Consider the following 72,089-nt stretch of genomic DNA (forward strand, 5'->3'; position numbering starts at 1 on the left):
CTGTAATTGATATCTAGTCTCATGGCGTTGTGGTCGGAAAAGATACTTGATACAATTTCAGTTTTCTTAAATTTACCAAGGCTTGATTTGTGACCCAAGATATGATCTATCCTGGAGAATGTTCCATGAGCACTTGAGAAAAATGTGTATTCTGTTGTTTTTGGATGGAGTGTCCTATAAATATCAATTAAGTCCATCTTGTTTAATGTATCATTTAAAGCTTGTGTTTCCTTATTTATTTTCATTTTGGATGATCTGTCCATGGGTGAAAGTGGGGTGTTAAAGTCCCCTACTATGAATGTGTTACTGTTGATCTCCCCTTTTATGGTTGTTAGTATTTGCCTTATGTATTGAGGTGCTCCTATGTTGGGTGCATAAATATTTACAATTGTTATATCTTCTTCTTGGATCGATCCCTTGATCATTATGTAGTGTCCTTCTTTGTCCCTTTTAATAGTCCTTATTTTAAAGTCTATTTTGTCTGATATGAGAATTGCTACTCCAGCTTTCTTTTGGTTTCCATTTGCATGGAATATCTTTTTCCATCCCCTTACTTTCAGTCTGTATGTGTCTCTAGTTCTGAAGTGGGTCTCTTGTAGACAGCATATATAAGGGTCTTGTTTTTGTATCCATTCAGCCAATCTGTGTCTTTTGGTGGGAGCATTTAGTCCATTTACATTTAAGGTAATTATCGATATGTATGTTCCTATTTCCATTTTATATATTGTTTTGGGTTCGCTACTATAGGTCATTTCCTTCTCTTGTGTTTCGTGTCTAGAGAAGTTCCTTTAGCATTTGTTGTAAAGCTGGTTTGGTGGTGCTGAACTCTCTCAGCTTTTGCTTGTCTGTAAAGGTTTTAATTTCTCCATCAAATGTGAATGAGATCCTTGCTGGGTAGAGTAGTCTTGGTTGCAGGCTATTCTCCTTCAGCACTTTCAGTATGTCCTGCCACTCCCTTCTGGCTTGTAGGGTTTCTGCTGAGAGATCAGCTGTTAACCTTATGGGGATTCCCTTGTGTGTTATTTGTTGTTTTTCCCTTGCTGCTTTTAATATGCTTTCTTTGTATTTAATTTTTGACAGTTTGATTAATATGTGTCTTGGCGTGTTTCTCCTTGTATTTATCCTGTATGGGACCCTCTGTGCTTCCTGGACTTGATTAACTATTTCCTTTCCCATATTAGGGAAGTTTTCAACTATAATCTCTTCAAATATTTTCTCAGTCCCTTTCTTTCTTTCTTCTTCTTCTGGAACCCCTATAATTCGAATGTTGGTGCGTTTCATGTTGTCCCAGAGGTCTCTGAGACTGTCCTCAGTTCTTTTCATTCTTTTTTCTTTATTCTGCTCTGCAGTAGTTATTTCCACTACTTTATCTTCCAGGTCACTTATCCGTTCTTCTGCCTCAGTTATTCTGCTATTGATCCTATCTAGAGTGATTTTAATTTCATTTATTGCATTGTTCATCGTTGCTTGTTTCATCTTTAGTTCTTGTAGGTCCTTGTTAACTGTTTCTTGCATTTTGTCCATTCTACTTCCAAGATTTCGGATCATCCTTACTATCATTATTCTGAATTCTTTTTCAGGTAGATTGCCTATTTCCTCTTCATTTGTTAGGTCTGGTGGGTTTTTATCTTGCTCCTTCATCTGCTGTGTGTTTTTCTGTCTTCTCATTTTGCTTATCTTACTGTGTTTGGGGTCTCCTTTTTGCAGGCTGCAGGTTCGTAGTTCCCGTTGTTTTTGATGTCTGTCTCCAGTGGCTAAGGTTGTTTCAGTGGGTTGTGTAGGCTTCCTGGTGGAGGGGACTAGTGCCTGTGTTGTGCTGGATGAGGCTGGATCTTGTCTCTCTAGTGGGCAGGTTCACGTCTGGTGGTGTGTTTTGGGGTGTCTGTGGCCTTATTATGATTTTAGGCAGCCTCTCTGCTAATGGGTGGGGTTGTGTTCCTGTTTTGCTAGTTGTTTGGCATAGGTTGTCCAGCACTGTGGCTTGCTGGTCGTTGAGTGAAGCTGGGTGCTGGTGTTAAGATGGAGGTCTCTGGGATATTTCCACCGTTTAATATTATGTGGAGCTGGGAGGTCTCTTGTTGACCAGTGTCCTGAAGTTGGCTCTCCTACCTCAGAGGCAGAGCCCTGACTCCTGGCTGGAGCACCAAGAGCCTTTCACCCACACAGCTCAGAATAAAAGGGAGAAAAAGTAGGGAGAATTAGTAGAAGTATGAGTAAAGAAAGAAGGAAAGGAGGAAAGGAAGGAAGGAAGAAAGAAGCAAAGAAGGAAAGAAAGGAGGGAGGGAGGGAGGGAGGGAGGAAGGAAGGAAGGAGGGAAAGAAGGAAAAAAGACAGAAAGAAAGATGATACAGTAAAAATAAAATAAAGTATAATATAGTTATTGAATTAAAAAATATTTAGAAAAAAAAAAAGGGACGGATAGAACCTTAGGACAAATGTTGGAAGCAAAGCTATACAGAGAAAATCTTACACAGAAGCATACACATACACCTTCACAAAAAGAGGTAAAGGGGGAAAAATCATAAATCCTGCTCCCTGAGACCACCTCCTCAATTTGGGGTGATTCGTTGTCTAAAGGAGGGAAGGAAGGAAGGAAAGAAAGAAAGAACGAAGGTAAAGTATAATAAAGTTATCACAATTAAACTTAATTATTAAGAAAAAGAATTTTTAAAAAAAAGTCATGGACGGATAGAGCCCTAGGACAAATGGTGGAAGCAAGAGTATACAGACAGGATCTCACACAGAAGCATACACGTACACATTCACAAAAAGAGGAAAAGGGAAAAAAATCATAGATCTCGCTCCTAAATTCCACCTCTTCAATTTGGGATCATTCCTTGTCTATTCAGGTATTCCACAGATGCAGGGTATATCAAGTTGATTGTGGAGCTTTAATCCGCTGCTTCTGTGGCTGCTGGGAGAGATTTCCCTTTCTCTTCTTTGTTCTCACAGCTCACAGGAGCTCAGCTTTGGATTTGGCCCTGCCTCTGCGTGTAGGTCGCTGGAGGGCGTCTGTTTTTTCGCTCAGACAGGACGGGGTTAAAGGAGCCGCTGATTCGGGGCCTCCGGCTCACTCAGGCCAGGGGTTGGGGGATGGGGGTAGGAGGGGCACTACGTACGGGGCGGGCCTGCAGCTGCAGAGGCAGCGTGATGTTGCGGCAGAGGCCGGCGTGATGTTGCACCAGCCTGAGACCCGCCGTGCGTACTCCCGGGGAAGTTGTCCCTGGATCCCGGGAACCTGGCAGTGGCGGGCTGCACAGGCTCCGCGGAAGAGGGGTGTGGAGAGTGACCTGTGCTCGCACACAGGCCCTTGGTGGCGGCAGCAGCAGCCTTAGCGTCTCCCGCCCGTCTCTGGGGTCCGCGGTTTTAGCCGCGGCTCGCGCCCGTCTCTGGGGTTCGCGCTTTTAGCCGCGGCTCGCGCCCTTCTCTGGAGATCCTTTAAGCAGCGCTCTTAAACCCCTCTCCTCGCGCACCAGGAAACAAAGAGGGAAGAAAAAGTCTCTTGCCTCTTCGGCAGGTGCAGGCTTTTCCCCGAACTCCCTCCCGGCTAGTCGTGGTGCACTAACCCCTTCAGGCTATGTTCAAGCCGCCAACCCCAGTCCTCTCCCTGCGCTCCGTCCAAAACCGAAACCCGAGCCTCAGCTCGCAGCCCCGCCCGCCCCGGCGGGTGAGCAGACAAGCCTCTCGGGTTGGTGAGTGCCGGTCGGCACCGATCGTCTGTGCAGGAATCTCCCCGTTTTGCCCTCCGCACCCGTCGCTGTGCACCACTCCGCGGTCCCGAAGCTCCCCCCTCCGCCTCCCGCAGTCTCCGCCCGCGGAGGGGCTTCCTAGTGTGTGGAAACTTTTCCTCCTTCACAGCTCCCTCCCACTGGTGCAGGTGCCGTCCTTATTCTTTTGTCTCTGTTTTTTCTTTTGCCCTACCCAGTTACGTGGGGAGTTTCTTGCCTTTTGGGAGGTCTGAGGTCTTCTGCCAGCCTTCAGTAGGAGTTCTGTAGGAGTTGTTCCATGTGTGGATGTATTTCTGGTGTATCCGTGGGGAGGAAGGCGATCTCCGCGTCTTACTCTTCCGCCATCTTCAAGGTCCCCCCTATTTACATTTAAGTTAGTTATTGATATGTGTTCCTATTACCATTTTCTTAATTGTTTTGGGTTTGTTATTGTAGGTCTTTTCCTTCTCTTGTGTTTCCTGCCTAGAGAAGTTCCTTTAGGATTCACTGTAAAGCTGGTTTGGTGGTGATGAATTCTCTTGGGTTTTGCTTGTCTGTAAAGGTTTTAATTTCTCCATCAAATCTGAATGAGGTCCTTGCGGGGTAGAGTAATCTTGGTGTAGGTTTTTCTCTTTCATCACTTTAAGTATGTCCTGACACTCCCTTCTGGTTTGCAGAGTTTCTGCTGAAAGATCCACTGTTAACCTTATGGGGATTCCCTTGCATGTTATTTTTTGATTTCCCCTTGCTACTTTTAATATTTTTTCTTTGTATTTAATTTTTGATATTTTGATTAATATGTGTCTTGGCCTGTTTCTCCCTGGGTTTATCCTTTATGGGACTCTCTGTGCTTCCTGGACTTATTTCCTTTCCCATATTAAGGAAATTTTCAACTATAATCTTGTCAAATATTTTCTCAGTCCCTTTCTTTTTCTCTTCTTTTTCTGGGACACCCTATAATTCGACTGTTGGTGTGTTTAATGTTGTCCCAGAGGTCTCTGAGACTGTCCTCAATTCTTTTCATTCTTTTTTCTTTATTCTGTTCTGCAGTAGTAATTTCCACCATATAACCTTCCAGGTCACATATCCATTCTTCTGCCTCAGTTATTCTGCTATTGATACTTCTAGAGAATTGTTAACTTCATTTATTGTGTTGTTCATCATTGTTTGTTTGCTCTTTAGTTCTTCTAGATCCTTGCTAAATGTTTCTTGTATTTTCTCCATTCTGTTTCCGAGATTTTGGATCATCTTTACTCTCATTAGTCTGAATACTTTTTCAGGTAGACTATTTTCCTCTTCATTTGTTTGGTCTGGTGGGATTTTACCTTACTCCTTCATCTGCTGTGTGTTACTCTGTCTTCTCATTTTGCTTAACTTACTGTGTTTGGGGTCTCCTTTTCACAGGCTGCAGGTTCGCAGTTCCCGTTGTTTTTGGTATTTGCCCCCAGTGGGTAAGGTTGCTTCAGTGAGTTGTGTAGGGTTCCTGTTGGAGGGGACTGGTGTCTGGGTTCTGGTGGATGAGGCTAGATCTTGTCTTTCTGGTGGCCAGAATCGCATCCAGTGGTTTGTTTTGGGGTGTCTGTGAACTTATTATGATTTTAGGCAGCCTCTCTGCTAATGTGTGGGGTTGTGTTCTTGTCTTGCTAGTTGTTTGGCATGGAGTGTCCAGCACTGGAGCTTGCTGGTCGTTGAGTGAAACTGGGTCTTAGCGTTGAGATGGAGATCTCTGGGAGAGCTCTCACTGATTGATATTACGTGGGGCCTAGAGGTCTCTGGTGGCCCAGTGTCCTGAACTCAGCTCTCCCACCTCAGAAGCTCAGGCCTGACACCCAGCCAGAGCACCAAGACTCTCTTAGCCACACAGCTCAGAAGTAAAGGGAGGAAAAAAAGAAAGAAAAATAAAATAATACAAAATAGAATAGAATAATATATTAAAATAAAAAATGAAAAAATATTATTAAAATAAAAAAATTTAAACAGTAATTAAAAAGGAGCAACCAAACCAATAAACAAATCCACCAATGATAACAAGCGCTAAAATACTATAGTAAAATAAACATAAAATTCATAAACTAGTCTGTTGCACACAGCAAACCCCAAGTCTACAGTTGCTCCCAAAGTTCATGGCCTCAATTTTGGGATGATTCATTGTCTATTCAGGTATTCCACAGATGCAGGGTGCATCAAGGTGATTGGGGAGATTTAATCCGCTGCTCATGAGGCTGCATGGAAAAATTTCACTTTCTCTTCTTTGGTCGCACAGCTCCTGGGGTTCAGCTTTGGATTTGGCCCCACCTCTGCACGTAGGTCACCCTCTGGCACCTGCTCTTCACCCAGATAGGAGGGGGTTAAAGGAGCGGCTGTTAGGGGGCTCTGGCTGACTCAGGCCTGGAGGGAGGAAGGGGTACAGAATGCAGGGCGACCCTGCAGCTGCAGAGGCCAGAATGATGTTGCAACAGCCTGAGGCGTGCAGTGTGTCCTCCTGGGGAAGCTGTCCCTGGACCATGTGACCCTGGCAGTGGTGGGCTGCACAGGCTCCCAGGACGGGGAGGTGTGGATAGTGACCTGTGCTTGCACACAGGCTTCTTGGTGGCTGCAGCAGCAACGTTAGCATCTCATGCCCATCTCTGGGGTCCAAGCTGATAGTCATGGCTTGTGCCCATCTCTGAAGCTTGTTTAGGTGGTGCTCTGAGCCTCCTCCCCTCACACACCCCAAAACAATGGTCTGTTGCCTCTTAAGCAGGTCCAGACATTTTCCCGGACTCCTTCCCAGCTAGTTGTGGTGCATTAGCCCCTTCAGGCTGTGTTCACGCAGCCAACCCCAGTCCTCTCCCTGGGATCTGACCTCCAAAGCCCAAGCCTCAGCTCCCAGCCTCCACCCACCCCGGCGGGTGAGCAGACAAGCCTCTCGGGCTGGTGAGTGCTGGTCGGCACCGATCCTCTGTGCGGGAATCTCTCCACTTTGCCCTTTGCACCCCTGTTGCTGCGCTCTCCTCCATGGCTCTGAAGCTTCCCCCCCGCCCATCCCCCCATCTCCACCAGTGAAGGGGCTTCCTAGTGTGTGGAAACTTTTCCTCCTTCGCAGCTCCCTCCCTGTGGTGCAGGTCCTGTCTCTATTTTTTGTCTCTGTTTTTTCTTTTTTCTTTTACCCTACCCCAGTACATGGGGATTTTCTTGCCTTTTAGAAAGTCTGAGGTCTTCTGCCATAGTTCAGTAGGTGTTCTGTAGGAGTTGTTCCACATGTAGATATATTTTTGATGTATTTGTGGGGAGGAAGGTGATCTCCACGTCTTACTCCTCTGCCATCTTGAAGGTCCTTCCCAAGAGTGGATCTTAGAAGTTCTCATCATAGGAAAAAATTTTTCTAACTATGTACAGTGACAGATGTCAACTAGACTTATTGTGGTGATCATTTTGCACTATATACAAGTATCAAAACATTATGCTGTATACCTGAAACAAATTTTCTGTTATATGTCAATTATATCTCAATTTAAAAAGATTAAGGGAGTGAGATACACAGGAAGTTATAACGAAATGCTCTGGTAAGCAAGAAGGCTCAGAAAAAGACCTATGTGCATTTTTTTAAAAAGTAATTCAGTGAGGAAGGCAGAATAATTCTTTATTTTATTTATTTTTGGCTGTGTTGGGTCTTTGTTTCTGTGCGAGGGCTTTCTCTAGTTGTGGCAAGCGGGGGCCACTCTTCATCGCGGTGCGCGGGCCTCTCACTATCGCGGCCTCTCTTGTTGCGGAGCACAGGCTCCAGACGCACAGGCTCAGTAGTTGTGGCTCACGGGCCCAGTTGCTCCGTGGCATGTGGGATCTTCCCGGACCAGGGCTCGAACCCGTGTCCTCCACACCAGCAGGCAGACTCTCAACCACTGCACCACCAGGGAAGCCCTATGTGCATATTTTTAAAGCCCAAGTACCAAAGCCAATCCTACTCATTGCCCTCTCTCTGGCTACTTAATCTAATAATAACATTCCCGAAAAGTTTTGTCTTTTTATTACTTGGTCTCTCTGTAGTGGGACACTTTCCTGTTGGACCCAATTCACTTATCTTCATCTTTGAGATGATGTTAAGATAATGTTAAGAATTGTTAAGTCACATATCCTTGCAATACGAAAGACAACACAGAAAATAAATTCTGGCTAATGAATATACTCTTCTCCATTCCTGTGAAAAGGGGAGGTGCTCATATGTAATAAATGGGTGTGGAAAGGTCTCCAGAATTTGAAGTGAGATGAGTCAGACTATTTTCTTTCATCATTGCAGCAAACAAAATGGAAGGTTCTCAGATCATCATTTTCCATTAGGACATCATCAACATTTCATCAAAAAGTAGACACCTTTTACAAGCACTGGCAAGAAAACTAAGCCACCTAATACTTTTTCCCCATGCCACCAACCCAACAAAAAATGAGGTGATGGGGCTTTTCTTAGATATTTCAAGGGATTATTGAGCCAGATACCCTGAATATCCCATCTCAAAGTGTTTCAGGACCTCCTACACCTATAGGTACAGATTCTTCTAGTCCTGCTATGGAAAAGTAGACAATAAATCTATGCCTTTAACAGGCCATAGAAAAAGGCTATTGGAAAGAAAATTCGTTTATTTGCAGATGCTGCAAAGCTGGGCAGTAGAACTCATCCAGAAGCTTCATTCAGTACTCTAAATAGGGACTTCCCTGGTGGCACAGTGGTTAAGAATCCCCTTAAGCAATGCAGGGGACACGGGTTTGAGCCCTGGTCCAGGAAGATTCTGCATGCCGCAGAGCAACTAAGCCCGTGTGCCACAACTACTGAGCCTGTGCTCTAGAGCCCACGAGCCACAACTACTGAGCCCACGTGCCTAGAGCTGGTGCTCCACAACAAGAGAAGCCACCGCAGTGAGAAGCCTGTGCACCGCAACAAAGAGTAGCCACTGCTCACCACAACTAGAGAAAGCCCACGAGCAGCAACGAAGACCCAATGCAGCCAAAAATAAATAAATTTATTTGAAAATAATACTCTAAATATCCTCAACATACTCAAGAACTGGGCCGAGACCAATAGTGTGAAATTTAACTGGCACAAAGATTAATTCCTAGGGGTGGGGATTAAGAGGTACAAACTACTATGTATAAGATAAATAAGCTATAAGAATATATTGTACAGTACAGGGAATGTAGCCAATATTTTACAATAACTCTAAATGGAGTATAATCTATAAGAATTTTGAATTACTATGTTGTACACCTGAAACTTATATAATATTGTAAATTAACTACACTTAAGTTTTTTTTTAAAGATTAATTTTTGCATCTAGGTTAAATATCATGAGTGCATATGAAAAACGTAGAGGTGAAGATCTGGGTTTTTTAGCTGACCACAAGTTTAAGATGAGCCAGCATAGCTAATAACAACCTCTAATGCCACTTTAGGCATACTAAAGAAGTGTTTTCACTGAGAGACCAAAGTATCTCCCTATACCCTTTACAGATCAGCCCCATTCTGAAGGGCTTTATTCCAGTTTAAGTGTAACAACTCTACTGTGTGCAAGCACAGGGCAGCCATGATCAGATTTACATACAAATTTACAGTATGCAAGTCTTTGACACACACTCTGATGCTGATTTTGATCCCCATAATCATCCTATGAGATAAATGTTATTATACCAGTCAATACATTGCAGTGATGAAATTGAGTGACATTAAGTGCCTTGATCAAAGTAGCATGGTTAATAAGTGGCAGAGCCAGGTCATTGACTCCTAGACCTTCATTCTTTCATCTGTATCATCCTGTAACAACTGGGATATTTGACCAGGGGAGACAAGATTTGGTGGTTCATGTTTATACTCTTCAAACATTGGAAGGACCATCATATGAGAAAGCTATTAGACTTACTATTTGTTTTAATTTTATTGAAGTATAGTTGATTTACAATATTGTGTTAGTTTTAGGTGTACAGCAAAGTAATTTAGTTATATATACATACATATATTCTTTTTTAGATTATTTTCCATTATAGCTTATTATAAGATATTGAGTATAGTATCATGTGTTATATAGTAGGTCCTTGTGGGTTATCTTTTTTTAAAATTTTTATTGAAGTATAGTTGATTTACAGTGTTGTGTTAGTTTCAGATATACAGCAAAGTGAATCAGTTTTATATATATGATCCACTCTTTTTCTTTTTTAGAATGTTTTCCCATATAGGCCACTACAGAGCACTGAGTAGAATTCCCTGTGTTATACAGCAGGTTCTTACTAGTTAGCTATTTTATATATAGTAGTGTGTCTATGTTAATCCCAAACTCCTCTCTACCCCCTTTCTCCTTTGGTAACCGTAAGTTTGTTTTCGATGTCTGTGAGTCTGTTTCTGTTTTGTAAATAAGTTCATTTGTATAATTTTTTCTAGATTCCACATTTAAGAGGTATATTATATTCGTCTTTCTCTGTCTGACTTACTTCACTTAGTGTGATAATCACTAGGTCCATTCATATAGACTTACTCTTAAATGAGACAGCGGATAGATGTTAAGAGAACCAGGTATCAGCAAAGGCTGGGTGACTGTTACTAAAGGAGTAGAAAGCTGAAGAATGAGAATGTAAGACAGAGCTGATATAACTAAAAGGAGTCAGTAGACTAAACTGAAGTTCCTAATAAATCTTAGATTTTTTTTAAGCTTCAGAGAAAATTCCTGAACAAGAGTATATAAATTTTTCCTTTACTCTCATTTTTTAAAATAAACCTCTATTTTTATTATGAAAGCAGAGGAAAAAAGAGAGGGAGGATGCATTAACAATGACACTGGAAAAGGAACCACTGATAGTGCCATCTGCTTAAAACTGTAGTATCGTATCTACAAAGTCTTTTATGGAACATGCCAATTATTCCCACTCTGTGTGAATTAAAAACAGGGAGTAAAGGATGAGAGGCTAATCTTTCCCAAGATAATGTTTGGATCTAATGGTGCTATATCCTTCCACACTCTTCAAATTCATTCTAATCCTTCAAAATATCATATAAAATCCCAAGTCGGTGTTTGCTCTCTCTACCTAACCCCAGTAATGGAGGATGTCAAGAAGTGAGAGAGTGGCATTGACATATATACACTACCAAATGTAAAATAGATATCTAGTGGGAAACAGCCACACAGCACAGGGAGATCAGCTCAGTGCTTTGTGACCACCTAGAGGGGTGGGATAGGGAGGGGGTGGGAGGGAGGCTCAAGAGGGAGAGGATATGGGGATATATGTATACGTATAGCTGATCCACTTTGTTATACAGCAGAAACTAACACAACAATGTAAAGCAATTATACTCCAATAAAGATGTTAAAAAAAAAAAGAAAAGAAAAGAAAGTAGAAAAATATACCGAACTAGCAGTCAGAAACTTTGCTTCTAATTCCAGGTCTGCTGGGTACTGCCTGACTGGCCTTGGGCCAGTGGGGCTATTGAAGCCTGTGGCACCTCATATAGAATTTATGAGCATATATCGTGTAATATGGTTTAAGAGTACATGCTTTACTTAGCATCAGACAGACCTGATTTTCAGCAATTCCCTGCCACTTAGAAGTGTCTCACCTTGAGCATTTTACTACGTTCCTCTAACTTCAGTCCCTTCATGTGCTAAAGTTACAAGTATGAAAATGCATGTGATATAGTTATATAAATTACCAATGAAGGGGGTCACTGGTCATAATCTCTATATTTTGGGGAAAGCAGATTTCAAAAGCTTCAAACAAAGTTAGATGGAATGCAATAAAGTGCAATTGGAAGAGAGAGAGTGAGTGGATCAAGAAAGATGGAAGCTAACAAAAAGACATTCCTGACACTGCAGTAGCATATCACTCAGTTGAGTAAGGAAAGGAGGGCATATAGAAGGATATATGTGGCTCACAAATAGCCTTTCTAATATTTATACGCTGTAGGCTCAGACGTAACAGCGTATAAATAAAAGATGAGAGACGGGGCACATAACCAAGACAATTTTACTTTTTTTTTTTTTTTTTTTAGCTGCACCGTGCAGCTTGCAGGATCTTAGTTCCCCAACCAGGGATCAAACCCAGGCCCACAGCAGTGAAAGCGCCGAATCCTAACCAGTGGAATTCCCTTTTTTGTACACATTTTTTTCCCAAGATAATTTTAAAACAGTGGCACAGACCTCCCAGAATAGAGTCGTGAGAGCCCAGAATGAACTAAAGTGTGTGACAAAAAATTCCGAAGCCAGAAAAATGACTACTTTGTGTTTTTGGTTTTTGTTTGTTTAAAGAAGACTAAGAAGGAAAGAATAAGAGCCTGATTTCTTGGGGATAATAGTGTCATGATAACTGTTATGGCAGAGAAACCTGAGTTTCTCACGATCTGTTTTGCTTTCCTCCAATTTCTCTCAATAATATTTATTGAACACTTGCTACGTGTCAGGTCTCGTGTACCAAATGTTGAGCCTTTCATAATAAGGAGATATAACCTCTTCTATCAAGATGTTGACAGTCCAATAAGAAGATAGGCATGCAAATAAATAAATGTAAAATATAAAATATACTAATTTATATTAATAGAGGTTAGTTCAAAACCCAGGGTAAATATAACAACAACAACAAAAAAATTCAAGTACACAGAAGGCTTTGATATACACATGGAAGAGGAACTATGCTAGACACTAGGAAAACAAAGAAAAGCATATTCCCATTCTCAAGGAGGTTACAGTAGATAAGGGAAAATACATGTTTATACAAATATTATAATAGTATATATATACTGTATATAATATACAGTGTGTCTATATATGCTATATATACTTTAATAACTATATATACATATATATATACACACTATAATAACAAATATATATCCAGTATCATATTGCTTAGGTGATTACGAGAAGGCAAAGAGGCCCCAGTGAGGAAAATACTTGAACTAGTTTTGAAGGCTGGTTTTTTGGCCTTCATAAATGATTTCTGTGTTTTTTTAAACATCCTTATTGGAGTATAATTAGTTTACACTGGTGTGTTAGTTTCTGCTTTATAACAAAGAGAATCAGCTATACATATACATATATTCCAATAGCTCCTCCCTCTTGCGTCTCCCTGCCATCCTCCCTATCCCACCCCACCAGATGGTCACAAAGCACCGAGCTGATCTCCCTGGGTTATGAGGCTACTTCCCACTGCCTATCTATTTTACATTTGGTAGTATTTATTAGTCCATGCCACTCTCTCAGTTTGTCCCAGCTTACCCTTCCCCCTCCCCGTGTCCTCAAGTCCATTCTCTACGTCTGTGTCTTTATTTTTGTCCTGCCCCTAGGTTCTTGAGAACCGTTTTTTTTTTTTTAGATTCCATATATATGTGTTAGCATATGGTATTTTTCTCTTTCTGACTTACTTCACTCTGTATGACAGACTCTAGGTCCATCCACCTCACTACAAATAACTCAATTTTGTTTCTTTTTATGGCTGAGTAATATTCCATTGTATATATGGGCCACATCTTCTTTATCCATTCATCCGATGATGGACACTTAGGTTGTTTCCATCTCTGGGCTATTGTAAATAGAACTGCAATGAACATTTTGGTACATGGCTCTTTTTGAATTATGGTTTTCTCAGGGTATATGCCCAGTAGTGGGATTGCTGGGTCATATGGTAGTTCTATTTTTAGTTTTTTAAGGAACCTCCATACTGTTCTCCATAGTGGCTGTATCAATTTACATTCCCAGCAGCAGTGCAAGAGGGTTCCCTTTTCTCCACACCCTCTCCAGAATTTATTGATTGTAGATTTTTTGATGATGGCCATTCTGACTGGTGTGAGGTGATACCTCATTGTAGTTTTGATTTGTATTTCTCTAATGATTAGTGATGTTGAGCATTCTTTCATGTGTTTGTTGGCTACCTGTATATCTTCTTTAGAGAAATGTCTATTTAGTTCTTCTGCCCATTTTTGAATTGGGTTGTTTGTTTTTATGATATTGAGCTGCATGAGCTGCTTGTAAATTTTAGAGATTAATCCTTTATCAGTTGCTTCATTTGCAAATATTTTCTACCATTCTGTGGGTTGTCTTTTCATCTTGTTTATGGTTTCCTTTGCTGTGCAAAAGCTTTTAAGCTTCGTTAGGTCCCATTTGTTTATTTTTGTTTTTATTTCCATTTCTCTAGGAGGTGGGTCAAAAAGGATCCTGCTGTGATTTACGTCATAGAGTGTTATGCCTCTGTTTTCCTCAAAGAGTTTTATAGTGTCTGGCCTTACATTTAGGTCTTTAATCCATTTTGAGTTTATTTGCGTATATGTGTTAGGGAGTGTTCTAATTTCATTCTTTTACATGTAGCTGTCCAGTTTTCCCAGCATCGTTTATTGAAGAGGCTGTCTTTTCTTTCTTGTGTATTCTTGCCTCCTTTATCAAAAATAAGGTGACCTTGTGTGCATGGGTTTATCTCTGGGCTTTCTATCCTGTTCCATTGATCTATATTTCTGTTTTTGTGCCAGTACCATACTGTCTTGATTACTGTAGCTTTGTAGTATAGTCTGAAGTCAGGGGGTCTGATTCCTCCAGCTCCATTTTTCTTTCTCAAGATTGCTTTGGTTATTCGGGGTCTTTTGTGTTTCCATACAAAGTGTGAAAGTTTTTGTTCTAGTTCTGTGAAAAATGCCATTGGTAGTTTGATAGGGATTGCACTGAATCTGTAGATTGCTTTGGGTAGTATAGTCATTTTCACAGTGTTGATTCTTCCAATCCAAGAACATGGTATATCTCTCCATTTGTTTGTATCATCTTTAATTTCTTTCACCAGTGTCTTATTGTTTGCTTCATACAGGTCTTTTGTGTCCTTAGGTAGGTTTATTCCTAGGTATTTTATTCTTTTTGTTGCAGTGGTAAATGGGAGTGTTTCCTTAATTTCTCTTTCATATTTTTCATCATTAGTGTATAGGAATGCAAGAAATTTCTGTGCATTAATTTTGTATCCTGCTACTTTACCAAATTCATTGATTAGCTCTAGTAGTTTTCTGGTAGCATCTTTAGGATTCTCTGTGTATAGTATCATGTCATCTGCAAACAATGATGGTTTTACGTCTTCTTTTCCGATTTGGATTCCTTTTATTTCTTTTTCTTCTCTGATTGCACTGGCTAAAACTTCCAAAACTATGTTTAATAATAGTGGTGAGTGTGGACAACCTTGTCTTGTTCCTGATCTTAGTGAAAATGGTTTCAGTTTTTCACCATTGAGAATGATGTTGGCTGTGGGTTTGTCATATATGGCCTTTGTTATGTTGAGGTAAGTTCCCTCTATGCCTACTTTCTGGAGGGTTTTTATCATAAATGGGTGTTGAATTTTGTCGAAAGCTTTTTCTGCACCTATTGAGATGATCATATGGTTTTTATCCTTCAATTTGTTAATATGGTATCTCACAACAATTGATTGGCGTATATCGAAGAATCCTTGCATTCCTTGGATAAACCCCACTTGATCATGGTGTATGATCCTTTTAATGTGCTGTTGGATTCTGTTTGCTAGTCTTTTGTTGAGGATTTTTGCTTCTGTGTTCATCAGTGATATTGGCCTGTAGTTTTCTTTTTTGTGACACCTTTGTCTCGTTTTGGTATCAGGGTGATGGTGGCCTTGAAGAATGAGTTTGGGAGTGTTCCTGCCTGTGCTATATTCTGGAAGAGTTTAACACTATAGGTGTTAAACCATCTGGTCCTGGGCTTTTTTTGTTGGAAGATTTTTAATCACAGTTTCAAATTCGGTGCTTGTGATTGATCTGTTTATATTTTCTATTTCTTCCTGGTTTAGTCTCGGGAGGTTGTGCTTTTCTAAGAATTTGTCCGTTTCTTCCAGGTTGTCTTATTTTATTGGCATAGAGTTGCTTGTAGTAATCTCTCATGATCCTTTGTATTTCTGGAGTGTCAGTTGTTACTTTTCCTTTTTCATTTCTAATTCTGTTGATTTGTGTCTTCTCCCTTTTTTTCTTGATGAGTCTGGTTAATGGTTTATCAATTTTGTTTATCTTGTCAAGGAACCAGCTTTTAGTTTTATTGATCTTTGCTATGCCTGCAGGTGACCCCGCGGTAAAGGAATAAATAAATGCTTGCTGGTGTCCGGGAGTAGTCTGCTGGTTTTTGGATAGTTGTTACCACTGGTCCTCTACAGTTTGGGAAATTCTGACCTGTATTCAAGCTCATTGACTCTTTCCTCAGCTGTGACCAGCCTACGGTTGAGCTCATCCAAGGTGTTTACAACTGCCCATTTCCCTCTAAGCACTGCTTTCACTGTACCCAGTAAATTCTGCCGTGTTGCTCACAGGGTCTTGGTGCTCTGGCCAGGTGTCAGGCTTGTTAAATGATTTTGAAGAAATACTTTTGTAAAATTTTTATTGAAATTTAGTTGATTTTGGTGAACTATATGGTGACTATATGCAGATGACATGATACTGTATACAGAAAACCCTAAAGACTCCTCACAAAAACTACTAGTATTGATAAATGAATTCAGCAAGGTAGCAGGATACAAGATTAACATACAGAAATCTGTTACATTTCTTTACGCTAGCAATAAAAATATCAGAAAGGGAAAGTAAAAAAACAATTTCTTTTAAAATCACATTAAACAATATCTAGGAATAATCCTGACCAAGGAGGTGAAAGAATTATATGCTGGGAACTATAAAACATCAAAAAAGGAAACTGAAGATGATTCAAAGAAATGTAAAGATAGCCCATGCTCTTGGATTGGAAGAATTAATATTGTTAAAATGGCCATACTACCCAAAGCAATCTACAGATTTAATGCAATCTCTGTCAAATTACCCATGACATTTTTCAGAGAACTAGAAGAAATAGTCCTAAAATTTATACAGAACCATAAAATTTATGGAATTAATAAATTTTAGGGAACTATAAAAGAATTGCCAAAGTAATCCTGAGGAAAAAGAACAAAGCTGGAAGCATAACCCTCCCAGACTTCAGACAATACTACAAACCTACAGTAGTCAAAACAGTGTGGTATTGGCACAAAAACAGACATGGATCAATGGAACAGAATAGACAGGCTAGGAATAAATCCACACATCTACAGTCAATTAATCTTCATTAAAGAAGGCAAGAATATACAATGGAGAAAAGACAATCTCTTCAATTGGTATTGGGAAAACTGGACAGCCACATGTAAATCAATGAAATTACAACACTCCCTCACACCATACACAAAAATAAACTCAAACTGGCTTAAAGACGTAAATAAAGGACACAACACCATAAAACCCCTAGAAGAGAACATAGGCAAAACATTCTCTGACATAAATCATACCAATGTTTTCTTAGGGCAGTCTCCCAAGGCAATAGAAATAAAAGCAAAAATAAACAAATGGGACCTAATCAAACTTATAAGCTCTTTCACAGCAAAGGAAACCATAAACAAAATGAAAAGACAACCTACGGACTGGGAGAAAATATTTGCAAATTATGTGACCAACAAGGGCTTAATTTCAAAAATACACAAACAGCTTATACAACTTAATAACAAACAAACCCAAACAACCCAATCAAAAAACGGGCAGAAGACTTAAATAGACATTTCTTCAAAAAGACATAGAGATGGCCAACCGGCACATGAAAAGATGCTTAACATTACTAATTATTAGAGAAATGCAAATCAAAACTACAATGAGGTACAACCTCACACGGGTCAGAATGGCATCATTCTTCCAAACCAAGAGCATGGGCTATCTTTACATTTCTTTGAATCATCTTCAGTTTCCTTTTTTGATGTTTTATAGTTCCCAGCATATAATTCTTTCACCTCCTTGGTCAGGATTATTCCTAGATATTTTTTAATGTGATTTTACAAGAAATTGTTTTTTTACTTTCCCTTTCTGATATTTTTCTTGTGTAAAGAAATGCAACAGATTTCTGTATGTTAATCTTGTATCCTGCTACCTTGCTGAATTCGTTTATCAGTACTAGTAGTTTTTGTGAGGAGTCTTTAGGGTTTTCTGTATACAGTATCATGTCATCTGCATATAATCACCATTTTACCTCTTCCCTTCCAATTTGGATGACTTTTATTTCTTTTTCTTGCCTGACTGCTAGCTAGGATTACCAATGCTATGCTGAATAGAAGTGGTGCGAATGGACATCCTTGTCTGATTCCAGGTTTTAGTAGGAAGGCTTGACGAAATATTTTGTTATGTTATTTAAACTACCAAAATTTCAAAGTGCATCTGATTATTTTAGTGAAAATAATTCTATCCATTTGTTGCTAAAACGGAGTATGTAAAATACTGAGATGGTTGTTTCAGTCATAACTAAAATCATTGTTGTTATAACCATGTCTTCTTCAAGATCCATGTTTTCTTACTATTGCTCTTCTGTCTGAGCTCCTCTCCTCTCTGCTGCTTCTGCCACTATAGATCAAGCCTCACTGGGGCTATCTCATTAGCCTTTTAGGTGGTCTTGCTCTGCCCCTCCCACCCACCTTTCACCATGCTACCTGAACTACCTTAGCTACCTTCTCTGAAAAAGGTCCCATCAAGCCATAAATTTCTAAAATAAAAAAACAAAAAGCCCCTAAATAGTAAAGCAGAGATTCCTTGAAATAGCACTACAACTGCTTGGGATTTGGTTTCCTTTTTGTTCAGTGTCAGCTCCCGTCTCTTATCTCCACCTATCACCTTCACCAAGCAGGGGACCACACACACTGTCTTCCACACCCTGTGCCTTTGCTCACACTTCACCCTCTGCCTGTAGGCCTGCCTCCTACTCTTTCATCACACATGAATTAAAATTCTTCCCCCTTCTCTCATTTGGCTAGAATGTGTTATCCTTTATTATAGCCCTACGCTTATCATAGCACTTGCTTCATTTGTTATTGTATTGGATGATCTAATTGAAAAAAGAACTGGGCTGGGATTCGGACAATCCAGATTTGAATTCCTGAATTACTTCTTAACCTCACTGTGTCTCAGCTTCCCCATCTGTAAATGACAGAATGGGGATTGATTATCTTTGTATAAGGTACCTTTTAGCTCTATAATTCTGTGAATCCATCTATCTCTCTTACTAGATATTGCTTCTTAAATCACAATGTCTTACAAAGTTTCACATTGTCTATAGCACCTAACTGCACTTTGTACCTAGAAAAACCTTGACATATATTTGTGGAATAAATGAATGAATTAGTGAATGAATAATTAGATCTTTATATACGATAAAATCACTATTATGTTTGCAATTTAAATAAAATGTATTTAAATAAAGTGTATTCTCCATTTAACTATGTTTCTAGAGAAGATCTAAGACAAGGCAGCTAGTAAGAATAAGCCACAGAGATTAAAGCTTTTCAATATTCATCATTCCAAGCAGCATTCACATATCAATATGCAAATATATAAAGTCTGAAGAAGCTGAATATGTACTTAGTTGCTAGAAGGAACTCACTGAAACTAAAAAAGATGTTTAAGATAGAGAAAGGCTGCCTAACAAAACTAATTATAAACTGATAATAACACAAAAATAATTGGCATCTATTTAACTTTCTATTGCCAGACACTGAGGTGAGTTTTTTGTGTGTGCGTTCTTTTATTTTAATCCTTAAATTATACTATGCAGTAGAAATAATTATTATTTCTTTACAGATGAGAACACCTGGACCCAGAGAAGTTACGCAAAGTGCTCAAGCTCACACAAAGTGTAAGTAGCAGAGTGAGGATTTAAATTCAGGTCTATCTAAATCTAAACCCATCTCTGAACCACAGTACTCATTTGCCTCTCCTGTGATGATACAGCCTAGAAAATAACAGATGTTTTTTAAAACATCTTGAAAAGACAGTTGATGGACCTTACTTTGTTGAAAGGCAACAGATCCACTTACACTAACTCAAGGAGGAAAAATGGTTTGTTAAAATGATTTACAAGGCCTAGAACAGGAACTGAAATTAGATCAGAAACTGAAGCATCTCTGGGCATTGACTGTTTTCAACTTTTTCTTTCCAACAAGTTTCATGGTCTCTCTCTCTCTCCCTTCCTCCCTCCCTCCCTCCCTCCTGTTCATGGCAGCACCTGCTTTTCCTTTTACATTAGCTCTATTCTTCCTGTCAACAGTTCCATGGCATCATTTAACTTCTCCACTGCTAAATGGTGCTTTTTCCTTGTATGTTCTAGATCAAGTTCCTACGAAACGGCATTGGATTTGCCCAGCTCATTTTATTGCACAAGGCTTGCTTCTGCTGGGAAGAGGGTACCCTGACTGACCAACATTAACATGTAGTCTGCTTACCAGATAGATGCCTCTTTCTTTCCCTTTGCCCTGAGATTACCCACCCTCTACCATTCCACAACTCTTTTTTCTTCACAAACAAGTTTCTACAAAAAGTAGTATAACATATTGTTTCAGGTTCCATTAACTCCTCATCTGGCGCTATTCTTCCCATTTGTTCTTCAGTCCTTGAAATCTGGATTCTTCTCCCATTATACCATTGAAAATGACCTTGCTGATGACACCAGCAACTACTTACCAGTGGAATCTAATGAGCAATTATCAATCCTCGTAGTATTTGACTTCTTGCAGCCTCTAACATCACTGACCACACCCTCATTCTCAGTCTTTTAGGCCTGCTTCTCTTCCAGTTGACCTCCTTTGTCTCTGGCTGTTACCCTATAGGATTCCTTTGCTATGCCTGTCTTCAACTGTTGGTGTTCCCCAGGTCTCAGTCGTTTGCTCCCTCTCTAAATCCTCTCTATAGTTATTTTATCCACATCATTGACTTTACTCTAAAGGCTGTTGACTTTCAAATATTAATCCCATCTCATGTGACTCTTCCTGAGTTCCAGCTATATACTAGTAATGCCCACTGGGATATTCTACAGACATCTCAAATCATACATTTATAAAACTGAACTCATTATCTCATCCATCCCAAACTTTCTCTAGTTCCTCCTTCCATATCCCCTACCATGAAAACATCACCATCTTCCTCACTTTGTCGAGCAAGGTCCTTCCTTCTTCTTTATCCCTCACCTTAAATTGATCACTTTACTAGTTCAGACTCTGATTTCAATTAGGAGAAGAAAACTTAAGGTAGCTGAGTGGGGTAAAGTAAAAGGGAATTTGTCATAGAGCTGCAGTGATTCTTACAGAATCCAAGGGTAAGAACATAGCTGGGCCTTATGGGTCAAGAGCAGTTCAGTGGAGTTTCTTTCCATTTTTCATTTCTGCTTCTCTCTGCATACCCCTTTCATTCTTCTGTCTCAGCCAGATTGGGTCTCTCTGCTTCTCAGTCCACTCTATAGGAGGAAGATGGGCTATCACATAGCTGTCAAATTTTTATCTTCTCCAGTCAAGAGATCATGCCAGGGCAGTTAATTCCAGACAAGTCAACACTGGCTAAGAGAATGGGCTCACATGGTGAAAATGAGGCTGCTGAAACCCACCCCTGTGGTTAAGGAAGTCTGATAAGGAAACCATTATGACTTTGGCAGAAACCCCGGTGGTACCTACCACAATCACTAGTCTGGTGAGTCTATGTCATAAATTTTTCTCTCAGTCTCATCACCAATGCCATGGTTCTCCTTCATCTCTTCCATGGACTAATTTACTCACATTAATTATCATATATACAGTCCTCTGATCATTTGTTTACATACATGTTTCTCAGCTAAATTCTAAACTGCTTGAGGACAGGCATTATATCGTTTCATTTAGTTTCCCCTCTGGTATAATTTCTGAGATATACTTGGCCTCAGGAAATATTTGTTCAATAAGTAAAAGAGGCATTTTGTATCTTAGGCCATTATTCATTTGAATCCCCTACCTAACCACCCTGACTTGGATTCCATGCCTGCCAATAACCTTCTGGTTATAATTTGAATTACCATACAATGCTTCCTTCAGGAAGAGAACGTACTGACCAATAAGCTTCTACCTTAGTTTAAATCTTACTCTCTTATGAGTTTGGTTATGCAGTCCCTGAGAGATGTATAAACTCTAAGACTTTGTAAAAATTCAGTTTCTAGACCTAAAAACCTGGATCCCGGACTTCAGACATGGTAACTTCACCCCTCTGAAATAACCACTCTGAAAAGCCTTGTTGAGGAAGCAACTCACCGCTTAAGGTGGCATCTGTCAACGTCTGTGCCCAGAAACCACAGTTCATGTTTCCAAAAATATTTGTGTGAAGTAGTTAATAACAAATCAAGGTTCTAGAGATTTATAATGCCTTTGCAGAGGAAAAATGTGTGGATTCTAAAATCTCACATATTACTGAACTCTTTATTGCTCAATAGAAATATGTGAGAAAAAATTCCCATAGAGCTATGGCTTCAAGTTCATGAGAGATCAGTTTTCCTGAACGTGTTTGCCACAAAGGATGATACGTAACATAAAAAACATGCTTCTAAGAGCCATTTTTTGAGAAGATACACATGGCTGTTTCTAATAAATATATTTAATAAAGGCCAAAGGCACAAGCTTACCTTAAAATTTGGTGAAAGCATTACTATAGTAAAGCAAGCTAATGTGCTCTAGAATACTGCTTCCTAGGAAAACAGGGATAATGAAATGACTTTCATGATGATGATGGTGGTGTGTGGTAGCCAGTTTTTTTTTTTTAATTTTTTATTGAAGTATAGTTGATGTACAATATTAAATAAGTTATAGGTATATAGCACAGTGATTCACAATTTTTAAGTTATGCTCCATGTATAGTTATTATAAAATATTGGCTATGTTCCCTGTGCTATATACAATACATCCTTGTAGATTATTTTATAGATAATAGTTTGTACCTCTTAATCCCCTACCCCTAGATTCTTAGGAAGCTAAGGGGACACACCTGAGGAGGTATGGTGGCATCAGACCCTCTAATTGCTTAATAACAAGACACATCAGCAAGCACTTACTCAACAAGCAATCTGTGTTTGTTGATTATGTGCCAGGCTAGCAATAGAGTGGGGACACAGCAGTCACAGCCCTTGCTCTCCAGTTAGCATGGTAATCATGGAGGTAATCGCCCATGACTGCCATCTGGGCACCAAGCATCCCTCCGGGCATGGGAGCTACACAAGCCACATAAACCAGGTTCTTTGCATATTGTGGACCAAGCAGAGATGACCAGTCACATGTCATTTTGCTTCTCTTTCTTACTGTGGTAGCCAGTTTTATGGAGCACTTGTTATATACATAAATACTTAGAATTTTCCATGCATTGTTTTACTTAGAGTTTTTAAAAACCTAGAGGAATGGACATTAGACTATTTTGAGAGGTTGTTTGCAACATATGTATCTCATATCTTGCTGGTCATTCTAACCAAGAACCAGCATCCCATCTTTTTTGTTCATTCATTTCAATATTTGTTGAGTTCTTTCAATTCCAAGCACTATTTTAGGTGCTGGTGATACAGCACTGAATAAACAAAGTGCTTTTATCTTGGGGCTTACCTTTTCTTGGGGAGGAAAGAGAATAAGATAGATGTTAAATTAACAGGTCAACTTGAGAAGTGGCAGTTTAAAAACTTAGGAATAAATCCAACTCTTTAATAAAAATGAAATCAATGGCAGCCACCATTTTAGTAGCACTACGTATCAGAAACCTTTCATACATTAATTGATATTTTAAACTTATTTTATTTTATTCCTGGATTCAACCAATATTAAGCTCCAACTATGCATCAGACATTGGATAAACAAAACAAACAAGAAACTGAGTCTCAGAGAGGGCAAGTAATTTGTCCAAGACCCAAATAAGTGATAAACAGCAAAACGGGGATTTTGAAAAAGTATATCTGACTTCGAAAGTAGAAGCAGAGTAACTAGTTATGAAGCTATTGAAATAATCTTGGTCCACAAACAAGAGCCATAGCAGAAAAGAGGTCAGATTCTCTTTGAAGGTAAAGACAATATGATTTCCTTAAATGGGTGAAAAACAGAAGTCAAGAATGACTCTATGACTCAAAGGTTTTTGGCTCATGCAATATGATTGAAATGAGGAGGGCTTCAAGAAAAGCTGGTTTGAGGAAACATTAAAAGATTCACTTTGGGAAAGTTGAATTTAAGATGTCCACTGTACCTCCAATGTGAAATTATTGACTAGACAAGTGAATTTACAAGTCTGAAATAAAGGAGAACGACTTGGGCTAGAGATAAAAATTTGAGAGGTGACAGCATACAGGTAAATAATGTAATATTGATTGTGGCAAGGCTCATATGCCATAGATTGCCAGCATTCAAGTGGCAAAGTTGTCACTAGGTTATGAAAAGTGAAGAGCATGACCTTTTTTCAGACTCAAATAGAAGATAGAAGGCCATTTGCTTTTGTGATGAGAGATGGATTATGGTAAGTCTCATGGACAACACTAACTTTGGTTTTTTGTTCTGCTTTTTAAATTTTGTTTATTTGTTTAGAAGCTTTGATTGTCTTTAAATACTTGGAGAAATATTCAGCTGAGATTCAAAGTTGCATGCCATGAAGCAGTGGTTCTTAAACTGTAGTGTACGTAAGAATCACCTATGGGTCAGAGCTCATTAAAAATTTGATTCCTAGGCCTCACTCCTAGAAACATTTATTCATTGGAATATGAGTGGGGCCTGGGGATCTTTTTTTTTTTCCCAAGCGTACTGGGTGAATCTGATATAGAGTCCATAGGCCTCAGTTTGAAAAACTCCACTATTGATCACCGAACAAATTGTTTTGTCTTAGTAGTGTAAAGATAGTTGCTTCTTGGTGCATCTGCCCAGCAAGGCTTAAACCAAATAGGACTTTGTCCTGTTCTAGAAATGCAAGACAAGGTAGTTTACTGACTATTTACCCTATTGCAAGTTAATTTACAAGGTTCTTTTCTTTTCCATAATTACTTTAACAATGTTCCTGAGAACAGGGTGCTTTTTTTTTTAACTTTCATTGGAGTATAGTTGCTTTACAGTGTTGTGTTGGTTTCTGTGGTACAGCAAAGTCAATCAGTTATATGTATACATATATCTACTCTTTTTTAGATTTCCTTCCCATTTAGGTCACCAAAGATCACTGAGTAGGGTTCCCTGTGCTAAACAATAGGTTCTCATTAGTTATCTGTTTTATACATAGTAGTGCATATATGTCAATCCTCATCTCCCAATTCGTCCCACATCTCCCCGCCGCCCTTGGTAGCCATTAGTTTGGAGAACAGGTTTTGATGGGGAAGAAGGACAGTGCTTGAGAACTGTAGGTGATGGGATGGGAGACAGTAAAAAAAGGAGCCTGAAGGCTGCCCATTGGATTCTGTCATGCAGAGTACACATGATAACGTTAAATTCACACCAACACTCATATCTGTGATGCATTTGTTTGTTCATTCAACAGACAATAAGAACCAAGGTCCAGGCACTGTCAGACCCTAGACTCTGGCCACCAGATTCCTCTCAGAGACTAGCCCATTAGATAAGAGGTTCAACCTGAAAGCAGGTAGGGAAGATGAAGAGGCTCTCTACATCTTCCATTCTAAGAAACTTAAATTCACCAGTACACCTCAGTCCAACTCAGACTCTGTATTGAGAGGCCCTGTGTGAAAAACATCTCTGCTCCACCCTCCCCCCCACCCTGCCCCACATGGTGTCCCTGGACAACACCAAAGCTGGGTGGAAACAATCACCCTGAAGGCTGAAAACAAACAGAGATTCCCACCCTGATTATGCAATTGAAGCAATGAGAAAGTTGGTTTAATCTAATGGGCCCTAAAAAATGAATTTTCATTTTTCTATTGCCCAACGCTTTCTGAGTTCTTTGAGCAGGTCACATAAACCCTGTAGTCTACTTTCCCAAGCAGTATAATGAGATTCACCAATACTGCTATGTGTCTTGGAGCGATAGCTCAACCAAATTGTGTGGAACTCCTTAAAGCTGTTAACTGCTGATAGAAATCAGTAGATGATTAAAATAAAATGAATGGAAGAGTCTGCATTTTGCTATCTAGAGCATTCATTGTGGATATGTAGACAGAGTCTGCTTAGAGCCCAGCACTGTGTGTTTAAAAAAAAAAATTGAACTAGTTCCTTCATGCTACTTTAATTTTTCTTGACTATCAAGAAATTGAAAAAAATATTTTATATTCATTTCTAACAATTTTCTTAAGTCTAACTTTTCAGAACAGTGAACCCTCCTACACTGTTGGTGGGAATGTAAATTGGTGCAGCCACTATGGAGAACAGTATGGAGGTTCCTCAAAAAAACTAAAAATAGAACTACCATATGATCCAGCAATCCCTCTCCTGGGTATATATCCAAAGAAACAAAAACACTAATTGAAAACATACATGCACCCCAGTGTTCATAGCATTATTTACAATAGCCAGGATATGGAAGCGACTCAAGTGTCCATCAACAGATAAGTGGATAAAGATGTAATTTAGATATACAATGGAATATTACTGACATAAAAAAAGGATGAAATAATGCCATTTGAAACAATGTAGATAGACCATTATGCTTAGTGAAATAAGTCAGAGAAAGCCAAATACTGTATGTTGTCACTCACATGTAAAATCTAAAAAATAAAGCAAACATATAACGAGACAGAAACAGACTCACAGATACAGAGAACAAACTATTGGTTACCAGTGGGGAGAGGGAAGGGGGAGGAGCAAGATAGGGGTAGGGGATTAAGAGGTACAAACTACTATGTATAAAATAAATAAGCTACAAGGTACAAACTACTATGTATAAAATAAGCTACAAGGATATATTGTACAGCACAGGGAATATAACCAATATTTTATAATAACTTTAAATGGAGTATAATGTATAAAAATTTTGAATCACTATATTGTATACCTAAAACTAACACAACATTGTAAATCAACTATACCTCAATTTAAAAACTTCTAAAAGTAAATTTAAAAAGCAGTGTTTCATATGGGCCAGAATTTCTTTGATGCACCCTCATATTCTCTGGATCAAAAACTCTAGTCTGATAACCCGCAGATAAATCAGCTACAGATGACTTACCAACATATACTTTATTATAGGTTTAAAATGTAAACAACTATTTGAAGAAACAAGGAAACAGTATACATTGAAAGCGAAACCTGAAATTACAACACTAGGGAAATTTAAAGGTCATCTGTCGGTAGCTGTCTTTCTGGTTGCAACTGCAGAGACCTCTGCTTACCCTGAGAAATCACTGATGTGTGGGGCTTTTGCTAGGAGTATGACAATTTCACTTTCTCCCTTGTCTGCCTTGATTGTCCCAGGAATGACGCAGAAGCCAAGAGGAGTTATTAAGAAGGAGAGTTTTACAAGCAGTGGTGTACTGGTGAATGGGTTTTCCAAAAAGAAAAGCCCTGATTTGTAGCATTTGCCAGTTCCCATGGTATAAATAGTCCCACCATGGCCAATTTCAAGGATAACTGTATTTAACCACCAGATTGTGCAATTTGTGAACATTTAACAATCACTTCTTACGAACTAGTACTGGTCCACTCCAGCACACTACTGCTTATAACTCAACAACAATCAATATCACCAAGTTTCCATAAATATAAGTCATATAACTTTAATCTCCTGAGAAAATATACATATGCAAGAGGAATCAGGCATCCAAGCCTTTGGCCCTAAGCTAACTCAGCAGACATCTTTTAAAAAAAAATTACTAAGAAGCACCGTGGCCTCAGGCTTAGTCTGCTCCCAGGCAGTTTTTCTTGCTCACAATACAAATATTTTTAAATTAGCTTTATACGGTGATACTATTAATTAACAATGTAGCCTTTTACAAATATCCATAAATATTTCAACTTGGGTTATCATGTAATCACATTACATACCTTTCAACAAGAACCCATAAGCAGCTAGTTAATTTTGCAGAGTCCAAAACTTTAGCAGACTGTCATAGAATTGAGTGCTATTCATTCTTTTTGCAAGTTTACACATTTGACCAAGACAGGCTCTTCAAAGTGAGGAAGGGGATTTGGTTGAAGTCCGTCCTGAACACGCTGTGCTCCCTGCTCCAGGCAAGGAAAGGAAAAGTTTGCTGAGAAAGGAAAGAATTGGTGTAGCTTCCCTCTAACTATGCTTGGGCTAAAAGGGAATATACCGCCTGAAAAATCAAATCTCCTAAACTTTATAGACTTCTAATATGATAGCAGAAATACCAACCCTAGAGCTAGAACAGTGTGATACAGTGGGAAGCCCAGGGCCCCTTGTTAACCACTAGTTCTGTGGGTTGAAACAAGTTACGTATGTTCCATCTGCCTCCAAATTCTCATTGTTAAAACTGTGCCAAAAATACCTGCTCCATTAACTTCATAGAATTGTCATGTGATATATGAAAGCACTTTGCAAACTGTGCAGAGCTAGCTAAAAATATGAAATCATTACATGACAAAATACAGTAATGGTAATATCAATTTCTGGGGTAAATCTTATGATTAGTAATGATTACTCTTTCTTTACTACTGACAATGTTTAGACACGTACACAAGTTCTCTTGAAGCCCTATGTGAAGGTTCAGAATGACCATTTTGACCAGCTAGTTTTATAAAGCACCCTGCGTCCTGAGTATGATAAAATCAAGGAAAGTTCCCGAATAAAGTGCGTTCCATTCCAATGCCACCTGTGCCTCTGTCCCAACAGTTCTCAAGAGTGTTCTCTATCCTCTAATGCCATCAAATCTAAAGTGGTGTATTGCTGGCCTATCTGTGGCCACCCTCCAAGTCTGACTACTTTTTATTAGGAGGGTCTCAGAAGATGGGAATGTGGGAAGAATTAAGTCAAGAAATCCACGGTCCAAGAGTATGAGAACAAGGCCAGGCTACTGCCCTGGATCTTTTTTCATACCAGATAAGGCTCCCATGGGAATAAGAGTTCATTTTTCCACCCAGGGATTCAAGGATTAGACAAAGACACTTTGAGAAGATTCTGTCCTCTAGCCACCCGTATTCATTTTATCATGAACTAGTAAAGTGCCTTTGCTGACCTAACGTCAAGGGTACCAAATGTCTTTGGTCCTCCCTCTGAGTCTTATTCAGACAGGCATGAGAAGTGAAAATCCACATGCAAAGGAGTTCTGTTTGTGTTGATCTGTATGCCCAGATGAACTGTAGGCATTGAGAATCTTCCTCCTCCATCCTACCCACTGGCATCTCTGCATGTGCTGAAGAGGACAGAGGAGACCAAATCGAGTCTCTAGGGGATGAACTGGGGATTTGCTAGCAAATAGATCCCCCAGTATGTGTTATTTTTTAGAACCTGATGTTCAGCGTTGAATATCAAGTCTATTACATCTCCAGCATGGAATTCATAAGCCCCTCCTACGTTCTGGATTGTAGAGTTGTTCGTTAGAGCTTGTATGGGGTCTTCATTCTTACGTAGCAGCACCTCAAAAGGAGCTCGCCCCTTGTAGGCTGTATTGGGAGCCACTTGGCCGTAAATTAAATACAAACCATTCTGAAGTATTTTCAGCCTCCAATCAGCTGTCTTATTCACACAAGAAGGCTCAGGAGAGGGCATTTGCCATTTTGAAGGTAATGGTCCTATAAGACATTTACAAGAAAGGCGGGGGAGAGAGCAAAAAAAAAAAAAAAAGGAAAGCATAGTTATTTAATTATTTCATCTTCTTCCTGATTATAGTTCTTTCCTACTTACAGGATGTTTCTTTACCCGGTCTATACTAGTTCTCTCCAACCACAATTTTAATATTTTAAGTATCTACCTACTCCTTGTTTTAGAGAAATTGCAGCTCCTAAGTGTATCTCTTGCTTGGGGAGTTCTAAGGAAATACATTTAGAATAGGGACACGGGTTAAGTTTTAGGGTGGCACTTCATCTCTTGTCGATCGATATTTGTGAAAGGGAAGAAAGGAGGAAGGAAGAGAGGAATCACCCGCCAGGATGACTGACCAAAGTTGGCAGTGCAGGATACATATTTGCCTTTCTCTGTGTAAATACTATTTACTATGTATCACTTTATCAATGAGATTTTCTCATCAATCTGTATAAAATATAGCGCTCTCCCGTCACTCTCTCCCTTTACCTTGTTTTAGTTTTCTTCATAGAAGGTGTCACCATCTAGCCAATTATACATTGTTCATTTGCTTATTGTCTATCTTATACCCACTTGAACATAATGTCTTTGAGAACAAGTACTTCTCTATTTTGTCCATTGCTATATCTTCAGCACCAAAAAGAATTCCTGGTAGTACCCAGTATGTGCTCAGTAAATATATCTTGATTGAATGATACAACCGTGTTCCTGAATTAGGTGCACTGTGTCTAAATTATGGCACTTTATGGGTATATATCATTCAAGATACACTTGGGATATCTTTATCCAAACCCTCCCAAAATAGCTACTGGTAAATTAATGAGTTTATAAATGGAAATTATTTGACTGTTTGTTTAAATATAAGTATCCCTGGTTTATTGCTGTCAAAGGGGATGGGGAAAGGGTCAAGACTTGTTTATTTTCATGGGAATATATGGAATTTACATATTTTCCTAATGTTAATTGTTTTACACAGAGGTGTGATTTCAGAATCCCAGGATGTGCTTTTACCTCCCAAAACACTTATCTGGCCTGTTCTCTAATTCTCCATAATTTTTGTTATGGAGGCAAAGCCTTTGTCACATAATTAGAAACCTTGATAAAAAAAAAAAAAGTACCCTGGAAGAGATAACATATTGACAAATTCTTATTTGTATATAAATGTCAGATATAAGGCTCTGAGGGTAGATTCTGAAGGAGAATGAAGGAAAGATCATTAAAGCAAGAAGCAAAGTCTCCCTGTATCTCCAATGAGCCCAGAGCCCAGTAAATTTCTTCCTGCTTGACCATGTAATTGACCATAGGCAAGTCACCAGGAAGAAGTGTCACTGGTTCTCATATTTAATTCTGTGATGGGGGACACTTAAAGACCATCTTAGCATCACTTGAGGTTCTCAACTTTTACCACATCAAAAGAAAATTTCAACATATCATGAGGAGTTTCACTCCATTCACTAGAAAAACAAAAACAAATCACAAAGGCAGAGATAAGTAAAAAGAGACTCCCTAATTTCCACAAAGCAAGGAAGTCTGGCTGTTTGCACTGTATAGGAAAACAGGAGCTGAAGTTAACTCTAGAAATTATTCTTCTGTCTGTCAGCTGAAAATGGGTGTTTGTTTGACCTTAAACCAGTAAACAACCCAAAATATATTCATTTCAATTTTGTATGTATTCTAAAAAATGCCCTAAGGCTCAGGACGACTGTAAACTTTAGTGTGTCTTCTAAGCAAGTACCAGGTCACTATAAAGGAAAGTGACTCAGGAGCTAAGAGGAGAAGAGAAACGAGCAGAGAAGTGACCATTCCCCTAACTCTCATTTCTCATCTATATACTTAGAAACAAAAAATCGCACCCTATACTCACTCTACTGGATGCTAGCAGTATGTGAAATGTGAGAATGACTTTGAGTTTGTCACAGGGAAAGGTTGTAGAAATCTGAAACTTGTGCTTATTAAAACACAGAATTAAAAGTAGATTCCTGGATCTCAGATTCCCAGGCCTATGGGAGTGCTATGCATTCCTGCCCAGAGATGTGACCTTGAATGTAGTCTTCATCAGGGCATGGGCTTGTCCATCTGGTTTACCTCTGAAGCCTCAGCTCCTAGACAACTGCTTGCCACAAGATAAGCAGTTATAAATAGTAGCTGAAGGATGACTAAAATAGAATGCATGCTTTCTTAACTCTGGAGCTTGCCTTTTGCATCAAATACTAAAGGAAAGTAAAAAAGGAGGTATATGAGACGTGTTACTCACCAAACTTCGCTATACAGGGCCCACTGGCAGTCTGTAGGGGAAGAAGAAGAATTGGTCAGGATGATGACAGTGTCACAACTTTCTTGATTGATTTATTTAGAGCCTCTGATTCCTGAAGCCGACTTCTTTTCCCTAGCCACATAAAGAAATCCCTCCCTCCCCCTTGTTTTGGATCTCTCAGCTTTCCTTTACAGATGGCTGGCGCCTTCCTTTACCTTTCATTACCCGGCTACCTTTTGGGTCTTCTAGGAAAAAGTTAAGAACTCCTTTTATCCACTTAATCTCTACCCACAGTACAACTATTTGATCTTGGACTCTCCTCCTCTTGGGCTACAGAAATTTTCTATAAATAATAGTCTCTGCATCCCAGTGACTTCACAAGATGGTCCACTGGCATGTGAGAAAATAACAGAATTTCTATTTTAAATAACAAATTAAGCTATAGAAATATTTACATTTCAGATTGATAATGTCTCCACTATTTAATATTCAGACAATCATATACAGTGACTGAAATACCCTGAGGAGATCTCAGTTTCAAACTATTGCAACATACCACAGTTTACATGCTACAGGAATCCACGAGTGTGGTTGATTTTATAAATACAGATATTTAAATACTAAAGGCTTTAAGATACTTAGTAGTAAGGTAAGGTATACCCACACGTTTTGTACCATGTAAAGTGCATTTGTTTCCTTGTGGCAAAGTGCTTAAGAGACTTTTCGGGCTTAAACACGATTAGCAGTTTTTCTTTTATAGGATTTCTCTGGCTGCTATGCTAGGAATAAATTAAAGGGTGACAAGAGCAAAAGCAGTGAGACAAGCTAAGAGATCAGTGTAATCATCTATGCAAGAAAGCACGGTGCCTCTGACCAAGGTGCTAGCCGTGGAGATGGTGATGAGTGATTGGAAATTGAGCCAACAGGAGTTCCTGACATGGATATGGATAAGAAAATGAGGAGAGACAAAGATGACACCAAGATTTGGGGCAGGAGTAATTAGAAAGAAAAAACTGTTAATCACTGAAATGAGCAAGATTTAAGAGGAGTAAACTGGGGGGAAAAGAGTCATGAGTTCATTTTTAAACATGTCAAGTTTGTGATGCTTATTAGATATCCAGGTAGGAGTGTCAAGAAGGTAGTTAGATCCGTAAGGATGGAATTTAAGGAGTTCTGATAATAAGAGTCTTCAGCTTCTATGTGGTGCTTAAAGATATGAGACTGTATAAGAGCATCAAGTCAGTGGGTAAAAACAGACAGGAGGACTGGGGCACTGCAATGTTTAGAGGTCAGGAAATAAGAAAGAACCCGCAAAGGAGCCTACGAAGGAAAGGCCAACTTGGTAAGGATTTTAATTATAGACCGTGGAATTTAAGGAAGGAAGAAAAATCATGAATGGAGTGATGGGACAATATTTTTTTTTAATTTTATATTTTTTATATGGCAGGTTCTTATTAGTTATCTATTTTATACATATTAGTGCATATATGTCAATCCTAATCTCCCAATTCATCCCACCACCCTGCCCCCAACTTGGGACAATATTATTTTAATTTAAAAAAAAGAACTTTGCACTTTTGAACAATGAATTTAAAAGTCAGTGTCATAACACGGTAAGCACACTCAAAAATGCATTCTTCCGTTTTGATCTATATTTCTTCATGAGGTAATTTTTCAGTTACGACAGTCAAAACGGCGACCATAAGGTAAATTAACCTAGACCATAACTTTCAAATTATTATATTAAAAAGTGTTAAACTAAGATTAAGAAAATAAACACATTTATCAAATTACTAAAATATTTCAATTATTTTAGAAATCTTTATATTATATATTTGCATATTATATAAATATAACATTTTGGTAAAAGCAAAATGGTTTTGCACTGTGGATAAACAACATTAAGCATATTATTTGGTTCATCCTTATAAATTTCTCTTGTGTATCTTTTAATATACAGAGTATTAGAACTTGTATAAATAAAACTTACAATAAATTAGCATATATATTGGGATTGTACTCAAGAACATTTTGTTGATAGAGAGGTGCAATAGAAAAGGTTGGGAAGTCACTGTTCTAGGAGATAAATCACTGGATTCCTACAATTTCTTTTGCTCTTGCAATTATTTCATCTTTACTTTGGGATTTCTTAGAAGAGATGTTAAAATTCAATTTAGTTTAACCCATAATAGGCATGTGATAGGGACTCAACTTCAATTCTCTCACTTATAAAATGGGGGAAATAGCAGCACCTAGCCTATTGAGGCTGTTTATGGGTTTAAATGAGGTAATTCTTTTTTTTTTTTTTTGTGGTACGCGGCCCTCTCACTGTCGCGGCCTCTCCTGCTGTGGAGCACAGGCTCTGGACGCGCAGGCTCAGCGGCCATGGCTCACGGGCCCAGCCACTCAGCGGCATGTGGGATCTTCCCGGACCAGGGCACGAACCCGTGTCCCCTGCATCGGGCAGGCTGACTCTCAACCACTGCGCCACCAGGGAAGCCCTAAATGAGGTAATTCTTATAAAGGATTTTGCCCAGATATTCTGTCTTGTCCTGCTTATTAAGTATTAGTGTTTTGATAATGATGCTGATTACAATGAAGAATTAAAACTTTAAGCACCTACATTCCCAACATTATACTAGCATTGTAAGCAAGAGAAACTAATGTCATCTATGGTCCTTGCCTCTTAAAAAGTTTATCATCTTTCTAGAAAGACATGATTAAACACATGAAGGGACTGGATAACAATCTAAATATAAAAGAGTTCCAAAATCTGTGCCACAGGTAACATCTATGTTGTCTACTCTCATGTATAAAGAGTGTGAGGAGAAGCCTAATGCCACAGACAAATTAATTGCCAGAGACAGAAATCCTGGATACTGCAGAACTCCTGTAGGCTGCTTTCCTGTCTATTTAGAACTACAGAAACCACCACTGTGCTATTCTGTCATTACTGCCACAAATGAAAATCTGTCTAATCACAAAAATCCTCTGTTTGGTAGTGAGGCATAGTTTTGGGTTGAGGAAGTGGAATAGATAAGCAAGGAGTACCCATTTTGTTAAAAGTCTTTTTTAACTTTATCTTCAGTGTAAAGTCATTAATAATGGTGTAAATATGAATTGCTACCATCCACTGAGAGCCTACCATGGGTCAGGCACTGTACTATCTCATTCATTCTTACCACAGCTCTGTGAAATAACCAACACACACATGTTCAGATGAGGAAACAAGGAGAAGGATTATGTAACTAGCCCAAGGTCATGCAGCTGATGAGAGGCCAGGCTAAGATCCAAACAGAGCCTGACTCAAAAGTCTCACTCCTGCCACTCTGTGGAGCAGTTTGTATTTCTAATTTTGGTGACGTTTGGAAGGAGTGGGTATCCACTTATAAAGAAGCATATTGGACTTTCTGTTTAGTTCAGTTAATTTATTTTTGCATAGAAGGAGCAGTTGCTCTTGTAACCCCATTGTGATTTAAGCCCAGATTTACATACTTGGGGTAATAAATAATAATTATTTCTCCAAACCAACTCTAATCAGATCATCATTTGGAAATAGAATCTACTCTGCTTTTAAGTACAAGCACAACTTTCCCTTTGGAAAGTAGCCTTCATTTCATTGAAGCAGGGGACTCTCCTGACATTTGGTTTCTTAGAGACAATTTCTGTGAGGTTATTTTTATCTAGGGATGGACCAACTCCTTGGGCTCATAACCGATTCTTTCAGTGAAACGTCTTCTGAATGAAGAGGGGGAAAAAAGAATTCTCCCAAGGAAATTTCTGTTGATTGATTTTGAAGGAGCCAAACTTCCTGTCTAACACTTTTTGAATTAGTGCCTAGAGAGGCTGGAAAGTGGGATTTTGTATATAAAAACCAGAGTGGAGACTAAAATAATGTAAATTCCGAGGTCGTGGAGCATTATGAGGAGGTGGAAGTGGCCACCTCATAATGACTCACCAGCCATTCAGTCCTCAGTCCTCTTTTCCAAAAATACTAATCTGTGGCCAATAGGGAAAAAGAAGTGCAGGCAAGTGGAAAGTGGAATACAGGAGCTAATATCATTCCACTGTCAGTCAGGCATTGGCTTTTCCCATGGGAACTAAGCCTCCCTGGCATCCTGTCAGGATAATATCCTGAAAACCTTTCAAACTTCCCCAAATTTGGTACAAACTCTGGGCTATTCCTTTAGAGGCAGAACCTTTCATGGAGAAGCTGCATATTGTCTAGGAGAGAGAATCTGGAATCAGAGTTCAAACACAGGGGACTGATCAAATTCAGTTCTGGCAAGAAGTATCCTAGTATGAGCCCTCCTCCTTCCCTTTGCAAGAGCAGTTGTGTGCCTTTGAGAAAGGCACTTTCCTTCTCTCCCAGGCACTGGTTCCCCAGTCACACACAGGAAATGATGACACCTAGAACATATCCTGTGCTCTTCACAGTCATCTGGCTAATAGGATGCGATGTTTGGAGAAGGAAAAGGCACTTCCAGATTTAAGCTGTTGCTAGTCTCACCCTTCCCTTCTTCAGAAAACTAAACACTCAGAATTCCTGACAAGTCTTTTTTCTGCTCAAAGCTTCACTGTTCCAGAAAGTTCAGAGTGCTGCTTGATACATTCCTGAGACAGTGGGGATGTGATTACAAATTCCTCTGTTGTACTCACTTGTGTACAAATTAATGGCCTACTGTGTAAAAACTTGCCCAAAGCTATACTTGCCCTAAGTTAACATCAGCAACTATAATGTACTGCTTCCTCCTGTATCTTTTCTCAAGTGCTTTCAAATATCTGAAGTAGTAAAACCATATCTTTGAAATTTTAACTGACCAATCCCCCTTAGAAAAATGTTTCTACAGTCACTGATTTCATATCACAGCCCTTTCTGAGATGGGCATGTACTACCTTATTCTTTGCAAGGCTCAGAATCTTTAGATGTACCCAGGAATTGGCTAAATCCTAAATTAAAGCATTTCTTATTTTCTTTTTGGTCAATGCTATGTAGTCAACAGTCACATTTCTACTAAGAACCTCATGTACCTACCTCCCTTCCCTTCACTAGACCCACAACTTGGACTGGAGCTCAGTGGGAAATTCCTGATAAGCATCAGGGCCTTCCCAAATAAAGTATTTCCTCTTTCCTCCATGAAGCCTTCCCTGATCAACCTAGCCCAAAGTCATTGACCCCCTCTTGACCTCCTAAAGCATTTATGTTCTATACTGTCCTTAGCTAAATTATTAATCACTGTATTTTATAGCTAGAAGGGACATTATAATGAACAAATCCATTTGCCTACCACCATTTTTCAGATGAAGAAACTGAGAACCAGAAAGATTAGATACCTTTCAGATGCATACAGCTAGTTATTGAGAGACATAGAATCCATATCTTCTTACTCCTAGTTCAGTGCCATTTCCCTCCTCAAAGAAAGATATGCTAACCATCTGTAACTTACCTTATTGTCTTTTATTATCTTTTTGTGTCTTTTTCCTCAGTAAGAGTGTAGCTTGCACCCCATTCCTTGAGGGCAAGCATTGTGTTTTACATCTTCTGATTCCACCAAGAGCAGAGTTCCAGAAAGGGAGAAAACACTCCACAGGCATCTGTCAACTGACTGATTTAACTGATTCCATCTAACTTAGTTCTGCAGCTAACATTTAGTATTTTCTACTACCTTTCATCTTAAACACTTAGATAAGCCTCAAAAGCCATATTGCCGTGACAAAATTGGAATTATATTTACATTATCTGTACCCACATGACTCTTTCTTCCAACTAGCTCTAACAATACTGAGTGACAATGATAATAACGAGACTTATAAAAGAAAAAAGGAGTATAATAAATAGCAACCTTAGGTACTGTTGTCTCCTTACCTTGAGTGGAAGAAAAGTAAAGATTAGTGTACTGAAGGAGCAAAGTGATAGCAAAATAACTATTGTTGAGTAGAGTAGCCATTTCTTCCAGGATGGTCTCTGTGCTCCTTGAGGACTTGAATGGCCTAAAGGCATATTCTCCACGTGGCTCAAACTCATTCTTTGCAGGAATGAGAGCTGTGGAAAACAAACATTCACAAGTGATGAGCACAGTCAGTTTTGTAATATTATGGTAATTAGTAGTGGGTGTAAGAGGTGGGGTTTTCCTTCTGATTCTGTGTGTTGGAAAATGATACTCATAGGCTAAGTGCTGATTCTCATTTGGCACCAGGCCAAATGCACTGAAAGGAACAGAGGGCTAAAAGCCAACTCAAACACAGAGGACAAAATACAAAACAAAACAAGAGAAGTTAAGAGGGGGGAAAAAAAATTATTTCCTGAAGCAAGAGGAACTATGGAACTGTGCAGTATTACAAATTATTCCAGATAAGAAAATCACTGTTTGTAAGAAAAAATAAAGTTCAAGATTAAGCCCTATCATACTCCAAATATCATATATGTGTGAGGCAGTAGATCAGGGAGCTAGGGAGACTGGAATGCATGGTTTGGAAAAAATAGTTTCATCAATTTCTAGTGTATAAAATGTGTTCATTCTGAGTGTGTTTCATGTTTGGTAATTGCAATCATTGTTGCTTTTGTTGTGGTCATCCATTTACAGTGCTTGGTGTCAGTTTATTTATCTCTTGTAAAAATAAAATACAGTGTGTGTGAAAAAAAAGTGTGTTTGTTCTGAGATGGTCTCTAGAAAACACCAAGTGTATTACTACAATTTAATTTTTAAAATATGTCAATACGAGAAGCTTAATTCTTTTATGTCTCACCATTTAAAAACTCTGAAAATTCAATGCTGGCATCAAATAGAAATAAAGTTATCATACAAAAGGACATATTCTTGCACCTGTCCTCCAGTCTGAGCTTACATTCTATTCCAAAAACCCTGAGTTTTCTTCCTGGCACCAAAAATACCAATTTACTACAAAATTGAGGAAGTTCCCTGGTTCTCTGTACCTCAGTCTTTCCATCTGTTAAGTGGAATGCCTACCATTTTTTTTTTTACACAGTGCCAGAATCATGTTCTAGAAAGAACATGGACTTTTAAATCAGACAGACCTGAGGGGGGGGGGCCTGGTGTTGCCCAGCCCTTATCTGCTCAGTGGCCTGCAGCATGTTACTTGACTCCTTTGTTTCCTTCCTTGTAAATGGAGAAAATTTCCACTTCATAAGGCTTTTGCGAGAATGAAATAGATGTGAAGGTTTGGCTCATAAGAAGTGTTCCGTAAGTGTTTCTCTCTTCTCCACCCTTCTGAGAGATGTTAAGACTGAATCAACTATGAAATTCTAGAAAAGAATGATTTTTTTAATATTTGCCACAGGGTATAACGCAACTGAAGTTCATTTAAATAAAAGGAGGTAAAATGAAAGTATTTTGAAGAAAAAATTTCTAATCTAAGAGAGAATCAAAGATGTTTTAAATTAGGGAAAAAGCCTAGAGATTGAACATCCTCATTTCTGAAAGAGGACGCTAAGGATAATAGAAGTTGAGAGGTGTATCACACCACTAATGGCTGGGTAACAGTGGAGTGGGGACCTGAGCCCAGGGATACTGTCTTTTAACCCAATCATCTTTTTTTTTTTTTTTAGTACCACACTAATTGTAGCAATATTTCTCACTGAGTTGTCAGATTTAACTTGGCTCTAGTTTATCTTGATCAATAAAGTATCTCTGAAGAAAAGAGTCACTGAGTCACACGGGAATAGTTTTTTAATACAACCATGTTTTGTGGCTCTCTCCTAGATGCTGTGATGCAGAGGTTAACAGAAAAATGACTCCAGAAGAGTGATGCATTCTACCTACAACTCTTCCCTTGTATCATGTCTGAAATGCATACGCACCAGCACAGAATTTAAAACTGACCACTGAAAAGTCAGACTATTTCCTCTGTGTTTCTCATTTGTTCCTTCTCCTAATTCCTCTCCAAATTTTAGATGCAAGTGCCTCTGCTTGCTCAATTCAGTAAATATTTATTTAAATAAGGAACTGTTCCAAATAAAATCCAGTTCCTTCTTCTGCCCTTAACTAAGATTAGGCTCTGGAATATCCTGTTTAATTATTTTAACCTTCTGAGCACATCTTTAAAAAGATGACATGCTTATCTCCAGAAGAATACATTCCAAGCACAAGGAACTGTATTCAATATCTTGTAATAACCCATAATGGAAGAGAATGTTAAAAGAAGAACATGAATATTTGTATATATATGTATAACTGAACCACTGTACTGTGAGAGAGCATTAGATAGACATTGGATTCCTCCAAAATCAGGTCTGCAGTCCCTGCCACGTTCCCCTTATACACTATTTACCATGACTTTATGCTTGTGATAGTGTATGGCATGGCATATTCAGTGAAAAATATTCAGTGTGTCAGAACTCAGGAGCACTACACAGCTGGTTTTGCCTACTCTAGATATCACAGTATTCGTTGTTGGAACAAATAAGGCCCAGGTGGCCTGAAGATACATACATAAATGGATGATAGGTAAGAGGAAATAGACATAATACATAAATATGGTTTTAAACTTGGAATTTTATGAAGGCGACAACAGTCTGTGTTAAGATTAATAAACGCCTACTCTGTAAAGAGAATTGTGTAAGCTCTATACATAAATATATACGTATACATATAAATATATATTTACATACATATACATATTATATGTACAATAAATTCTAAAAGTTATATGGAGACATATAACTCTCCAGATCATTTTCTCTAAGGAACTAATAACAACTCTAACCAGGGTGGTCTAGGAAACAGTTTGAATTAAAATTATGTTTTTCTTCCACGACTCGGGGATCCTTGTCTATACCCTAAATTCTCTTGTTCCGTGCTGTTTTTGCATGTCCATTTTTTGGGAGCCCTTCCCAAATTCTTCATTGTTTGTCTATGTTTTACTGAATCTAGTACAGTCTTTAGGCAACAAGTCTATTGACAAATTTCCATGGAAGCCTTCCTGTTCCAGGCACCTGCCTTACCACTAATCTTTGAGAAAGGCTGTGTGGGGTTGTATGTCCCTGTCTAGCCGGAGTTCTCTCTGTGAGTGGCTTCTTGTTGTCTTGGGGAGGTGTGGGGGGCTGTCCTCTCTGGCCTAACCAGTATTGTGTCAGTATCCCGGCCATGGAAGGAGCATCTTAAACACATTTTGCTGGGAAGGATTACTTCCTGCTTGGAATCTGGACTGAAAATAGATTTTCCGTTATGCAACATGGCATCACACTTCCTAATTAAAACCATCAAACATCCCCCTAGAAGCCGTAATGACAGGGATTTGCTATTAAAGCATATCTTGCCCAATATCAAATGGATCGCCAGAGAACTATATTTCACCTATCAACCAAATTAAATAAGAGGGTCTTAATATTCCTGAGACTAAGCATCTCCCAAATCTCCTGGATTTCCTTGGGTAGCCCTGGCAGATGGGGATGGGAGAGGTATTTTTCCCTTTATGATTCAACTTGTTTTCCTCATTTGACAAACTACCACACACGAGCTCCACCAGTGGAGAACAATCAGCACATTCACTGTGTTCGACACCCAACTGTGACATGTGTTCATACAGAAATCCGGGAGACACTCTTCTGGTTTTCCATTTTTAGTACTGGTCTTAACACCATCCAATTTAGATACTCTGGCTCATGGCTAGATTGGTTGGTTTTGGCACTGAGAACCTACATGAGTAAAGAAAGGTTTTGGTTTTTCTATATGAAATGATTCCAAAATATAGCAAAAGAACGTTACCCCCTTGCTCATTTAGAAAATATTACTGACTGCCTTCTGTGTACCAAGTATGTAAAGAACTTAGGTACTAATAGAAAAGGGCCAGTCCATATCTTCAAATTTCTTATCACTTTCGGTTTGGTTTGGTTTTTAAAGGTAACGAGGGAAAGAGACAAATATACAAAGCAATATGAGGAGAAGTGTGTAATAGGACAAGAACCAAATACCTGACCTCACTTGGGTTAAGGGGAAGTTTTATAAAGGAGGCGATGACTAGGCTGATATATACGTCTAAAGAGACATTACCAGGTGAAAAAAACCTCATAATATCCCACTCCCCTAAGCTAATCAATTTGTATAAATTTACTAATATGATATATATTGATAATATATATTTATATATTATGCTATCAGCAAACTATGTATGCTATATATAGTACAATGTATAAATAAATATATATAGTGTGTGTGTAGTCTTACAGTGTTTTCAGGCACTTTACTTGGCAATGGAGAAATCAGGAGTATGACAGGACCTCTGATCTTAAGGAATCCATTGTCTGGTAATTGCTGGTTCTCTTACATTTGAGTCTTCTAAACTTGCATTGAAAACATGTTTCAATTTCAATACAAGTTTCACTTATTTCTCTTTTCTTTTTTTCTTTCTGTATGATTTTATGTAACTTTCCCAATTTCCTAAGTGCGAATTGCCAAGGCATCTGGAGTTGTTCAGGCCAAGTTACTTGTCTATCTGGTTTGAGGACTCCAGCCCTGAATGGATGTCTCACTGTAAAGAGGAAATCTCAGGCTGGTATGCCAATGGAAAAAATGCTGGATCACAGACAACACTGTGGAATGCTGCTTGATGAAATGGTGCCAGCTGAAGGTAGCAAGCAACATCCATTAGCTAAATAAAGAATAAACAACCCTGAAGAGGAAGCTATGAATATTATAGAAAGATAAGGCCTAACGTATTTCAGGTCTTTCATCACCCAGCAAGCCTAAGGGAAATCTCTTTGGCTGAAAGTAAGGATATTCTCCACCCAACACATACACGGCCTCTTACATCCTCTCCTGGTCCCTCATCTCATGAATTCCTAGATTTTGTCATGTACCAGCTGCTCTGATGGCAACACACCACTGAGTGTTGATTTCAAATGTAAACCATAAAAAAAAGAAGATAGAAAATTATAAAGAGTAAAAACAAGAAAAAAATATATTAAAAGCCTATTCTCTTCCAGGCACTGTGTTTAAACTTTCACATGCATTATTAGGTTTATTTAATCTTCACAACATTAGAAAGTAGCCCTTATTAGTCCCATTTTACAGATGAGAAAATTGAGGTTAAGAGATGTTTAAGAACCAAAGTCACAAAACTACTAAAATTCAAATCCAAATCTGTCTAACTCTAAACCCTATTTTTTCCATTCTGTCTTGATGCATTAATAAGTACCTGAACATGGCTTTAGTAGGCGAAGAATTTTAAAATGAGAAACAATTTACAATGTTAAGGATCCTTATGTGCTCCATTTCTGAATATGATATCTACTAATATATCTTTTGAAGAAAAAGCTCTTACTAGATAGTACTATCTTTTTCAAACAGGCATAATTCTTTGCTTTGTCTTCAATTTCAAATTCTTCCTTTTATTCCTTCTTAATCTCAAAATGACTCAGGTTTCCAGACAGAGCCAGAGTTGAAATCAAATTTTAAATTAGGATAAAGACAGTACTTGCTATTTCCAGTTCCAAAACTATTTCCAGCCAAAAAATTTCCTTAAGCAATTTTTCTTAGCAAAAAAGAGAAAAAGAAACCCTTTATACTTTAATACTGTATATATAGCAAGCATTTACTTTAAATTTTATCCATATTAATTTAAGGAAGAGAGTAATAGTAAAATTTGTGGGCAAATACAGAGTCAGAGGGAGTATTAATTAAAAGAGAAATTTAGAGCCAAGGAGAATTGTGGGAACCCAATGCACGGGTTAGTTGTGGTAGTTTAAACATAGAAGAAAATAGAGGTCCCAGAAGGCTTAAAGGGAAGATAGGACAGTAACTGTGGTAAAGATGACAGATGATTTCAACAATCATTAGTCATTCATGAATACGCTGAAAACACAAAGACTGGTGTGAAGATTCTTCTGATAGTAACAATGTTGACAGCAATCACAGCATCAACAACAGCTAACCTTGTTTGAGCACCTTCTGTCTTTTAAGTAGGAGTTGATCAGCCCAGAATAAACACTTGACCATGCTGATATGAAGTCAACCAAGCTGTAAGACGTTTTTAGGTTCAGAGAAGGAAATATGCAAATTCACCATCAATTTGTATTTATATGAACACATAAAGTATGCGGTTTGCAAGTGAATGGAGGGACAAGAAAACTTAATGGTATGGACTTTTGAAATGAATGAGCTAAGGAAGGGAGAAATGGTTCCTGGCTTTTCCAAGTCCATCCTGCCTTTGTCTACCTCAGTCTCATATAGTGGCTTGAAGCTCGTGGACATGGGAAGGCAAGAACTTCCCAGCTTATATTGCTCTGCAGTGTTTTGAGGTAGGAGAAAGAGCTTTAGGAAAGCACCTAAATTTTCCCATTATTACTCTCATCCTTAAATTAATATGAAGGATAAAATTTTAAATAAATGCACACACATATTATAGTTCTATTCATTTCCAATCACATAATAAAGTAGCCAGATTTCTTAAGTATTTATTTAGTTGCTTATTTCACACACAAAGAAAATGGCAGAATATTTGGACGCTTCTGAATCTAAAGTTGAAACCAAGCAGAACCCTGTGCACACCCGCACACCCCCACCCCCGCCCCTCCCCTCTATGTCCCCTGCCTTTTGTTTGTAGAAAAGTTGAAATCTCCCAGGCCTCCCTGAGTCACAAATGAGTCCGCTCAAGCAGTTAATGATTAGGACAATAGAGTTGTAACATGGAGGAGCCAATTTGGACTCCATGTTTCATCTGTTTCTTTGGCTTTTAGTTGCTTTTGTTATTATAGTCATACATAATGGCCTTCCCTCTGGGGAACCCTACCCACCTGTGGGTAACTGCAAGAAAGAAGAAATTAACACATCCCCTCCCTGAGGATGGCCATTCCAGGAGATGTTTTGCAAGACTGATGGCCCTTTTTACTTTTCTTCCCCGCCTCTCCCTCTCTATTGTGCCTTTTTTACTTTACTTCCTTCTCTGATTCTATAAAAAACTGACCCCAATAAGATGTTTTTTTGGGGACCCTAATCCGCCATCTTCTTGGTCTGCTGGCTTTCCGAATAAAGTCATATTCCTTGCCTCAACACCTCGTCTGCCAATTTATTGGCCTGTCGTGAGGCAAGCAGAGTGAGCTTGGACTCAGTCACAGACTCTTCCAGTGCCTGATGCACATTCCTGAGTTGTTTTACAGATACTATAACTGCCACCAGAGGAAAAAGCTAACTGCACATTAACCAAACTGTAACCATGACATAAACTGCTCCATCTTGAGCAGTACTGAATCTATGGCTAGCACAATTCCAAGAACTGGCCTCAAGAGAATGGGATTAACACTATTGCTCATAATAATCTATATCTTTGTGGGCATCAAAATAATTGTAGCTTGCTTTGCCCATATATGTAAACAGGCAACTAAAACTGTCAACAAAGAGATGCGACAAACACATGTCTACTTCTTCCACTCTAAGAATACAAAGCCCTATGTCAGCATGAAGAAGTTACAGAAGACAGACCTTTGCCCATAATTCCATAGAAATGGAATGATGTCTGACAGTGGGGATTTGTAAGCAGCTTTTTGCAGCAAAAAGCTCTTTGCAGGAAAGAGCTCTCTGCAGGAGATCCCTTTTGTCTTGTCACTTTAGCAAAGCTATATTTTAACTAACCTCTGACCTAAGCACATCTTTCAGATCTTTTGATCACACAAAGCCTTGTCTAACCTGTTGGTTCTTTCCTTAGATCAAAGAAACAGAAGTGAAGAATAAGTAATTAACAGATGACGAGATCTTTTCTCCAGCTTCCCGTTCAGTAATCTCATGAACAAACTGTGTGAACAAGATAGCATCTATAGAAAGATCACAAGGAGTCAACAGGCCTGCACCCAGTAGGAGATGGTGATGAATCTGACCCTCTATCTCAATGATTAACTGAGATTACTTCCCCTTTTTCCCTTTAAAATCTTTCATGGCCAAACAGAATCTTCAGAGTTGGTCCTAGGACATGAGTCCACCTTCTCCTCAGATTTCTGGCCTTCTGATTAAAACAACCTCTCCATTCCTACCAGCACTTGTCTCGTAAGTATTGATTTTTGAGCAGCAAGCACCAGACCTGAGTTTGGTAACAAAATGTGAGTGTACAGATGGCATCATTGGGATGTTCTTTTGTCATCTTGTAATCCTAGAATGTAAAAGCTGGAAAGGATTACTTTAACTCCCTCAATTTTCCATTGAGGGAACTGTGGACACAGAGAGAGCCTACTTAAGACTCTTGATGAACTACTACTATTTCTCAAAGTACTTAGATACCTAGTTAGAAAATATTGAAGTGCTATTTCTGGTCCAAGATGTTGATATAGGAGGCTTCTGAACTCTCCTCTTCCCACAGACACACAAAATACACAACTGCCATGAAACAATTCCCTCTTAAAGAAATTCGAAAACTAGCTAAGCAACTCCTACATATTGGATGAATGAGAAAAAAACCCACATTGAAACTGGTAGGAAAGGCTGAGACACAGTCTCACCATAAACCCCATCCCCAGTATAGCACCATACCATTGGGAGGGAATCCGCAACTCCCAGTTTCTCCATGAGGAGCAAAGGATTTAGACTCCATATCTAGCACCCCAACTTTTAAGACTCCCACCTGAGGAGTGTGCCCCCAAAGTGCCTAGCTCTTAAAGCCAGTGGGGCTTGCACCCATGAGACCCACAAGACTACAGCAAACAAAGAAAATAGTTTTTAACAGGTTCTAGAGGACTCTAGTGGCTATCCCCTCTGGGTTTATCAGGAACAGACAAAAAAATGCCCAACTTCTAGTCTTTCCTTGAAAAAGACCTATTTACATACATTAAAAGCTGCTGCCTGAGGACCAGGCCTCTCTTTTAGCACACATCTAGGGGCTAAATGCCATTCTCCCCAGAGACTAGGGAAGCATCAGAGGACTTCCCCACCTTGTCTCTCTAGCTTGCTCCAAATTGTTAATATCTCCCAGAAAGGAGGTTGTACACACATCTTTAGTTTTAGCTGCTGCTACATAAGAGACAAGCCCCTAGATCACCTGGCTCTGACAGCCAACGGGGCTTGCCTGTGAAATTCCCATAGGACTGTAGCAAACAAAGAAACAGTTCTGCTCACAGGGCTCAGCACAGAGTGAGCAGGCAAAAAAACCCAAAAAAACAAAAAAACCCATCTCCCAGGCTTCCCCTGAAAAGGGTCTATTTGAATACTTTAAAAGCTGCTGCCTGAGGATCAAGCTTCTAAATAACACACATCTAAGGACCGACAGATTTTCCCTGGAGGCCAGGGAAACCTATTGACATACCCTGCCCTCTCCCTCTTGTTCACACTAAGCCACTAATATCACCCTGGAAGAAGATTGTACACATGTCTGGTGCCCCAGCTTTGGCAGCTGCCACCCAAGAAATAAGCCTCTGGGTCACTGACTCTCATAGTCAATGGATCTTACATTCCTAAGTCCCACAGGACCGTATCAAACAAAGAAGCAGTTCTTAGTGGGTATAGGAGCCCCACCCACTCCCAATTCTATATACCACCCCCGATTCTATATACCACCCCCGATTCTATATACCGAGGCCAAATGCAGAAGGAGCAGGCAAAAGTTCCCATCTCCCAGTTTATCCCTGGAAGGGGCCTAACTACATACTTTCCGAGAAGCTGCCTGAAGGTCCAGCTTTCAATCAACCTGAATCTAGGTGCTGATGCAATCCTCCTTTTGGGACACTGACAGGTCTTAGCACACCCTCAATTACAGGGAGGCCCAAAGACAAAGAATATGCCTTGGACAATCAGAAAAGTTTGAGAGATTAGCAAGAGCTCAGGCTGGGCTGATTGACAAGGTTCATCGTACATGAGACCACTCTGTCAAGACTGGGAGAGGTGGCTGTTTTATCTAATGTGCAGAAATCAACACAGAGAATCAAGGAAAATTAAGAAACAGAGGAATATGTTACAAAAAATAACAAGATAAAATCCAAAAACAGATCTTAATGAAATAGAGACATGATTTACATGATAGAGAGTTCAAAAATAGCAGTCATAAAGAAGCTAACCAAAGCCAGGAGAACAATCCATGAATAAAGTGAAAATTGCAGTAAAGAGAGAGAAAATATTAAAAAGTATCAAAGAGAAATCACACAGTTGAAGAATGAAATAACTGAACTGAAAAATTCTATACAGGGGTAGACTAGTTCAGGTAGAAGAAAGGATTAGTGAAATGAAGATGACACAGTGTAATTCATCCAATCAGAGAAGCAAAATGAAAAAGAATGAAGATAGCTTAAGGGATTAATGATATAACATCACACAGACCAATATACACAGTATAGGGGCCCCAGAAGGAGATGAGGGAAGGAAGGACAGAAAGCTTATTCAAAGGAATAACAGCTAAAAGCTTCCCTGATCTGGGGAAAGAAACAAATATACAGATGTTGAAGGCCGAGAGACTTCCAAATACGATGAATTCAAACAGACCCACACTAAGCACATTATAATTAAATCACCAAAAGTTAAAGACAAGGAAAGAAAAGACAAAGTTCAAGAAAAAAGACAACTTGTTGAGTATGGATTCTGGGAGAAGGGGAAGATGGCGGGAGAGTAAGACGCAGAGATCACCTTCCTCCCCACAGATACACCAGAAATATATCTACATGTGGAACAACTCCACAACAGCTACTGAACGCTGGCAGAAGACCTCAGACCTCCCAAAAGGCAAGAAACTCCCCAGGTACCTGGGTAGGGCAAAAGAAAAAAGAATAAACAGAGACAAAAGAATAGGGACGGGATCTGCACCAGTGGGAGGGAGCCGTGAGGGAGGAAAGGTTTCCACACACTAGGAAGTCCCTTTGTGGGCGGAGACTGCGGGTGGCGGAGGGGGAAGCTTCGGAGCCACAGAGGAGAACGCAGCCACAGGGATGCGGAGTGCAAGGCAAAGAGATTCCAGCACAGAGGATCGGTGCCAGCCAGCACTCACCAGCCTGAGAGGCTTGTCTGCTCACCCGCTGGGGCGGGCAGGGCTGGGAGCTGAGGCTCGGGCTTCGGTCAGAGCGCAGGGAGAGGACTGGGGTTGGCGGCGTGAACACACCCTGCAGGGGGTTAGTGCACCACGGCTAGCCGGGAGGGAGTCCAGGAAAAAGTCTGGAGCTGCCGAAGAGGCAAGAGACTTTTTCTTCCCTTTTTGTTTCCTGGTGTGTGAGGAGAGGGGATTAAGAGTGCTGCTTAAAGGAGCTCCAGAGACGGGCACGAGCCGCAGCTAAAAGCGTGGACCCCAGAGACAGGCATGAGACGCTAAGGCTGCTGCTGCCGCCACTAAGAAGCCTGTGTGCGAGCACAGGTCACTATCCACACCCCCCTTCCGGGGAGTCTGTGCAGCCTGCCAGGGTCCCGGGATCCAGGGACAACTACCCCAGGAGAACGCACGGCTGGGGAGAACGCACGGCGCGCCTCAGGCTGGTGGAATGTCATGCTGGCCTCTGCCGCTGCAGGCCTGCCCCACACTCCATGCCCGCCTCCCCCCGCCCCCCGCCTGAGTGAGCCAGAGTCCCTGAAGCAACTGCTCCTTTAACCCTGTCCTGTCTGAGCAAAGAACAGATGCCCTCCAGCGACCTACACGTAGAGGCGGGGCCAAATCCAAAGCTGAACCCCGAGAGCTGTGAGAACAAAGAAGAGAAAAGGAAATCTCTCCCAGCAGCCTCAGAAGCAGCAGATTAAATCTCCACAATCAACTTGATGTACCCTGCATCTGTGGAATACATGAATAGACAATGAATCATCCCAAATTGAGGAGGTAGACTTTGAGAGCAAGATTTATGACTTTTTCCCCTTTTCCTCTTTTTGTGAGTGTGTATGCTTCTGTGTGAGATTCTGTCTGTATAGCTTTGCTTCCACCATTTGTCCTAGGGTTCTATCCGTCTGTTTTTTTTTTAATTTTTTTTTCTTAATAATTATTTTTTAGTTTAATAACTTTATTATATTTTCTTACTTTATTTTATTTTACTTTATCTTCTTTCTTTCTTTTTTCCTTCCTTCCCTCCTTCCTTCCTTCCTCCTTCACTCCTTTCTTTCCCTTTCTTTCTTTCTTTCTTCTACTTATTCTTTCTTTCTACTTTTTCTCCCTTTTATTCTGAGCCATGTGGAAGAAAGGCTCTTGGTGCTCCAGCCAGGAGTCAGTGCTGTGCCTCTGAGCAGGGAGAGCCAACTTCAGGACACTAGTCCACAAGAGACCTCCCAGCTCCCCATAATATCAAACAGCAAAAATCTCCCAGAGATCTCCATCTCAACACCAGCACCCAGCTTCACTCAATGACCAGCAAGCTACAGTGCTGGACACCCTATGCCAAACAACTAGCAAAACAGGAACACAACCCCACCCATTAGCAGAGAGGCTGCCTAAAATCATAATAAGTCCACAGACACCCCAAAACACACCAGCAGACGTGGACCTGCCCTCCAGAAAGACAAGATCCAGCCTCATCCACCAGAACACAGGCACTAGTCCCCTCTACAAGGAAGCCTACACAACCCACTGAACCAACCTTAGCCATTGGGGACAGACACCAAAAACAACGGGAACTACGAACCTGCAGCCTGCAAAAAGGAGACCCCAAACACAGTAAGATAAGCAAAATGAGAAGACAGAAAAACACACAGCAGATGAAGGAGCAAGATAAAAACCCACCAGACCTAACAAATGAAGAGGAAATAGGCAGTCTACCTGAAAAAGAATTCAGAATAATGATAGTAAAGATGATCCAAAAGCTTGGAAACAGAATACAGAAAATGCAAGAAACATTTAACAAGGACCTAGAAAAACTAAAGATGAAACAAACAATGATAAACAGCACAATAAGTGAAATTAAAAATACTCTAGATGGAATCAATAGCAGAATAACAGAGGCAGAAGAAAAGATAAGTGACCTGGAGGATAAAAGAGTGGAAATAACTACTGCAGAGCAGAATTAAAAAAAAGAATGAAAAGAACTGAGGACAGTCTCAGAGACCTCTGGGACAACATTAAACACACCAACATTCGAATTATAGGGGTTCCAGAAGAAGAAGAGAAAAAGAAAGGGACTGAGAAAATATTTGAAGAGATTATAGTCGAAAACTTCCCTAATATGGGAAAGGAAATAGTTAATCAATACAGGAAGCACAGAGAGTCCCATACAGGATAAATCCAAGGAGAAATACGCCAAGACACATATTAATCAAACTGTCAAAAATTAAATACAAAGAAAACATATAAAAAGCAGCAAGGGAAAAACAACAAATAACACACAAGGGAATCTCCATATGGTTAACAGCTGATCTTTCAGCAGAAACTCTGTAAGCCAGAAGGGACTGGCAGGACAGATTTAAAGTGATGAAGGGGAAAAACCTGCAACCAAGATTACTCTACCCAGCAAGAATCTCATTCAGATTTGATGGAGAAATTAAAACCTTTACAGACAAGCAAAAGCTGAGAGACTTCAGCACCACCAAACCAGCTTTACAACAAATGCTAAAGGATCTTCTCTAGGCAAGAAACACAACAGAAGGAAAAGACCTACAATAACGAACACAAAACAAATAAGAAAATGGGAATAGGAATATACATATCGATAATTACCTTAAATGTAAATGGACTAAATGGTCCCACCAAAAGACACAGATTGGCTGAATGGATACAAAAACAAGACCCATATATATGCTGTCTACAAGAGACCCACTTCAGACCTAGAGACACATACAGACTGAAAGTAAGGGGATGGAAAAAGATATTCCATGCAAATGGAAATCAAAAGAAAGCTGGAGTAGCAATTCTCATATCAGACAAAACAGACTTTCAAATAAAGACTATTAGAAGAGACAAAGAAGGACACTACATAATGATCAAGGAATCGAGCCAAGAAGAAGATATAACAATTGTAAATGTTTATGCACCCAACATAGGAGCACCTCAATACATAAGGCAAATACTAACAGCCATCAAAAGGGAAATCGACAGTAACACATTCATAGTAGGGGATTTTAACACCCCACCTTCACCAATGGAAAGATCATCCAAAATGAAAATAAATAAGGAAGCACAAGCTTTAAATGATACATTAAACAACATGGACTTAAATGATATTTATAGGACATTCCATCCAAAAACAGAATACACATTTTTCTCAAGTGCTCATGGAACAGTCTCCAGGATAGATCATATCTTGGGTCACAAATCAAGCCTTGGTAAATTTAAGAAAATTGAAGTCGTATCAAGTATCATTTCCAACCACAACGCTATGAGACTAGATATAAATTACAGGAAGAGATCTCTAAAAAATACAAACACATGGAGGCTAAACAATACACTACTTAATAATGAAGTGATCACTGAAGAAATCAAGAGGAAATAAAAAAATACCTAGAAACAGATGACAATGGAGACATGACGACCCAAAACCTATGGGATGCAGCAAAAGCACTTCTAAGAGGGAAGTTTATAGCAATACAATCCTATGTCAAGAAACAGGAAACATCTCAAATAAACAATGTAACCTTGCACGTAAAGCAATTAGAGAAAGAAGAACAAAAAAACCCAAAGTTAGCAGAAGGAAAGAAATCATAAAAATCAGATCAGAAATAAATGAAAAAGAAATGAAGGAAATGATAGCAAAGATCAATAAAACTAAAAGCTGGTTCTTTGAGAAGATAAACAAAAGTGATAAAGCAGGAGCCAGATTCATTAAGAACAAAAGGGAAAAGACTCAAATCAATATAATTAGAAATGAAAAAGGAGAAGTAACAACTGACACTGCAGAAATACAAAAGATCATGAGAGATTACTACAAGCAACTCTATGCCAATAAAATGGACAACCTGGAAGAAATGGACAAATTCTTAGAAATGCACAACCTGCCAAGACTGAATCAGGAAGAAATAGAAAATATGAACAGACCAATCACAAGCACTGACATTGAAACTGTGATTAAAAATCTTCCAACAAACAAAAGCCCAGGACCAGATGGCTTCACAGGCGAATGCTATCAAACATTTAGAGAAGAGCTAACACCTATACTTCTCAAACTCTTCCAAAATACAGCAGAGGGAAGAACACTCCTAAACTCATTCTATGAAGCCACCATCACCTTGATACCAAAACCAGACAAGGATGTCACAAAGAAAGAAAACTACAGGCCAATATCCCTGGTGAACATAGATGCAAAGATCCTCAACAAAATACTAGCAAACAGAATCCAACAGCACATTAAAAGGATCATACACCATGATCAAGTGGGGTTTATTCCAGGAATGCAAGGATTCTTCAATATACGAAAATCAATCAATGTGATACACCATATTAACAAATTGAAGGAGAAAAACCATATGATCATCTCAATAGATGCAGAGAAAGCTTTCAACAAAATTCAACACTGATTTATGATAAAAACCCTGCAGAAAGTAGGCACAGAGGGAACTTACCTCAACATAACAAAGGCCATATATGACAAACTCACAGCCAACATCGTTCTCAATGGAGAAAAACTGAAAGCATTTCCACTAAGATCAGAAACAAGACAAGGTTGCCCACTCTCACCACTCTTATTCAACATAGTTTTGGAAGTTTTAGCCACAGCAATCAGAGAAGAAAAGGAAATAAAAGGAATCCAAATTGGAAAAGAAGATGTAAAGCTGTCACTTTTGCAGATGACGTGATACTATACATACAGAACCCTAAAGATGCTACCAGAAAACTACTAGAGCTAATCAATGAATTTGGTAAAGTAGCAGGATACAAAATTAATGCACAGAAATCTCTGGCTTCCTATACACTAATGATGAAAAATCTGAAAGTGAAATCAAGAAAACACTCCCATTTACCATTGCAACTAAAAGAATAAAATATCTAGGAATAAACCTACCTAAGGAGACAAAAGACCTGTATGCAGAAAATTATAAGACACTGATGAAAGAAATTAAAGATGATACAAATAGATGGAGAGATATACCATGTTCTTGGATTGGAAGAATCAACACTGTGAAAATGACTCTACTACCCAAAGTGACCTACAGGTTCAGTGCAATCCCTATCAAACTACCACTGGCATTTTCACAGAACTAGAACAAAAAATGTCACAATTTGTATGGAAACACAAAAGACCCCGAATAGCCAAAGCAATCTTGAGAACAAAAAACGGAGCTGGAGGAATCAGGCTCCCTGACTTCAGACTATACTACAAAGCTACAGTAATCAAGACAGTATGGTACTGGGCAGAAGACCTAAATAGACATTTCTCCGAAGAAGATATACAGACTGCCAATGAACACATGAACGAATGCTCAACATCATTAATCATTAGAGAAATGCAAATCAAAACTACAATGAGATATCATCTCACACCAGTGAGAATGGCCATCATCAAAAAATCTAGAAACAATAAATGCTGGAGAGGGTGTGGAGAAAAGGGAACACTCTTGCACTGCTAGTGGGAATGTGAATTGGTACAGCCACTATGTAGAACAGTATGGAGGTCCCTTAAAATACTACAAATAGAACTACCATATGACCCAGCAATCCTACTACTGGGCATATACCTGAGAAAAGCATAATTCAAAATGAGTCATGTATCACAATGTTCATTGCAGCTCTATTTACAATAGCCCGGAGATGGAAACAACCTAAGTGCCCATCATCGGATGAATGGATAAAGAAGATGTGGCACATATATACAATGGAATATTACTCAGCCATAAAAAGAAACGAAATTGAGCTAGTTGTAATGAGGTGGATAGACCTAGAGTCTGTCATACAGAGTGAAGTCAGAAAGAGAAAGACAAATATTGTATGCTAACACATATATATGCAATTTAAGAAAAAATAATGTCATGGAGAAGCTAGGGGTAAGACAGTAATAAAGAGACAGACCTACTAGAGAATGGACTTGAGGATATGGGGAGGGGAAGGGTAAGCTGTGACAAAGTGAGAGAGTGGCATGGACGTATATACACTACCAAACGTAAAATAGATAGCTAGTGGAAAGCAGCTGCATAGCACAGGGATATCAGCTCGGTGCTTTGTGACCACCTGGAGGGGTGGGATAGGGAGGGTGGGAGGGAGCGAGACACCAGTGGAAGAGATATGGGAACATATGTATATGTATAACTCATTCACTCTTTTATAAAGCAGAAACTAACACACCATTGTAAAGCAATTACACTCCAATAAAGATGTAAAATAAATAAACAAATAAAAACAAAAAAAACCACAACTTGTCAATCATAATCTCCCAATTCATCCCACCCCTCCTTTCCCCCTTGGTATCCATATATTTGTTCTCTACGTCTGTGTCTCTATTTCTGCTTTGTAAATAAGAGCATCTATACCAATTTCTTCAGATTCCACATATATGCATTGATATATGATATTTGTTTTTCTCTTTCTGATTTACTGCACTGTGTATGACAGTCTCTAGGTCCATCCATGTCTTTACAAATGACCCAATTTCCTTCTTTTTATGGCTTAGTAATATTCCGTTGTATATATGTACCACATCTTCTTTACCCATTCCTCTGTTGATGGACATTTAGGTTGCTTCCATGTCCTGGCTATTGTAAATAGTGCTGCAACGAACATTGGGGTGCATGTGTCTTTTTGAATTATGGTTTTCTCTGGGTATATGCCCAGCAGTGGGATTGCTGGGTTATATGGTAGTTCTATTTTTAGAGATCGGGATTGACATATATACACTATTTATACTATGTATAAAATAGATAACTAATGGGAACCTACTGTATAGTGCAGCGAACTCTGCTCAGTGCTCAGTGGTGACCTAAATGAGAAGGAAATCCAAAAGAGAGAGGATATATGTATATTTATAGCTGATTCACTTAGCTGTACACTATAAACTAACACAATATTGTAAAGCAACTATACTCAATAAAAAATACTATTAATAAGAATTTAATAAAAAAATGTTAAAAAAAAAAAAAGAGTGAAATAACTTATCACATACAAAGGAACCCCCAAAAGACTAACACAAGATTTTTCAGCAGAAACTTTGCAGGCTGGAATGGAGTAGCATGATACATTCAAAGTACTGAAAGAAAAAAAGAAAGGCAACCAAGTGCTTCCCTGGTGGCGTAGTGGTTGAGGGTCCGCCTGCCAACGCAGGGGACACGGGTTTGTGCCACAGTCCGAGAAGATCCCACATGCTGCGGAGCAGCTGGGCCCTTGAGCCATGGCCACTGAGCCTGCACCTCCAGAGCCTGTGCTCCGCAACAGGAGAGGCCACAACAGTGAGAGGCTCGTGTACTGCCAAAAAAAAAAAAAAGCCAACCAAGAATACTATACCTGGCAAAACAACCCTTCAGAATTGAAGGAGAGATAAAGAGTTTTCTAGACAAGTACAGCTGAAAGAGTTCATCATCACTAGATTGGTCTTACAAGAAATAGAAAGAGTTCTTTAACCTAAAACAAAGATAACATAGATTCATAACAGGAACATATTAAAGTAGAAACTGATTGGTAAATGTAAATATATGGTTAAATTCAAAGTCTTCTGATGTTGTAATAATAGTGGGTATGTCACTTACAACTCTAGTATGAAAGTTGACAAAAGTAGTAAAAATAATTATAATAATTTGTTAAGGAATACACAGTGTAATAGTTGTAAATTGTGACATCAAAAACATAAAATGTTCTGGGCAATTTATAAATGTAGAATTTTTGTATATGTTCAAAGTTGTTGTCATCCTTAAAAAGACTGTTATAAAATTATCTGTTTTATGGAAGCCCTATTGTTACCGCTTAGTAAAAACCTACAGTAGATACACAAAAGAGAAAAGGAAAGAAATCTAGGCATATCACTTAAGAAAGTCATCAAACCACAAAGGAAGAGAGCAAGAAAGGAATATAGCAACCAGAAAAAAAATTAACAAAATAGGAAGAGCAAATCCATATCTAAAAACAATTACTTTACATGCAAATGGACTAAATTCTCCAGTCAAAACACATAAACTGTGAACTTTCCTGGTGGTGCAGTGGTTAAGAATCCACCTGCCAATGCAGGGGACACAGGTTCGAGCCCTTGTCTGGGAAGATCCCACATGCCATGGAGCTACTAAGCCCGTGTGCCACAACTACTGAGCCTGCACTCTAGAGCCCGCGTGCCACAACTACTGAAGCCCACGTGCCTAGAGCTCATGCTCCACAACAAGGGAAGCCACTGCAGTGCGAAGCCCACGTTCTACAATGAGGAGTATCCCCCGCTCGCTGCAACTAGAGAAAGCCCACACCCAGCAACAGAGACCCAATGCCGCCATAAATAAATAAATGGATTAAAAAAAACCACATAAACTAACTAAATGGATTAAAAAACAAGATCTACCTATATGGTGCCTACAAGAGACTCATTTCAGCTTTAAGGACACAGACTGAAAATAAAAGGTGGAAAAAGATAGTCCATGCAAATGGAAGCCAAAAGAAAGCAGGGCTAGCTATACTTACATCAGACAAAATAAACTTTAAGCAAAAGACTGCAATAAGAGACAAAAAGACGTTATAACAATAAAGGGCTCAATTCATCAAGAAGAGATAAAGATTTGTAAATATTTATAGGAGCACCTACATATATAAAGCAAATACTAACAGACCTGAAGGAAGAAGTAGACAGTGACAGAAAAATAATAGGGGACTCTAATAACCCACTTTCAGCAATGGATAGATCATCCAGACAGAAAATCAGTTTTAAAAAATGGACTTAAACTACATTTTAGACCAGATAGACTTGACATTTATAGAGCATTTCATCCAGCAGCAGCAGAATATACATTCTTCTCAAGCGCACATGAAACATTCTCAAGGATAGATCATATGGTAGGCCACAAAAAAAGTCCCAATAAATTTAAGAAGACTGACATTATATCAAGTATCTTTTCCAACAGCAATGGTAAGAAACTAGAAATCAATTACAAGAACAAAACTGGAAAATTTACGAATACGTGAAGATTAAACAACATGCTCCTGAAAAAAGATCAGTGGGCCAAACAAGAAATCAAAACAGAAATCAAAAAATAGCTTGAGATAAATGAAAATGGACATACAACATACCAATATCATGGGATGATGCAAAAGCATTTCTAAGAGGTAAATTTATAGTGATAAACACATACATCAAGAAAAAAACAAAGATCTCAATTAACAACCTAATTTTACACCTCAAGAAACAGAAAGAGAAGAACAAATTAAGCCCAAATTAGGCAGGAGGAAGAAATAACAAAGATGAGAGTGAAAATAAATGAAACAGAGATAGAAAAAAATAAACAAAATAGAAAACCTTTAGCTGAACTAACCACGAAAAAAAGAGAGGACTCAAATAAATAAAATTATAAATGAAAAAGGAGACATTACAAGTGATATTACACAAATACAAAGAGTCATAAGAGACAACTAGGAAGAATTATACACCAACAAATTGGACAACCTAGAAGAAATGAATAAATTTCTAGAATTATACAACCTACCAAGACTGAATCAGGAAGAAACAGAAATTCTAAACAGATCAATTACTAGTAAGGAGATTATTGATTCAAAAAGCTCCCAAAGGAAAGTTCAGGACTAGATGACTTCACTGTTGCATTCTACCAAACATTTAAAAAAAGAATTAATACAAATCATTCTCAAGTTCCTTCAAAAAATGGAAGAGAGGAGAACACTTCCAAATGCATTTTACAAAGCCAGCATTACCCTGATACAAAAACCAGACAATAATCCTATAAGAAAAGAATATTACAGACCAATATCCATGATGAACATAGATGCAAAAATCCTCCAAAAATATTAGCAAACCAAATTCAACAGTACGTTAAAGGATCACACACCATGATCAAGTGGGATTTATTCCAGGGATGCAAGGAATGTTCAGCATCTGCAAATTAATCAATGTGATACAACTGTGATACACCACATTAACAAAATAAGGGATAAAAATCAATGATCATCTCAATAGATAAAAGTACAAGCATTCGACAAAATTCAACATCCGTTCATGTTAAAAAAAAAAAAAACCAAAAAACCTCTCAACAAACTAAGTATAGAGGAAATGTACCTCAACACAATAAAGGTCATATATGAGAAGTCCACAGCTAACATTATACTCAACAATGAAAAGCTGATATTTTTTTCCTCTAAGATCATGAATAAGAAAAGTCTGCCCACTCTCACTACTTTTATTAATATTGTTCTAGTAGTCCTAGCCAGAGCAATTAAGCAAAAAAAGGAAATAAAACACATCCAAATTGGAAGAAGTAAAATTGTCTCTATTTGCAGATGACATATGTTATACATAGAAAACCCTAAAGACTCCATCAAAAAAACTGTTAGAACGAACATATGAATTCAGAAAAGCTGCAGGATAAAAACTTAATATACAAAAATCGGTTGCATTTCTATACACTAACAACAAACTACCAGAAAGACAAATTAAGAAAACAATGCCATTTATAATTGCATCAAAAAGAATAAAATACCTAGGAATAAATTTAAGCAACATGAAACTTTTGTATACTGAAATCTATAAGACATTAATGAAAGAAATTGAAGGAAACACAAACCAATGAAAAAAATATTACATGCTCATGGATTAGAAGTATTAATATTGTTAAAATGTCCATCCTACCCAAAGCAATTTACAGATTTAATAATCTCTATCAAAATTCCAATGGCATTTTTCACAGAATTTTTTTAATTCTAAAATTTGTATAGAATGAAAGACCCCAAATAGCCAAAGCAAACTTGAAAAAGAACAAAGCTGGAGGCATTACACTTCCTGACTTCAAACTATATTTTAAAGTTACAGAAATCAAAACAGTACGGTATTGGCATAAAAACAGACCATAGATCAATGGAACAGAACAGAGAACCCAGAAAAAAACTCATGCATATATGATCAATTAGTTTATAACTAAGGAGCCACAAATATACACTGGAAAACAGATAGTCTCTTCATTAAATGGTGTTGGTAAAACTAGGCAGCCACATGCAAAAGAATGAAACTGGATCCCTATATTATGCCATACACAAAAATCAACTGAAAGTGGATTTAAGAACTGAATGTTAAGACCTGAAACCATAAAAATCTTAGAGGAAAACATAGGGCGTAACCTGCGTGACATCAGTCTCAGCAATGATTTTTTGGATTTGACACCAATAGCACATGCAACAAAAGCAAAAATAAACAAGTGAGACTACATCAAATTTAAGTTTTTGCACAGCAAAGGAAATCATAAACAAAATGAAAATAAAACCTACAGAATAGGAGAAAATATTTAAATCATATATCTGATAAGGGGTTAATATCCAATATATATAAAGAACTCACTTAACAGCAAAACTAAATCTGATTTTAAAATGGACAGAGGAACTGAATAGACATTTTCCCAAAGAAGACATACAAGTGTCCAACAGGTGTATAAACTTCATTCTCAACATCATTAATCATCAAGAAAATGCAAATCAAAACCACAATGAGATATCACCTTACACCTGTTAGAATGGCTATCATCAAAAAGGTAAGAGATAACGAGTGTTGAGAAGGATGGTGAGAAAAGGGAATCTTTTTGCACTGTTTGTAGGAATGTAAATTGGTGCAGCCACTATGAAAAACAATATGGAGTTTCCCGAAAAAATTTAAAATAGAAATATCATATGATCCAGCATTCCTACTTGTGGGTATAAATCAAAAGAAATGAAAACAGAATCTCAAAAATATATCTGCAATCCCATGTGCCTTGCAGCATTATTCACAGCAGCTAAAATATGAAAACAAATATCCATCAAGAAAAGAATGAATAAAGAATCACTATATATAAACAATGGCATATTATTCAGCCATAAAGAAGGATATCATACCTTGTGTGACAAGATGGATGAAGCTTGAGGGTATTATGCTAAGTGAATTAAGTCAGAAAAAGACAAATACCACAAAATATTACTGTGTATGGAATCTTAAAAAAAAGCTGAACTCAAAGGGACTAGAATAGTGGTTACCAGAGGCTGGATGGCAAAGGAAAAGGGAAGATATTGGTCAAAAAGTACAAACTTCCAGTTATAAGGTATAAAAGTTCTGGGGGTCTCATGTACAGCATACCAAATATAGTTAATAATACTATACTATATTCATGAAAGTTGCTCAGAGAGGAGATCTTAAATGTTCTCAACACACACACACACACTCAAAATAGTAATTAGGTGATGTGATTCAGGTGTTAATGCTAAGATAATAATAATTTTGCAATATATGTGTATCATATCAACATGTTGTACACCGTAAACTTACACAATGCTATATGTCAAATATATCTCAATAAAGTTGAGGGAAAAAAAGAAAGTAAATACTGTAATAATATCACCCTAGTGATCGTTAAGTATTAATATATAAAAGGTTTACTGATACAAAATACTGAATGTTAACTTCCCTCAAATTTTCAAAGAAAGTGTTTCAGTAGGTACTTTGGAAATTTTTTTTAAATGGCATAAGATATAGACTTTACAAAAATGTACAAACCCTTAAAAGAAACAATAACTGAATCCCCTTGATAAATATACTTTATATAACAGTAGAAATTTTCAAAAATCCAGAAAAATACAATAGTTAAAATCACACATAACCTAGTATAACCACTGTTAACATGTAGACTTTATTACTTTCCTACCCTTTTTTCTGTATCTACAAAACAAGTAAGATCAATAGTCCAAACTTATCAATTTACACACAGAGAAGGATTTATTTTTCCAATAACTAATGCCAAAATTTGCCCTTTTTGCAATCTCACCCACTTACCCACCACTCCCTACCCCACACACCTATACATGTAAGCTGTGGCAGTTGGGAAAGAGGTGGTATGGATGTTACCTGCTTTCTCTCCATCTCACATTCCCTGTGCCTTGGCCCACCAGTTCAGCATGAAGGCAGAGAGAACACATGCGGAGTTGGAGGGGAGGAGGGGAGACTGCTCAGGCCAGCAGAGGCCATTAGTGGAGATTTGGTATTACTTTGTTGGGCCATGATCCCTTTGGGTTACCCATTAGTGGTTGGGATATGTATTAGTTTCCTATTGCTGCCACTATTAATTATCACAAATGTAGTAGTTCAAAACAGCAACCATTTATTATCTCATAGTTCTGTAGGTCAGAAGTCTGAGGTACTCAACTGGGTACTCTGCTTAGGATCTCACAAGGCTGAAATAACACTTCAGCCTTCTTATCCGAAGGCTCTGGGGGAGAATCTGCTCTAGGCTCATTCAGGCAGTTGGCAGAATTCAGTTCCCCTCCATCTTCAAGCCAGCACTGGTGGGTCAAATCCTTCTCGTACTTCAAATTTCTCTGACTCCCCCTTTTCTAACTCCAAACATCAAAAGTTCTATGTTTTTGAGGACCTTTGTGATTACACAGGGCTCACCTGGATAATCCAGGATAACCTCCCTATTTTAAGGTGCATAACCTTCCTTATATCTGCAGAGTCCCTTTGGCCATATAAGGAAATGTATTCACAGGCTCTGCTGATTAGCGTGTGGACATCTGTGCGTGGTCCTTCAACCTATCATAGGACCAGCTGGCCCTTTGTTGCCTTCTGATGTCAGGGAGTCCTTTGGAGAGCACTGCTGCATCCTTCCTTCACTCCCAATAGGTTATTTCCAGGGGTCTCCCAATGCAGGTTCATCTTTCTCCGCAAGAGTCTTTTGGGTAAATAGCCACTCCCTGCCTGTTACTCCCTCCATGACATGGCCGGGGCTCACGTTAGATCAATGTCATGTGTGCCTTATTCTGCGGAGATGAGAGACAGGTGTGGGGCATGAAGAGAAGCCGTCCCCTGACACACTAGGTCATTCCTCTAAAAGACTTGTCCACACAGGTGATCTTCTAATATTTGTCCTTACTGCAAATGACCCCTTTCCCCAACTCTAGCCATTTTGTCTATATAGGAAAAGGGATGTTGCTTTAACATTGGGTGGAAGGCACCTCTTTGTGAAATCTGCAAAAGGCAGTTTTTGTACTTAGAAGTTTCATGTTAGAGCATAACATCCACTTGTGTATTCTTGGCTATGAGCTATCTCTATAGTAATTCCTGTACCAGTCACAAAGAGGTAAGGCATTGCAGGGGAAAGGATGGATGCATTTTTTATATATACAAATTTAGAGTCATACTTTTCATACAGTTACATAACTTGCTTTTTATACTTAGTATAACTGGCATTGCCTTTAAATAATCTACAAAATAATATTTAATGGCTGCATTGCATCCATATTGAATGGATATAGCTTATTGTTGGAAATTATTTTTAAATAATTTTTTAAATATTGAGGAATATAAAAAGTAGTATATAATCAAGTGCTTTCACATGGATGTTTCTTCCTCTCTTTGGTGCTAAACAGTGTAAAAAAAATTCAACAGGAAGTGTTCAGGTGACCCTACCCACTAAAAGAGTTATTAGGAATTATAGTCTATATCCTCAATATTATTACCTGTGCTCCAAACTGGACATAATGGTTATTCAAGTGTGAGGTGAGGGCTTGTTTAGAATAGATGTCTAAGCTCTAACTAGTGTTCCTTTTGATACACTACAAGTTTCTTCAGCTGAGAGACAAACTGCCTAAGGGTTATGTGAGAAGGCTCAGTACTGTTCTGCCACTGAAAGGGTCTAGTCATTAGAGGTTACAGTTTTTCTTCTTTGTATTTGAGAAAGGGTTCTTAGTATCTTCTGGTTTCCTGCTCAGGGGAAGCTCTTACTCCAAAATAGGCTATTAACTGTATTAGCTTATGGCAGGAATCTGCTTGCTAGAAGTACCAATAACTGAGAAGCCAGTATTAGACAAAAATCACCCTTCAGTTTTTCCCCTTCTTAATCTTGTGCTAGCCAACTCTTAGCATCCTCTGAAATTCAACCAAGCACTACTTTCTAGAGAAATCATCCCTTGACTTTTTCATCTTAGTTAAGTGCCTCTTCCATTTGTTCCCAAACCTCATCATATTTACCCATATTTTAGCATTTACCATCCCACAGTATAATCATCTGCTTACTTATACATCTTCTACATTGGGGTGTAGGACTCTAGAGGTGATTTTTTAATCTCTTTACATCCAAAGCCTACCTAAGGCCAGGTTCATAGATAATGCTTAATGAGCATTGGATGGATTAATGGATGGCTTTACTAACATTAGATCATCACAGAGTAGTATCCATGCTACTGGTACTCACACAAATTCAGCTCCTAAGGCTTGAATTTATAAGTACCATATTCATCCCACTAATCAATCACCTATCAACAGGGCTAAATCTATGCTGAAATGTTTGCTTCACATTTTGCTTAATCATTTTTTCTCCTAAATATCGTGACACCAATAACAACATTTTTATTGTACAGCTAAGACCTGGTGGTCTTATGGCTGGCGGTAATCCTCCAGCCTCTCTCTCCTATGAGATGCTGATTGCCAAGAAAAGGAAGCAGAGCAGTGTTTGTGCTCGTCATGTTGCCTAAACCCTGTTGTATAAACAGCAATAACCATATTGGTCTTATCCAAACTGTACACCCTGCCAGTGATTAATAATAATCAGGATCTTACTAGACACCCTGTAGACACTGAGTGATTACCCTGTACACCTGTCTTCTGATGTATATCAAACCATGTTTTAATCTGAATACTGCCACAAAACCACATCCTTGTTAAAGAAGTAAATACAGAGTAGATTTTTTTTTAACATCTTTACTGGAGTATAATTGCTTTACAATGCTGTTAGTTTCTGCTTTATAACAAAGTGAATCTGCTATACATATATCCCCATATCTCCTTGCTCTTGCATCTCCCTCCCTCCCACACTCCCTATCCCACCCCTCTAGGTGGTCACAAAGCACCGAGCTGATCTCCCTTGCTATGCAACTGCTTCCCACTAGCTATCTATTTTGCATTTGGTACTATATATTAGTCCATGCCACTGTCTCACTTCGCCCCAGATTACCCTTCCCCCTCCCCGTGTCCTCAAGTCCATTCTCTACATCTGAGTCTTTATTCCTGTCCTGCCCCTAGGTTCTTCAGAACCATTTTTTTTTTAGATTCCATATGTATGTGTTAGCATATGGTATTTGTTTTTCTCTTTCTGACGTACTTCACACTGTAGACAGACTCTAGGTCCATCCACCTCACTACAAATAACTCAATTTCATTTCTTTTTATGGCTGAGTAATATTCCATTGTATATATGTGCCACATCTTCTTTATCCATTCATCTGTCGACGGACACTTAGGTTGCTTCCATGTCCTGGCTATTGTAAATAGAGCTGCAATGAACATTGTGGTACGTGATTCTTTTTGAATTATGGTTTTCTCAGGGTACATGCCCAGTAGTGGGATTGCTGGGTCATATGGCAGTTCTATTTTTAGTTTTTTAAGGAACCTACATACTGTTCTCCATAGTGGCTGTATCAATTTACATTCCCACCAACAGTGCAAGAGGGTTCCCTCTTCTCCACACCCTCTCCAGCATTTATTGTTTGTAGATTTTTTGATGATGGCCATTCTGACTGGTGTGAGGTGATACCTCATTGTAGTTTTGATTTACATTTCCCTAATGATTAGTGATGTTGAGCATCCTTTCATGTGTTTGTTGGCCATCTGTATGTCTTCTTTGGAGATATTTCTATTTAGGTCTTCTGCCCATTTTTGGATTGGGTTGTTTGTTTTTTGTATATTGAGCTGTTAGTGCTGCTTGTAAATTTTGGACATAAACCCTTTGTCAGTTGCTTCATTTGCAAATATTTTCTCCCATTCTGAGGGTGGTCTTTTTGTGTAGATTATGGTTTCCTTTGCTGTGCAAAAGCTTTTAAGTTTCATTAGGTTCCATTTGTTTATTTTTGTTTTTATTTCCATTTCTCTAGGAGGTGGGTCTAAAAGGATTGTGCTGTGATTTGTGTCATAGAGTGTTCTGCCTCTGTTTTCCTCAAAGAGTTTTATAGTGTATGGACTTACATTTAGGTCTTTAATCCATTTTGAGTTTATTTTTGTGTATGGTGTTGGAGAGTGTTCTAATTTCATTCTTTTACATGTAGCTGTCCAGTTTTCCCAGCACCACTTATTGAAGACACTGTCTTTTCTCCATTGTATATTCTTGCCTCCTTTATCAAAGATAAGGTGACCATATGTGCATGGGTTTATCTCTGGGCTTTCTATCCTGTTCCATTGATCTATCTTTCTGTTTTTGTGCCAGTACCATACTGTCTTGGTTACTGTAGCTCTGTGGTATAGTCTGAAGACTGGGAGCCTGATTCCTCCAGCTCCATTTTTCTTTCTCAAAATTGCTTTGGCTATACGGGGCCCTTTGTGTTTCCATATAAATTGTGAAAATTTTTTGGTAGTTTGATAGGGATTGCATTGAATCCATAGATTGCTTTGGGTAGTATAGTCATTTTCACAATGTTGGTTCTTCCAATCCAAGAACATGGTATATCTCTCCATCTGTTTGTGTCATCTTTGATTTGTTTCATCAGTGTCTTATAGTTTTCTGCATACGGGTCTTTTGCCTCCTTAGGTAGGTTTATTCCTAGGTATTTTATTCTTTTTGTTGCAGTTGTAAATGGGAGTTTTCCCTTAATTGCTCTTTCAGATTTTTCTTCATTAATGTATAGGAATGCAAGAGATTTCTGTGCATTAATTTTGTATCCTGCGTTTACCAAATTCATTGATTAACTCTAGTAGTTTCTGGTAGCATCTTTAGGATTCTCTATGTATAGTATCATGTCATCTGCTAACAGTGACAGCTTTACATCTTCTTTTCTGATTTGGATTCTTTTTATTTCTTCTCTGATTGCTGTGGCTAAAACTTGCAAAACTATATTGAGTAATAGTGGTGAGAGTGGACAGCCTTGTCTTGTTCCTGATCTTAGAGGAAATGGTTTCAGTTTTTCACATTGAGAACGATTTTGGCTGATGGTGTGTCATATATGGCCTTTATTATGTTGAGGTAAGTTCCCTCTATGTCTGCTTTTTGGAGCGTTTTTATCATAAATGAGTGTTGAGTTTCGTTGAAAGCTTTTTCTGCATCTATTGAGATTATCATATGGTTTTTATCCTTCAATTTGTTAATATGATTTACACATTGATTGATTTGTGTATATTGAAAAATCCTTGCATTCCTGGAATAAACCCCACTTGATCATGGTGTATGATCCTTTAATGTGTGGAAGGATTCCCTTTGCTAGTATTCTGTTAAGTATTTTTGCATCTATGTTCACTGGTGATATTGGCCTGTAGTTTTCTTTCTTTGTGACATCTTTGTCTGGATTTGGTATCATGGTGATGGTGGCCTCATAAAGTTAGTTCGGGCATGTTCCTCCTTCTGCTTTATTTTGGAAGAGTTTGAGAAGGATAGGTGTTAGCTCTTCTCTAAATGTTTGCTAGAATTCGCCTGTGAAGCCATCTGGTCCTGGGCTTTACTTTGTTGGAAGATTTTTAATCACAGTTTGAATTTCAGTGCTTGTGATTGATCTGTTTATATTTTCTACTTCTTCCTGGTTCAGTCTCGGGAGGTTGTGCTTTTCTAAGGATTTGTCCATTTCTTCCAGGTTGTCCATTTTATTGGCATAGAGTTGCTTGTAGTAATCTCTCATGACCCTTTGTATTTCTGCAGTGTCAGTTGTTACTTCTCCTTTTTCATTTCTAATTCTGTTGATTTGAGTCTTCTCCCTTTTTTTCTTGATGAGTCTGGCTAATGGTTTATCAATTTTGTTTATCTTAACAAAGAACCAGCTTTTAGTTTTATTGATCTTAGCTAGTGTTTCCTTCATTTGTTTTTTATTTATTTCTCATCTGACCTTTATGCTTCCTTTCCTTCTGCTAACTTTGGGGGTTTCTTGTTCTTCTTTCTCTAATTGCTTTTGGTGTAAGGTTAGGTTGTTTATTTGAGACGTTTCTTGTTTCTTGACGTAGGATTGTATTGCTATAAACTTCCCTCTTAGAAACTGCTTTTGCAGCATCCCATAGGTTTTGTGTCATCGTGTTTACATTGCCATTTGTTTCTGGGTATTTTTTTATTTCTTCTTTGATTTCTTCAGTGATCTCTTGGTTATTTAATAGTGTGTTTTTTAGCCTCCATTTGCTTGTATTTTTTACAGATTTTCCCCTGAAATTGATATCAAGTCTTATGGCATTGTGGTCAGAAAAGATACTTGATACAATTTCAATTTTCTTCAATTTACCAAGGCTTGATTTGTGACCCAAGATATGATCTATCTTGGAGAATGTTCCATGAGCACTTGAGAAGAAGTGTATTCTGTTGTTTTTGGATGGAATGTCCTATAAATATCAATTAAGTTCATCTTGTTTAATGTGCCATTTAAAGCTTGTGTTTCCTTATTTATTTTCATTTTGGATGATCTGCCCATTGGTGAAAGTGGGGTGTTAACGTCCCCTACTATGATTCTGTTACTGTCAATTTCCCCTTTTATGGTTGTTAGCATTTGCCTTATGTATTGAGGTGCTCCTATGTTGGGTGCATAAATATTTACAATTGTTATATCTTCTTCTTGGATTGATCCATTCATCATTATGTAGTGTCCTTCTTTGTCTGTTGTAATTGTCTTTAGTTTAAAGTCTATATTGTCTGACATGAGAATTGCTACTCCAGCTTTCTTTTGATTTCCATTTGCATGGAATATCTTTTCCCATCCCCTCACTTTCAGTCTGTATGTTTCCCTAAGTCTGAAGTGGGTCTCTTGTAGACAGCAAATATATGGGTCTTGTTTATGTATCCATTCAGCCAGTCTATGTCTTTTGGTTGGAGCATTTAATCCATTTACATTTAAGGTAGTTATTGATAAGTATGTTCTTGTTACTATTTTCTTAATTCTTTTGGCTTTGTTATTGTCGGTCTTTTCCTTCTCTTGTGTTCCTGCCTAGAGAAGCTCTTTTAGCATTTGTTGTAAAGCTGGTTTGCTGGTGCTGAATTCTCTTAGCTTTTCCTTGTCTGTAAAGGTTTTAATTTCTCCATTGAATCTTAATGAGATCCTTGCTGTGTAATCTTGATTGTAGGTTTTTCCCCTTTCATCACTTTAAACATATCCTGGCACTCCCTTCTGGCTTGCAGAGTTTCTGCTGAAAGATCAGCTGTTAACCTTATAGGGATTCCCTTGTATGTTATTTGTTGTTTTTCCCTTGTTGCTTTTAATATTTTTTCATTGTATTTCATTTTTTATAGTTTGATAAAATGTGTCTTGGTGTGTTTCTCCTTGGATTTATCCTGTATGGTACTCTCTGCACTTCCTGGACTTGACTATTTCCTTTCCCATATTAGGGAAGTTTTCAACTATAATCTCTCAAATATTTTCTCAGTCTCTTTCTTTTTGTCTTTTTCTTCTGGGACCCCTATAATTCAAATGTCCGTGTGTTTAATGTTGTCCCAGAGGTCCCTGAGACTGTCCTCCATTCTTTTTATTCTTTTTTCTTTATTCTTCTCTGCAGTAGCTATTTCCACTATTTTATTTTCCAGGTCATTTATCCATTCTTTTGCCTCAGTTATTCTGCTATTGATTCCTTCTAGACAATTTTTTATTTCATTTATTGTGTTGTTCATCTTTGTTTGTTTGCTCTTTAGTTCTTCTAGGTCCTAAATGTTTCTTGTATTTTCTCTCTTCTATTTCCTAGATTTTGGATTATGTTTACTATCATTAGTCTGAATTCTTTTTCAGGTAGACTGCCTATTCCTCTGCATTTTTTTGGTCTGGTGGGTTTTTACCTTGCTCCTTCATCTGCTGTGTGTTTCTCTGTCTTCTCATTTTGCTTAACTTACTGTGTTTGGGGTCTCCTTTTTGCAGGCTGCAGTTTCATAGTTCCCATTGTTTTTTGGTGTCTGCCCCCAGTGGCTAAGGTTGCTTCCGTGGGTTGTGTAGGCTTTCTGGTGGAGGGGACTGGTGCCTGGGTTCTGGGATCAGGCTGGATCTTGTCTTTCTGGTGGGCAGGACAGGTCTGGTGGTGTGTTTTGGGGTGTCTGTGACCTTATTATGATTTTAGACAGCCTCTCTGCAAATGGGTGGGGTTCTTCTCTTGCTAGTTGTTTGGCATAGCATGTCTAGCACTGTAATTTGCTGGTTGCTGAGTGGAGCTGGGTCTTAGTGTTGAGATGGAGATCTAGGGGAGAGCTTTCGCTGGTTTATATTACATGGCGCCAGGAGGTCTCTGGTGGACTAATGTCCTGAACTCTGCTCTCCCACCTCAGAGGCACATGCCTGACACCTAGCTGGAGCACAATGACACTATCAGCCACACAGCTCAGAAGAAAAGGGAGGAAAAAGGAAAGTAAGAAGGAAAAAATAAAATGAATTTACTAAAATAAAAAAATTATTAAAAAGAAAAAGAAAGAAAGAAGAGAGCAACCAAACCAAGCAACACATCTACCAATGATAACAAGTGCTAAAAGTGCACTAAAAATGGTATATATATATTTTTAAAACCACCCATATATACAGGAGGAAAAGCCCATGCACACACTCAGGAAAGATGAATGCACCATCTGAGAATACCTTATGTTTTCATGCCAGGCTGATTGGTGAAGGTCTTCCACTGCATAAGGTCTTCCACTTCCAAAGCTAGTCCCCAAAGATAGGGAGAGGTGACTATTGTTTCAAATGCTTAATTCTCAACAAAAGATCACATTATACGAACAAATAAGGAAACCTATTCAGAGGAATAAGATCAGTCTCTAGAAAATAACACTAGAGAAATACTGGCTTCAGAATCACTTGACAAAGACTTTAAAATAACTGTTTTAAATATTCTCAAAGAGCTAATGGAAAACAAAAAGATAGGAATTGTAAATAAAAAAAAAAGAACCAAACAGAATTTCTGAAGCTGAATAATACAATCACTGAATCAAAAAATTCAATATAGGGGTTCAACAATGGACTCAAACAAGCAGAAGAATGAATCAATGAACAAGTCATTTAAAGGTATTTAGTCTGTGGAGAAAAAAAGAAAAAAGAATGAAGAAAACAGAAACTAAGCTACTTATGAGATACCTTCATGTAGATGAATATATGCATTATGAAAGTCCAAGAAAAGAAGCAAGAAAGGGGCTTAGAGTTTATTTGAAGAAATAATGGTTCATAACTTTCCAAATTCAAGCAAGACATCAATACACAAATAAAAGATGCTCAAGAAATTCCCAGTAGAATGAACTAAAAAACAAAGACATATTATAATCAAACTATCAAAAGTAAAAGACACAAAGAATATGGGACATTGCGAGAAAAACGACTCATCATCTACAGTGAATCTTTGATAAGATTATCCATAGGTTTCTCAGCAGAAACCTTGTATGCCAGAAGGCAGCTGGATGATATATTTAAAGTAATGAAAGAAACTGTTAACAGAGAATTCTACATCCAGCAAAGCTGTTCTTTAAAATGAGGTATATAGACTACTATATATAAAACAGATAACTAATAAGGACCTACTATATAGCATAGGGAACTCTACTCAATATTCTGTAATGGCCTATATGTGAAAAGAATCTTAAAAAGAGCAGATATATGTATATGTACAACTGATTCACTTTGCTGTACACCTGAAACTAACACAGCATGGTAAAAATCAACTATACTCCAATAAAAATTTTAAAAAATAAAAAAATAAAATGAGGAATAAAGTAAGTCATTCCTAGATAAGTGAAAGCATAGGGAGTTCATTACCACTACACATTCCCTGCATGAAATACTAAAAAGAGTCCTTCAAGTTGAAACAAAAGGGTGCTAGATAGTAACTTGAAGCCATATGAAAACAACAAAGTTGTCCCATAAAGGTAAATAACTGTGCTGTTGTAATTTTGCTTAACTCCCCTTTTAATTCCTTTATAAAATTTAAAATATAAAGCATTAAAAAATTCTAAATCTATGTTAATAACAATATATAAATGTAATTTATGACATTAACAATATAAAGTGGAGAGGAGTGGAGCTCTAAAAGGGTAGCATTTTTATATGTGATGATATTAAGTAGTTATCAGTTTAAAATATATCGTTATAATTTTAGGATATTTTATGCAACCCCTATGATAACCACAAAGGAAATATATATAAAATGTACACAAAAGGAAATGAGAAGGGAACAAAAACATGTCATTACAAGAAGTCAACTAAACACAAAAGAAAGCAGTAAGGGAGGAAATGAGCAACAAAAAGCTATATGACATACAGAAAACAATAACAAAATGGTAATAGTAAGTTCTTCCCTATCAGTAATTATTTTAATTTTAATGGCTTAAAATCCCCAATCAAAAGACTTAGATTGGCAGTATGGATATAAAAATAAGATTCAACTATATACTGTATACAAGAGACTCAAACGAAATCTAAGTACACATAAGTTGAAAGTGAAAGAATGGAAGCATATATTTCATGCAAATAGTAACCAAATAGTAACATATATTCAATGCAAATAGTAGAGGTAGCTACACTAATATCAGACAAAATAGACTTTAAATTAGAAACTGTTACGTAAAGAAGGATATCATTCAATGATAGAAGGGCCAATTCACCAAGAAGATATAACAATTATAATCATATATGCATCAAACATCAGAGCTCCTAAATATATAAAGTAAACATTGACAAAATTAAAGGGAGAAATGAGACAGCTCAACAATAAGAGTAGAGGACTTTAATACCCCACTTTCAATAATGGGTAGAATAACCAGATAAT

At 38.4% G+C, this 72,089-nt stretch overlaps 1 protein-coding gene and 1 long non-coding RNA gene across 2 annotated transcripts; one reads left to right on the forward strand and one right to left on the reverse strand.

Moving 5' to 3' along the window:
• Positions 1-26,595: 26,595 nt before the first annotated feature.
• Positions 26,596-37,519, reverse strand: TNFSF18 (TNF superfamily member 18). Its single transcript, XM_032603086.1, has 3 exons — positions 37,314-37,519; positions 31,448-31,478; positions 26,596-29,183 (listed from the first exon to the last, which is right to left on the reverse strand). The coding sequence occupies exons 1-3, from the start codon at positions 37,470-37,472 to the stop codon at positions 28,837-28,839; spliced, it is 537 nt and encodes a 178-aa protein (XP_032458977.1). The 5' UTR covers positions 37,473-37,519; the 3' UTR covers positions 26,596-28,836.
• LOC116739042 lies at positions 33,896-40,016 on the forward strand. Its single transcript, XR_004345445.1, has 2 exons — positions 33,896-33,957; positions 39,169-40,016. It is a non-coding gene; the product is annotated as an uncharacterized LOC116739042 (long non-coding RNA).
• Positions 40,017-72,089: the final 32,073 nt, after the last annotated feature.

The sequence above is a fragment of the Phocoena sinus genome, chromosome 1 (assembly GCF_008692025.1).
Source record: "Phocoena sinus isolate mPhoSin1 chromosome 1, mPhoSin1.pri, whole genome shotgun sequence".
In the NCBI taxonomy this organism is placed as follows: domain Eukaryota; kingdom Metazoa; phylum Chordata; class Mammalia; order Artiodactyla; family Phocoenidae; genus Phocoena; species Phocoena sinus.

Excerpts from the sequence above, each read along its gene's own strand:
- TNFSF18 (XM_032603086.1), bottom strand. The coding sequence starts at position 37,472 with ATGAGTTTGAGCCACGTGGAGAATATGCCTTTAGGCCATTCAAGTCCT. Across the intron at positions 31,479-37,313 it reads TTACTTTTCTTCCACTCAAG|ACTGCCAGTGGGCCCTGTAT; the intron begins GTAAGGAGACAA and ends CTTCCCCTACAG. Across the intron at positions 29,184-31,447 it reads GCCCTGTATAGCGAAGTTTG|GACCATTACCTTCAAAATGG; the intron begins GTGAGTAACACG and ends AATGTCTTATAG.